Consider the following 72089-nt stretch of genomic DNA (forward strand, 5'->3'; position numbering starts at 1 on the left):
CTTTTTCTGTCATTTTCTTTTTCTTAATTTTTCAGGCATGATAACTTTACTTTAATGATGATAAACAATATCTGTAAAAAATAAAGATAAATAAATCTATTTTAATACATTTATAAATTATACTTTTCTATTACTATACAAACACATTCTATATAAAAAACATTTAACCACTTTCTTTTGTAATCACTAATTGAAATTGTAATTCAAGGTGTATACATAACTGTATAGTTGATTACAGGTCTGCATGTGTAATGGACAAGGGTTTGTACCAGTGTTTGCGTTAAGCCCTAGGACATTATATGGGTACTTAGGCAATGACTGAATGATTACAGTCCTGCAAGGAAAATGCCTGGATGAATGTATAAATGTTTGGGTTTTCGTACAGTGTTTGGATTACTACATGATGCTGGGTGGCTGACTGGAGCAGTGCCTAGGGAGTGACGGGGTGTTTGCTGGAGTGTATGGGTACTGCCTGAGTAATTAAAGGTGTGAAAAACAAGTGTGTAGGTGGTTAGACGACTACATGCATAGTGGACAGGAGTTTGTACAAGTATATGTGTTAAGGCCTAGCTAACTGTATGAGTACTTGGGTACTAAAACCATAATTAGAGTACTTCAAGGAGAGTGCCTGGGTGAATTTATAAGTGGTTTAGTCTTGGCACAGTGAATGGATTAGAATATGGTTCTGAATAGGTCACTACTGGATTGCAAGACTAGTGACAGGGTGTTTCCTGGAGTATATGGATACTGCCTGGGTAAATTAGCGTCTGTAAAATAAATGTATAGGTGATTAAAAGACTGCATGCACATTGGACAGATGTTTGTAGTACTTCATGTTGTAAGACCTGGATTACTACATGAGTACTTGGGTACTGACTCAATGATTAGAGTACTTCAACGAGAGTGCCTGGGTGAATTTATAAATAGTTCACTTTTGGCATAGTAAATGGATTAGTAGATGGTACTGAATAGGTCACTATAAGGATTGCAAGAGCAGTGACAGAGTGTTAGCTGGAGTGTATGGAGTGTATGGATATCTACAGGCATTGTAGGCCTGAAACACAAGTGTGTATGTGCTTAGAGGGCTACATGCATAGTGCATAGGAGTTTGAAGCAGTCCATGTCCTAAGGCCCTGGATCACTGCATGCATACTTATGTACTGATTGAATGATTACAGTACTACAAGGAGAGACACTGGGTGAATTTATAATTGGTTGTGTTTTACTGCAGTGAATGGATTAGTACATGATTCTGAAAAGGTCAATAGAGGTGCGCAAGGGGAGTAACAGGGTGTTTGCAGCAGTGTATGGATACTGGCTGAGGTATTGTAGGCCTGAAACACAAGTGTGTAGGGGGTTAGAACACTGCATGCATACTGCATAGGAGTTTGTAGCAGTCCATGTGCTAAGGTCCTGGATCACTGCAGGAGTACTTAGGTACTGATTGAATGATTACAGTACTACAAGGAGTACAAGGATGCACTGGGTGAATGTATACTTGGTTGTATGTTACTGCAGTGAATGCATTAGTACATGGTATTGAATTAGGTCACTAAAGGAGTGTAAGAGGAGAAACAGGGTGTTTGCAGGAGTGTATGGATACTGACTGAGGAATTGCATGTCTGAAACACAAGTGTGTAGGTGGTTAGAGGACTACATGCATAGTGCATAGGAATTTGTAGCAGTCTATGTGCTAAGGCCCTGGATCACTGCATGAGTACTTACATACTGATTGAATTATTACAGTACTTAAAGGAGAGACACTGGGTGAATGTACAATTGGTTGTATTTTACTGCAGTGAATTGATTAGTACATGGTGCTGAAAGGGTCACAAAAGGAGTGCAAGAGGAGTAACAGGGTGTTTGCAGGAGTGTATGGATACTGACTGGGGAATTGTGGGCCTGAAACACAAATGTATAGGTGGTTAGAGGACTACATGCACAGTGCATATGAGTTTGTAGCAGTCCATGTGCTAAGGCCCTGGATCACTGCATGAGTACTTAGGTACTGATTGAATGATTACAGTACTACAAGGAGAGACACTAGGTGAATTTATAATTGGTTGTATTTTACTGCAGTGAATGGATTAGTACATGGTGCTGAAAGGGTCACTAAGGGAGTGCAAGAGGAGTAACAGGGTGTTTGCAGGAGTGTATGGATACTGACTGGGGAATTGTAGGCCTGAAACACAAGTGTGTAGGTGGTTAGAGAACTACATGCATAGTGCATAGGAGTTTGAAGCAGTCCATGTCCTAAAGCCTGGCTCGCTGCATGAGTACGTGGATACTGACTGAATGATTAGAGTAGTACAAGGAGAGACACTGGGTAAATGTATAATTGGTTGTGTTTTACTTTAGTGAATGGATTAGTACATGGTGCTGAAAGTGTCACTAGAGGAGCACAAGGGGAGTAACAAGGTGTTTGCAGCTGTACTTTCCGGATCTTTTTCTGCTAAATATTCAATTTCTTGAGTAGATTTAAGTACTCGATTTCGCGTTGCAGCAAGACCTAGACTCACCCAAATGATTCTTCTAGATTTTGAGTATAAACTTGCAGATGATAACCGATCTGAAAATTCATATGCTCCAATTTCTGGATGGGATAGCATCTTCAAACTGAAACTGTATAATTTCTTACAAATTTCTTTCAAATCCGTCTTTTTTAATTTTGTAATTTAGAATTTTACATACCGAGCGACAGCAATGGAATTATCCGCTAGGTACTGAATATCCATGTTAACATTCCACATAGAGAGAATAACCGGATTGTAATCATTTATGTATTTTGATTCTTCACTTCTTCTCAAATTGTAGGTATTTTTGGGAGATTTTCTAGTGATGGTATGTCTCATAGCTGACATAAAACTGTTTACTCTTCCTTTTGATATTACCGGACGTCGAAATCCAAATCGACATTTGGTATAAAACTTTTCCTTAGACTTGTACTTTCGTCAACAGTATTTTCCACATCGATGGCTTTGGAACCGTAAGACTTGTTGTCTTAAGATGTTTTTTCTGTTCTTTTGGGTATAGCACATGTGGCATATTCTTCAATAAAAGACAAAACAGTATCATCGGAATCAGCTCCAAATTAGGGGGCTTCCTTGACCCATATCAGCATATGTATATGAGGAGCACTCTAGCTTGATACTCCTTTCTCCAAAAGAAATCCACAAGTTCTCCAAGAGGAGGATTCTTTTTATTGCAGATAAAAGGCATTATAGCTTCAAATCTATGATTGAAATACCTGCATACATGAACAGGATCCATTGAGCACAATTCTCCAGGTGTCTTGTATTCAATATTTTTTATTTTCGAAGTTGCCTCTCGAAGAAATTCAAGTAACACAGCTTAGGGTAAGGAACCACGTAGGAATTCCTACGTTCCTTAGCATACATTTAAGTTCTCCATGACGACGGTACCAATACACGTTAGTGCCACGCTGACATGCCATCAGATTAATCAGCTGAGATTCTAAATGATCATCTCTCTGATGTACTATATCCATAAAATCCTTAGCAGAAATATTTTGAAGAATATTTTGAAGATGTACTCTTGTTTTCAATATGTGATTGACTGCATATGAAAGTCCAGACAAGTCACTCTCAAACAAAAGATGAAATAGATATGGAATACATTGTTGCAATCTTGGATCACCTGCATACAATCTTGTTGTCCGATACTCAGATGCCGGAATCTGCATCGGTCGTTCATCATATCGTCCACCTTTTCCTGTTGGGAACAACTGCGGAAAACAAAGAGCTTCCAAGCTTTTTTCCCATACACTTATGGGACTTCCCTTTGCTTTTTTCATTTGGAATAACTCAATAGTATTCCAGATGACTTCTTTTGAATGAAGTGGATGTACACTATAATTTTCGTAGATTTCTTCACTTTTAGACATGTCCACTGTTTCAATTTGTCGAAATGACGTTTCTGTATCTTCTGCTAAAATTATTTCTTCTTCTCCCACATACACATTTTTATAGTACTTATTGTTTTTTATCAGATACACTGTTGCCTTTTGCACTTTCTTAACATCCACTAACTCTTGCCAGAATTTCTTACTCTTAGTAGGAACGCCGTTAACTAGAATAACAGTGGTTCGTTATCTACATTCTCTACACCAATAGTTTCAATATTTTTCTTTGAATCTAGAGGTAAATATACAACTTTTCCTTTTAATCTTCTCTGTAAATCTGAAGGAAGCAATTTACCTGTTTTAGGCTCCATACGAACAATAGTTGAAATGGGTGCATAAATTGAATCAGTTCTGGAGGAATAGTTACCAACTCTAGATTATTATGCACAGCTCTAGGGGGCATTTTATTCTCATCTAATTTATTATAACGATATTTACAAATACGACTATCAGAACCCAAATCAAAACAATTCTCTACCAACAAATAAGTTGCAATTTCTTTCCACTTATCATTATTTTCTCTTTCAGTTTTTAAATACAGATCAAAAGTCCAAGTCTGATTTTTATAGTGAGTTCGCCCACAAGAAATACAAGAATAATTTGGCCTTTCACCTGAAATCACCTTAAACTTTGTAATTTGCTCTTCAAAAATTTTTGTAGAACTATGTTGCACATTCTCTTCAACATTTTCTTCTATTAATGTGTCAGTTTCTGCACTCTCTTGTTCAGGACCAAAGTAACAAAACTCAATTGCACCACAAACCTTCTTCACATCTGATACTGACCCACGCAAAAGAACACTGGTCAACTCATTTAACATTAGTGCTGGACTTTTTGCATAATATAATCTTCTGACTAACTTCCGCATTTGAGAATGATGTACTGCTAACATCCTAAATGGTGAAAAAAACTTTGACATACTTTTCTAGAAAGACAAGTCAGAGAATGACCTTGTAAACTAGTATTTTTTCCCACTCTGCAAGGGTCTAGTCCTTGCGATATCTTAATCTTTTGTTTAACACTTTTTTTTACTATATTCTCATAAGAAAATGCGCAAAATATCAATAGATTCTTGTCGTACACTACAAATACTACTGCAATCCCAAGTGTCCACTGGGGCTTTAGGACGTCTCCATAGAACTTCATCAGCTAACACTTCTTCTGCATTTCTGGGAACCATCTTCTCTTTCTCAATTAGACAACCATTTCTAACCTCATAAGGTCGACCACTGGTATCAACTGCATGCAATGAATTATTATTGTCTGAAAATAACTCTCTTCATTAAAGAAAGGCTCTGAATTTGAACTGTGTTTCCATTCACCCAAAAAAATCACAAAATTACTTCTGTTAATTACTCTTTGCCTCTTACTTTTGGCCTACGGATTTCTTTAAACTGAGTTTGCCTTCTTTTACCATACATCGAATTGTTTGACAATAATTTTTCTCTTTTTCCTTTCCTGTTATTCATATTCTTTTTTCTGAATGAACCGTTCTCAGTAGTTTGCATATTCTGCACACTGTTTCTAGGCTTTGAAAGTTTTTAATTAATTCTTTTGTTGTCTTACCGGAAGACTTTTTCTTTTTACCCACATATGTTGGTCATCCAATACTTGTTATTGAATTTTCTTTAAATAATTGTCCCTTTTCTGTCCTTTTCTCTTTCTTGATTTTTCAGGCATGATAATCTTATTTTAATGATGATAAACAATATCTGTAAAAAATAAACATAAATAAATGTATTTTAAAAATTGATAAATTATACTTTTCTATTACTATAGAAACACATTCTATATAAAAACCATTTAACCACTTTCTTTTGTAATCACTAATTGAAATTGTAATTCAAGTTGTATACATAACTGTATAGGTGATTACAGGTCTGCATGTGTAATGGACAAGGGTTTGTACCAGTGTATGTGTTAAGCCCTGGGACATTATATGAGTACTTAGGCACTGACTGAATTATTACAGTCCTGCAATGAGAATGCCTGGATGAATGTATAAATGTATGGATACTGACTGAGATTTGTAGGCCTGAAATACAAGTGTGTAGGTGATTAGAGGACTACATGCATAGTGCATAAGAGTTTCTGGCAGTCCATGTGCTAAGGCCCTGGATCGCTGCATGCGTACTTGGATACTGACTGAATGATTAGAGTAGTTCAAGGAGACATGAAGTTACCAAATGCTTCTCTCACAATGGTTGTCCAAATGCACACAGACTCACAGTGTGATTCTAGACAAGCAACACTATTCACTAATCTGGAAGGGGTAAGATGACTGCACACATTCTACATGTTTCAGAACTACACTTTAGTGTGAAAGCCTGACTCATTTTGCAAATGCATAAGCAATGTCTGGCTTCTAATACTACAAAAACTTGACAACATGGCAGGTTTTAAAGCAGTTATCTGTCTGCAAAGACATGAAGCAACCACATGCTTCTCTCACAATGGTTGCCCAAATGCACACAGACTCAGAGTGTGATTCTACACAAGCACCACTGTCCCATGGACTTTACCAAAACACATTCACTATTCTGGAAGAGGTAAGGTGACTGCACACAGTTTACATAATTCACTACTGCAGTCTAGTGTGAATGCCAGTCTCATTCTGCAAATGCGTAAGCAGTGACTGGCTTCTAATGCTACAAAAACTTGACAACAAGACAGGTCTTAAAGCAGTTTTTTGTCTGCGAAGACATGAAGTAACCTAATGCTTCTCTCACAATGGTTGCCCAAATGCACACAGACTCACTAAAAACTTTGAAGAATTGTAGAGAGGTCTTGCTTCCCCCGCTTCTTGAAATAATGAATCTGGCAATCTCCAATGGTACCTTCCCCGCACCTTGGAAAAGGGCCATTGTCAAGCCCCTCCTGAAAAAGGCCACCTTGGACCCTGGGATATTAAAGAACTTCCGTCCTATTTCCCTTCTTCCTGCACCCGCTAAGTTGCTCGAGGCCCATCTTAATCACCATCTGAGTGCCTTCCTTGATAACTCCTGCCTGCTAGATCCTTCTCAGCATGGCTTCCGGAAGGCACACAGCACAGAATCAGCGCTTACAGTGGTAGTCAACAATATCCGCGCCAAGGTCGACAGTGGTCAGACGACTCTTCTGATCCTGCTCGACCTTACAGCCGCCTGGACACCCTGTCTCCCACTATTCTGACCACCCGTCTCAGTGAGATGGGAGTGGATGGGCCCGCCCTGAGCCTTTAACCTCCTTTCTTAGTCAGCGTAAACAAAGGGTCAAATTGGGTGACTTCCTCTCCTCTGTCAAGCATTTGCAATGTGGGGTCCCTCAGGGCTCATCTCTGAGCCCTACCCTTTTCAACATATATGTGGCCCCACTTGCTAGGCTTGTAAGATCCTTTGGTTTGGAAGTCCTGTCGTACGCTGACGACACTCTAACTTCCTCAAATTAAATGGGGAAAAGACCGAGGTCCTCATCTTTGGAGGTAAACAAGAGGTCTGGTCGGCCGACTGGAGGCCTAGTGCCCTTGGAACATGCCCCAAGCCCTCTCTTGCTGTTCGTAATCTGGGTGTTATCCTTGACCCCACACTCTCCTTTGACAAGCAAGTCAATAGGACTGTCTCCACTTGCTGTGGTGTCTTTTCTTGCTGGACGAACAACTTGTAGAACACCTGACCTGACCAGAGCGGTCACACCGCATTGCGGGCATTGTGGCGCTATTTGCTTGAATATTCAGGCGTTTTTAAAAGTTCCTCGTTTTTTATTTGTTTTTATTTTATTTCCTTTTCCCCTGTTTTTACGGTGCACTCCTCATACTTGCACCTTAATTGTTTAAATCACCGCGCTTTGCGGGTCCCGTGTCCCTTGTCTCTGCCTCTCGGCAGTTTAGCAGTTTAGCGGCCATATTGGGTGAGGGAAGGACGCCGGTCGTGTAGTGTACGCTCTAGCACCCAAGGACGCTCAACCTCCTCTTAAGGAAGTCATGCTGGCGCGCAGCGGTCACGCGCAGCAGGAACGCCGGATCACCGCCGGAGTCACGCCAGAGTCCAGCCCGTCTGTGCCCGTCTGTGCCCAGACGGGCCTTAGGCCAGGACTCTTGGTTCAATCTCCAGAAACGCGTATAACATATTCTCGGGAGGCCATTTTGTCACTGCGTAGTCCTAAGCATGTATCATGTAAGTATATCCATAAAGGATTTAAACTTTTCTCTGCATGTAGGACATGTCAGGTGATTCAACCCGACAAGGGAAAGAATGCCCTTTCGATGGCTCTTTTGAATTGTAGATCCCTTCCGTGTCATGCTCTCGAAATTAATTTTTTGATACAAGATCATGACCTGGACATCCTGTTTCTAACGGAAACTTGGATTACAGCTAGCTCTGATGTGGACATAGCTCGTGCCCTCCCCCCAGGATTCTTAATATACCATCTTGACAGACCTGTGGGACGTGGGGCGGTATTACCATCATATATAGAGATATGTTTGTGTGCAGGGCCCAGATCAGCGATGTACAGGACTGTGAGAGCTGTCAGTTCTCAATGTGGACGTCCCCTACGGTAACAGTATCGGGCATTTTGATATACCGACCTCCTGGGGGTTTGGGTAGCTTTGTTACCTCCTTAATGGAAACAGTCACGCTGCTAGCCTCTTCTACGACTAATTTTATGGTGCTAGGGGACCTGAACCTGCATTTCAACGACACGGCGGACTCAGTGGCTGTTGATCTGCAGTGTGACCTAAATGCTTATAATCTTAGTTTAAGCAACTTGGGAGCCTCGCATATGAAGGGCCACCTTCTTGATCCCATCTTTTCGAATATCTCGAACCTTAAGGCCTTGCCCGCCTGCCCTCTGCCGTGGTCAGACCATTTTCTGGTCCCGGTAATTCTGCAGTGTGATCTAAGACCCGCCCCTTCTCAAAGGGTTTATATCTGGGAGAGAGCCTGGTCCAGGTTATCAGTGGATAACTGGATTGCCAAACTCGAGGACTCCTGTCCTCCTTTAGCCTTGGACCCGGTTGTAAGCGACAGGGATTTCGATCTGTGGGTGACCAATTCCCTGGATGCCATCCTCCCAAAAAAGAGAGTGGCAAAGAGGGAAAAGAGAATGGGTTCTGCTCCATGGTATTCATCGAAACTGCGAATCCTTAGGAAGGGATGCAAAAAGCTGGAAAGGGCCTGGAGGAAAGACTGGGGGGTGGCCAGTCGGGAGGGATACCGGGTAGCAATTAGAGAATATAAAAAAGCCCTCCGTGGTGCTAAGGCCCTTTTCTTTGAAGAAAGAATAAAAAGCTCCTGCAACTCGTCAAGAGAGACTTTTAAAGTAGTAAAGGAGCTCCTCAAAATTCCAGAGCCCCCGGTGACTTATGATAGCCCTGCTGAGAAGTGGAAGGAGTTGGCGGAGTACTTCCATTCGAAAATAGAGAATATCATAAGTGCGTTGCCTCAGTCTGTGCAGAGCACAGACATGGGTAATCAGGTAGGAGGAGACCGTGCCCTACTGGATACTTTTGGCCCAATATCTGTGGCAGAAGTCATGAAGGAGTTGGGGTCTATGAAGAGTGGTTCTCCTGGGGATCCTGCCCCTATGAGATTTCTGAAACAGGCGGCTTCTGTCATCGCGGCTCCTGTTACAAACTTAATTAATACTTCCCTTGCCCAGGGTGTGGTGCCGCCAAGCTGGAAAAGAGCAGTGGTAAAGGCTCTCTTGAAGAAACCTAATCTGGATTCTTCGGATTTGGCAAACATCAGGCCCATCTCTCTGCTGCCGGGACTTGGTAAGATAGCTGAAAGGCTGGTTAACCATCGTCTGTCAGCCTTTCTGGAGTCCAACGGTCTGCTGCGAGAGTCACAAACGGGTTTTCGGCCAGGGCAGGGCACTGACACCGCCCTATTGGCAGTCGTTGAGGAAGCTAGGAGCATTTTGGATTCAGGAGGGTCAGTGGCAGTGATCCTCCTGGACCTCAGTGCGGCTTTCGACACTGTGAACCATCAAGTGTTGATCCAACGGCTGTCCAATGTGGGGGTTGTGGAAGTGGCACTGCAGTGGCTCCGGTCATTCCTGTGCGGTCGGACCTATCATTTCTGGGAAGGCAGCGAGAGGTCAACATCCATCCCCCTCCAGTGTGGGGTGCCACAGGGCTCCTCTTTGAGCCCCACATTGTTTAACGTGTATATGGCCCCCCTGGAGGATGTGGTAGCCCCATTTGGGATAAAAATCATCAGCTATGCTGATGATACTCAGCTGGTGGTTGCTTTGTCCCAACTGGTGAAGAACCCAGATTCGCTGTGCCTATGTATGGCCAAAGTGCATGCCTGGATGTGCGAATCAGCGCTTAAATTAAATGATTCCAAGACCGACATAATGCTGCTAGGGCATAAGATTCCCCTACTCCCTTCGACCATCTGGCCCAGTTGTCTGGGCGAGCTTCCCAGCCCTAAGCAGGAGATCAAGAGCTTGGGGGTGTGGTTACAGCAAGACCTCTCTTTTAAGACCCAGGCCAAGAAAACGGCAGGGGTCTGTTTCGGGCTCCTTTGTTCAGCCCGTAAAGTCTTGCCCCTCCTCCCTCTGACATCAATGAAGTTACTTATCCAGGGTCTGATCATCTCAAGGCTTGACTATTGCAATGCTATTTTCCTTGGGGCCCCTGAAGCTACGTTCAGTAAGCTTCAGCGGGTACAAAATGCCGCAGCCAGGATGCTGACGAATGTGCCAAGGAGACAGTCAGCCAAACCTGCTCTGAAGTCATTGCATTGGCTTCCGGTGCGGGAGAGGGTGAAATTTAAAGCCCTCTGCACAGCACATAGAATCCTCCAGGGGAGGGGACCTCCCATCTTAAAGAACTTAGTGGTGCCATATAAGGCAAACAGAGCTCTGCGCTCTGATCAGAAACATCTGCTTCAGGTTCCTAGGGTCAATAGGGCTCGTACTGGGGGTAGAAGATTTTCGGTTCACACAGCCACCCTCTGGAACGTGCTTCCATTGAGGATGCGATCAGAGACTTGTACTCTTCGTTTCCGGAAGCTTTTGAAAACATACTTATTCCCTTTGTGATGTGATTGATTTGGCTCTGTGGTTATCGTTGCTGTCTGGTTAAGCGCTGGGATGCCCTAGGGTAACTACGCGCTATATAAGATTCCAAATAAATAAATAAATTAAGGATTTTGAAAAAACGTACACACTTTCTCTCCCCGGAAGCACGTAAACAAGTCTCGTGGCACTCATCTCTTCTCGTCTGGACTATTGTAATGCCCTATACCTGGGCATTAGCAAAAGACTGGTCCATTGTCTACAAGTCGCCCAGAATGCAGCAGTAAGGTTTGTTGTTGATGCCACCAGACGGTCCTCTGGTTCCCTCATCAGAAAGAACCTTCATTGGCTTCCTGTGCAGGCCAGGATTAACTTTAAGGTGTTGGTTCTTGCTTTCCGTGCTCTCCACTGATCTGGTGCAGAAGACATCAGGTCTCTTGTGTCTCTGTACACCCTGGGCAGGGCTCTACGTTCCGCCAGTAAAAATCTTTTGTTTGTCCCTCGAACTGCCAGGGCCAGATGGGGAGGGAAGGCTTTCTCCTCCCTGGCCCCGATACTCTGGAACCTGCTCCCTGCAGAGCTCAAGGTCCTGGCGTCCCTAGACCTATTCCGCAAAGGTCTAAAAACCTGGCTCTTTGCAGAGGCCTACCTGTAAACCTTCATCTGTGTTCACTCTTCACTCAGCTATTTTGCCACCTTATGCGCCTTGATGCCTCTTGGTAAAGTCGCGCAATAAAAATTCCTATTCATTCATTCATTCACTCACTCACAGTGTGATTATAGACAAGCAACACTGTTCATTGGACTTTACCAAAACACATACACTAGTTCACTAGTCTGGAAGGGGTAAGGTGACTGCACACATGTTACATAATTCACTACTGCAGTCTAGTGTGAATGCCTGTCTCATCCTGCAAATGTGTAAGCAGTGATTAGTTTCTAATACTACTAAAACTTGACAACATGACAGGTTTTAAAGCAGTTATCTGTCTGCAAAAACATGAAGTAATCAAATGCTTCTCTCACAATGGTTGCCCAAATACACACAGACTCAAAGTGTGATTCTAGAAAAGCAACACTGTTCCTTGGACTTTACCAAAACACATTCACTAGTCTGTAAGGGATAAGGTGACTGCACACATTTTACATAATTCACTACTGCAGTCTAGTGTGAATGCCCATCTCATTCTGCAAATGCATAAGCAGTGACTGTCTTCTAATACTACTAAAACTTGACAACAAGATAGGTCTTAAAGCAGTTATCTGTCTGCGAAGAAATGAAGTAAACAAATGCTTCTCTCACAATGGTTGTCCAAATGCACACAGACTCACAGTGTGATTCTACACAAGCAACACTGTTCCTTGGACTTTACCAAAACAGATTCACTAGTCTGGAAGGGGTAAGGTGACTGCACACATTTGCCATAATTCACTACTGCAGTCTAGTGTGAATGCCTGTCTCATTCTGCAAATGCATAAGCAGTGACTGGCTTCTAATGCTACTAAAGCTTGACAACATGACAGGTTTTAAAGCAGTTATCTGTCTGCAAAGACATGAAATAACCAAATGCTACTCTCACAATGGTAACCCAAATGCACACAGACTCACAGTGTTATTCTAGACAAGAAACACTGTTCCTTGGATTTTACCAAAACACATTCACTAGTCTGGAAGGGGTAAGGTGTCCGCACACATTCTACATAATTCACTACTGCAGTCTAGTGTGAATGCCTGTCTCATTCTGCAAATGCATGAGCAGTGACTGGCTTCTAATACTACTAAAACTTGACAACATGACAGGTTTTAAAGCATTTATCTGTCTGCAAAGACATGAAGTAACCACATGCTTCTCTCTCAATGGTTGCCCAAATGCACACAGACTCAGTGTGATTCTACACAAGCAACACTGTTCCTTGGACTTTACCAAAACACATTCACTAGTCTGGAAGGGGTAAGGCGACTGCACACATTTTACATAATTCACTACTGCAGTCTAGTGTGAATGCCTGTCTCATTCTGCAAATGCATAAGCAGTGACTGGCTTCTAATACTACTAAAACTTGACAACAAGACAGGTCTTAAAGCAGTTATCTGTCTGCGAAGAAATGAAGTAACCAAATGCTTCGCTCACAATGGTTACCCAAATGCACACAGACTCACAGTGTGATTCTAGACAACAAACACTGTTCCTTGGACTTTAACAAAACAAATTCAGTAGTCTGAAAGGGGTAAGGTGACTGCACACATTTTACATAATTCACTACTGCAGTCTAGTGTGAATGCCTGTCTCATTCTGCAAATGCATAAGCAGTGACTGGCTTCTAATATTACTAAAACTTGACAACATGACAGGTTTTAAAGCAGTGTTCTGTCTGCGAAGACATGAAGTAACCAAATGCTTCTCTCACAATGGTTGCCCAAATGCACACAGACTCACAGTGTGATTATAGACAAGCAACACTGTTCATTAGACTTTACCAAAACACATTCACTAGTCTGGAAGGGGTAAGGTGTCTGCACACATTTTACATAATTCACTACTGCAGTCTAGTGTGAATGCCTGTCTCATTCTGCAAATGCGTAAGCAGTGGCTAGTTTCTAATACTACTAAAACTTGACAACATGACAGGTTTTAAAGCAGTTATCTGTCTGCAAAAACATGAAGTAACCAAATGCTTGTCTCACAATGGTTTCCCAAATATACACAGACTCACAGTGTGATTCTAGAAAAACAAACACTGTTCCTTGGACTTTACCAAAACACATTCACTAGTCTGGAAGGGGTAAGGTGACTGCACACATTTTACATAATTCACTAATGCAGTCTAGTGTGTATGCCTGTCTCAATCTGCAAATGCATAAGCAGTGACTGGCTTCTAATACTACTAAAACTTGACAACATGACATGTTTTAAAGCAGTTTTGTGTCTGCAAAGAAATGAAGTAACCAAATGCTTCTCTCACAATGGTTGCCCAAATGCACACAGACTCGCAGTATGATTCTAGACAAGCAACACTGTTCATTGGACTTTACCTAAACAAATTCAGTAGTCTGAACTCTGAAAGGGGTAAGGTGACTGCACACATTTTACATAATTCACTACTGCAGTCTAGTGTGAATGCCTGTCTCTTTCTGGAAATGCATAAGCAGTGATTGGCTTCTAATACTGGTAAAACTTGACAACAACAGGTTTTAAAGCAGTTATCTGTCTGCGAAGATATGAAGTAACCAAATGCTTTTCTTACAATGGTTGCCCAAATGCACGCAGACTCACAGTGTGATTCTAGAAAAGCAACACTGTTCATTGGACTTTACCAAAACACATTCACTAGTCTGGAAGGGGTAAGGCGACTGCACACATTTTACATAATTCACTACTGCAGTCTAGTGTGAATGCCTGTCTCATTCTGCAAATGCATAAGCAGTGACCGACTTCCAATACTACTAAAACTGGACAACATGACAGGTTTTAAAGCAGTTATCTGTCAGCAAACACACAAAGTTACCAAATGCTTCTCTCACAATGGTTGCCCAAATGCAGACAGACTCACAATGTGATTCTAGACAAGCAAGACTACTCCCTGGACTTTAGCAGGAGAAACACATTACTCTTATTAAAAACAAAGGCATCACATACAACCCCTCACAAATTAATAACTCACCTTTCAAACTGATTTGTAGATTAAGAAGTATGTCAGTCACAAACAAGATTTTCTTATACAGAATGTCTGTACTGCACTGCTCTTAGCACAACCAAAACATGGCAAACTTCCCCTTTCTTTCTGCACACATATACATGTAAATATCAAAGCACATTGCTTCCCACATTAATTCAAAAGCTAACAAACATTTCCATTGGTAACGCAATTCAACCCTTTCCAATTGTCATAAGTTTGAACTTTACCCCCAATCTGCTTACTGCCTGTTACCAAAGTAACAGTTAATGGAACACTCAACTGAGCACACAGGTCACAAGTTCAGCACACAATATTGCTAATCCAAACAGCAAGTGTGCTTGACTTTTCAAAATATCAGCTTATCCTATGTAATGTTCCTTTCAAACAGTTTTTGTTAACCAATAAAAAAACACGTTTTCAAAAAACAGAAACATGCACCCTACTTTTCAGTCTAGAATGTTCTCAAACAGCCAATCATTTATTTTCTTTTTTCAAAACTGCATCTTATCCACCATTTTAGAAAAATCTTAGTTGTCAAACTACCATTTCACATACAGACACCTTCTGAGTGCATCCAGACCTCCCTTCAAGATGCTTAGGGGCCGATTACAATGGCGGGCGGACTCATCGCAACTGCAGAAGGGACCGCTCACCAAAGGTGCAGCGGTCCTGCTATACGTATTAGGATGCGCCCTGTATTTTAACATTGCGGCGGGCGGCAGCACCCACCAAAATGTAAAAATACATGTGCATTTGAATGTACAACGTGACAGGCACTGTGTGGTGCCTGCCACCTTGTACATGCAAATGTCATGCACCACCCCTCCACCCCCCGGGGCCCTCAACGGGGGCCCGCAATGGGCCACTGAAGGCATTCTCCGCCTGTATTTTTGCGGCGGGAACTCTCCCTGAAAAAGACAGGCATCGTAATGCCCACAGCGGTGCCTGCACGGCACCGCTGCCATGGCCCCATTGTATCGTGTCCCACAAGGTGGGCGGGAACGGCCCGCCCTGAGGGGCCACGGCACACGGTCTTTCCATCCGCCTTGGTACCATTCCCATTCCCACCGTCATCCTAATTTGGTGGTGGAAATATTCAGGTTGATGTCGGGCGATCCGCCACCAACGGGCCAGCGGTCCTCACCACCGGTGTAAACATTAAATGGATTGGACAGAGAGGATTAAAGTGCCACCAATTGATGCCATTGGTTAAATCTATTTTGCATCTCCAACACCCTGACCTCATAATTGTGCACTGTGGTGGCAATGACCTAGGCACTGTGACTGGGGTAGGTCTGGAAATGCTTATGAAGGACACCTTTGGAGAATTGATGCCACTTTTTCCCCAAACTGCCTTTGTCTATTCCAACATATGCCAAAGACAGAAATGAAACTGGTCCAATCAATTTTGTCCACAGATTGAGAAAGCTAGGAAACATGTCAATAAAGCTTTCTGCGTATCTCCGAGATTATAGGATGGGGTCCACTTACCACAGCAATCTGCGTTTCAATATGGATGGCATCTACAGGAGAGATGGTGTACATTTTACAGATGAGGGTAACAGAGTCTTCCTCATCAACTTTAGACTCTGCATAGGTACTTACTTATAAGTACCAAAATCTCTCAAAAACACGATAGCTCTTCTTAGAGCCACCCAAGATCTAAACACATAAGCTTGATGTATATCTGAAAAATATTACTTTTTTTTTTGCTTGGAGTCGCGCACCCAATGCGTTAGGAGTCGCGCACCCAACGTGTTAGGAGTTGTGCACCCAACGCTGTAGGAGTTGTGCAACCAACGCGATAGGAGTCACGCACCCACCACATGCACAGCAGGGGGACGCACTGAGCGCAGTGCTGGTTGCGCGACTCCTAATTTGGCAGTAATAAAAAATGAGCACCTATCACCAATTTCTATTCTCCCCGGGAACCCCATCCCCCGGGGCCTATATACAACGTTGGGGACCGTGGGGGGATCCCCAATGCCCCCATGGTCCCAGCTGCTCCCTGCGTCCTTCGGGAGCCGGCATTACTTTTCCACATGGGGAGCTGCTAACATGCAGCTCCCCATGTGGAAAAGCAATATGGTTTGCGTTTTGAAAGAGAGAGCAGGTTTCCTTGCTCTCTCCTTCAAAATCCAAACCAAGTTTGCTATGAGGCTCCTGCCCTGCCATAGCAAACAGCAGTGTTCCGGGGTTGGGCACCCCGGGACACTGCAGGAGCAGGCCCTGGGGGGTGGTGGGCCCCAGGACACTCGACGGCTCCAGGAGGGGCCCCCCTCCCACATTATACAAAGCCCCAGGGTTGGTGGTCCCCGGGGCTTGGGGGGGCCTTTGAGACCCCCCACCCCTTTTTTGAAAGCCCCGGGGGTAGCGGACCCTAGGGGTGGGGGCCTTTGAGGACACACCCATTAATTTTAGCTGGGGGTGGTTTTTGAGCCCCCCATCCATTTATTTTGTTCCCAGGGCTGGAGGGCCTGAGACCCCCCCCACCTAATTTAAAGAAGCCACGGGGGTAGTGGTCCCCGGGGATGGACGGGCCTGAGAGCCCCCGCACATAATGTAAAGCTCCAGGGTGGCAGTCCCAGGGACTTCTGGGCCCCCCTTTACATAATCAGTATTCCCCCCGGGATTTGGCACCCCGTGGGCTAATTATCACACAAGCCACGCTTTGTTTTGTTTTTTATCATCAGGATCCGCGCACCCTACGTGCATTTTGCCATTTAAAAAGAAATTAAAAGTTTGGGGCCCTGGGGTTCATTGTGCGACCCCCTAAGCAGGTCTAGAGGGTCAGGATATTTCTACCCTGCCCCCTTTATACGTTTTGCACACTTGTTCCACTGATTTCTGGAGCCTCGCTTCTACTGAGCGGTACAAAAGTGGGTGGTGTTGGACAGAGTATCTGAACCAATCAAACACTCACACCCAGTCATCTGGGTTTAATCCATCACCTTTCTTTAGCCCACTCTGCCACCCCAGTTCAGACATGGCCATATGCAAATCAGTCTGACCCTGTGCCTCATGGGAACAGTCCAGTCCGAACTGCCAAGCCATGCCTTCCCTGGACCAGAAACAAGCTTCCTGGGACCGGTTTCTGGCATTTCAGCCGTCTTCAGCCAGGCTGGCTTGAATCCAGTGGCAAAGTGAACAAGGGGCTCACGTCTGAGCATACCCTGCCAACTTATGGCGAACAAAGCGGTACAAAAGGGGGTGGTGATGGACAGAGTATCTGAACCAATCAAACACTCACACCCAGTCAACAGATCTGGGTTTAATCCATCACCGTTCTTTAGCCCACTCTGCCACCCCAGTTCAGACATGGCCATATGCAAATCAGTCTGACCCTGTGCCTCATGGGAACAGTCCAGGCCGAACTGCCAAGCCATGCCTTCCCTGGACCGGAAACAAGCTTCCTAGGACCGGTTTCTGGCATTTCAGCAACCCAACAACCAGAGCCTAAAACATAGCTTAAAAAAATTAATTAATTGCACAATTTACATAATTATCTGTTAACTAATTAATAATAATTAAAAATGAATTATTCATTATTATAATTGAAGTACTTGCCACCCTATACCCCTACAAAAGCCACAGCCTGCTAGAACACTAAAAATTACAATAAACAACTAAATTAAGTTACAAAACAACTACAAATTCACAACCTATATTAAAAAACATTAACAATAATTATACAAACAATTTATAACAAATACAAAAAAATATACTAAAATACATTAAAATAATTTTAAATAATGATATTATTAACAACAATATTTTTGTAAACAATATTAACGGCATTGTTATTTTAAACATCGATATTAACAACATAGGGCCCAATTTCAACGTCGGGCGGAAAGCCTTCCGACAGCTAGTCAGTGGCTTTCCGCCCGACATCGATGGTTCGTCTTTGACTGCTGTATTACAATACCAAAAGAACAATTGATGGACAGAATGCAGAACAATATCATACATTCACCCCAGTACAGAGATCTGGGCTTAAATCCATCGTTTTTTTGCTCACCATGCCATTCCAGTTTGGACCCAGCCCTATGCAAATACGTCTTGACCCTGCGCCCAATGGGAACAGTCCATCCTGACCTGGGCTGGTCTGTTCCCATTCAGGCTCCCTACTACAACCAATCCATAAAAAAGGCGACACCAGAGATCCAACCAACCACAGGATGATAGCCCTTCTGGATATCGAGGCAAAGGCATACGCAAGCTGGCTCCTCCAAGATCTACAAAACTGGGTTAATGAGGATGGAATACTACCAGTCTATAAATCCAGCTTTAGGGTAGGAGCATCAACATTGGGTAACATTCTAGCCCTAGCCTACCTGGTAGAACAGTCCACCCGGGAAAAACAGTGCCCCCTTTTTGCATGCTTCATTGACTACTCTGCTACGTTAGACTGTGTCAACAGAAACGTACTCTGACGAAAATTACAAAACTGGGGCATCACAACCAGGCTGCTGAACACCATCATTGCCCTCTATACCAGAACATGGGTACGCATCACACTAACCTGGAACAGAGCCACAAAGACAGAATACACGGACCGAGGGTTGAAACAAATTTGGGTATTGGCACCTTTACTTTCTAACTTATATACTGCATTCCTTGGCAAAACAATATCAAAAGCCAACTTTTTAGCACCCAAAATTGGGTCTACCAGACTGTTCTTAATGCAATAAGCTGATGACATGGTCTTAATGGATCACACGAAGACGGGCCTGCAAAGAGCACTGGATCACTAAGTACCTAAAATGAAGAGGATTAATTGACAGCAAATGCTATTAAAACAAAAGATAGTGATTGTTGGAAAATATGTTAACAAACTTAAATATCTATGGAAAATGGGTAACCTGAAAATATCTACAACAACCAAGTATAACTACCTGGGGGTATGGATCAAGAATAACGGTAAGCCAATAGCAGATATTTCATCCATAGACTCAAAAGCCAAGGCAGTGACGTATGCCCTCTGCAAACTCAATTCCAAATTGTGAAGTCGAACAACTGAGCTATCTGAAAGGTTATAAAAGCCATGCTACTTTCTTCAATCTCTTACGGGCAGCTAGTCTTTCCTGGGTCTCTAATTAACATCATTCTGCTAAGTACCGAGCATTTAAACAGAATTTTCAGATACCAGCCCATGCCAGGAATGCTCTAGTATGGCTGGAGTTCGAACTATGTAAACAATCCTACGAAAACTGGGCATCGATCATCAGCTCGATGCCCAGAACATGGGTACGCATCACACTAACCTGGAACAGAGCCACAAAGACAGAATACACGGACCGAGGGTTGAAACAAATTTGGGTATTGGCACCTTTACTTTCTAACTTATATACTGCATTCCTTGGCAAAACAATATCAAAAGCCAACTTTTTAGCACCCAAAATTGGGTCTACCAGACTGTTCTTAATGCAATAAGCTGATGACATGGTCTTAATGGATCACACGAAGACGGGCCTGCAAAGAGCACTGGATCACTAAGTACCTAAAATGAAGAGGATTAATTGACAGCAAATGCTATTAAAACAAAAGATAGTGATTGTTGGAAAATATGTTAACAAACTTAAATATCTATGGAAAATGGGTAACCTGAAAATATCTACAACAACCAAGTATAACTACCTGGGGGTATGGATAAAGAATAACGGTAAGCCAATAGCAGATATTTCATCCATAGACTCAAAAGCCAAGGCAGTGACGTATGCCCTCTGCAAACTCAATTCCAAATTGTGAAGTCGAACAACTGAGCTATCTGAAAGGTTATAAAAGCCATGCTACTTTCTTCAATCTCTTACGGGCAGCTAGTCTTTCCTGGGTCTCTAATTAACATCATTCTGCTAAGTACCGAGCATTTAAACAGAATTTTCAGATACCAGCCCATGCCAGGAATGCTCTAGTATGGCTGGAGTTCGAACTATGTAAACAATCCTACGAAAACTGGGCATCGATCATCAGCTCGATGCCCAGTTTTCGTAGGATTGTTTACATAGTCCGAGAGAGAGATAGGCACAGCCCCCGCAAACACAATGAAAGCAACCCTGAAAGAAATGTTCGCAAAAGGCAAAAATCCTTGGGCAGATGCCCTATCAACTGCCCTCACTGAACTGCACCTCGCTTTGATGAGTTAGTCCCTATTCCTGCTAAGCCAAAATTTGGCAAACGTACTTCAGCCCCTTGGTTTACTGCTGAACTCCACAAGATCAGGAGAAGCTGTAAGAAGGCTGAAAGAATTTGGCGCAAAAACTATGAAGCCCCTTCTAAGGCGATGTATAAAGATCTTATTAAAACTTATCATAAGGCCATTGTGGTGGAAAAGAAACTGTACTTTGCCCAAAGGATCGACTCGGCTAGCAATATTAGCAAGGACATTTTTTAAATTGTGAAGGAATTTACGGCTCCCACTGCTCTCCTTCCCAAATCTTCCCCTTCCGAATCCTGGGTCAAGCAACTGGCAAGTTTTTTCTCAAATAAAATCCTTAATATTCAGGCATCTTTTCCGCCTGATATTCTTACTAAAGATCCTGGCATTTTAGCACCCGGGTTGTATATCTCGTCTGACTGTCCCACTTTTGCAGTCTTTTCATCTCTGACTCTTCAGATGTCGCTGGATCTACTACTTAAGCCGAAATCCGGATCTCCTTCTGACCCCTGCCCTGCTAAAATCTTGGCAAAAATGGCCGTGTTCTTAATCCTTTGGTTAATCCTCTTCTTAATGCCTCTCTTGAATCGGGTGTTGTCTCCAAGGCGTGGAAAAAGGCGCATATCGTTCCACTGATAAAAAAAACAAATTAGGACCCTTTGGTGCATTCAAACTACAGACCGATTTCACTGCTCCCTGCCCTGGCTAAACTAGTGGAAAAACATGTGCATTCCACTCTGTCTGATTTCTTAGAAACACATAACATCCTGCATTCCACCCAGTCAGGGTTCCGTTCCATTCTGAGTACCGAGACAGCACTGCTGGAGATAACTGAGTCCATCAAGGAGATGACAGATCGCGGAGGGAAGGCGATGCTGGTATTATTGGATCTTTCCGCGGCATTTGATACCGTCCCTCATAACCGTCTTCTTTTAAGACTCCAGGAGATTGGACTTAGAGGGACGGTATTAAATTGGTTTGAGTCCTTCCTGTCCGAGCGCCAACAACTGATCTGGGTCCCTCCTTTCTCAGCGGTTGTTCCTCCACTGGCAGTAGGTGTGCCACAGGGATCGGTACTGAGTCCTACCCTTTTTAATATTTTTCTATCCCCCCTGGCTGAACTGGTGGAGCCCCATGGTGCCCGGATTGTGACCTACGCTGACGATACACAGCTTCTTTTCACTTGTGATAAGAACACTGAGTTCGATGGCGATTCCATCAAGAGCTGCCTTGAGGCCGTTTTCTCCTGGTTTCAGCGTAACCAGCTAAAATGTAATTCAGATAAATCTGAAATTATTTTTTCCGGCGGTGCCCCTGACACTCATTGGAAATCTTGGTGGCCTGTGGATATGCATCCCCCGTCTTCACCCACCCTGGTTGCTAAAAATCTGGGTGTCAAAATTGACAACGGATTAACTTTTAAGCCCCAGATTCTCAGTCTGGTTGGCCAAGGTTTCGCCTTGCTGCGTACGCTCAGGAAATTTCTCCCTTTCCTTTCTTTTTCTCACAGGAAAATTACAGTCCAGGCATTGATCGGCTCTAGGCTTGACTATGCCAATGTTCTTTATCTAGGGCTCCCAGAGTACCTTCTAGCTCACCTGCAAACTGTTCAGAATTCTGCTGCCAGGGCCATTTTTGGCCTTAGTCGTAGGACTCACACTTCAGCCCTTCTCGACTCGCTCCACTGGCTTCCAGTGAGAAAGCGTATACTTTTTAAGACTCTAACCATGACTTTTAAATCCCTGCATGGTATTGGTGCTGTCTATCTTAGGAAACGTGTCCAATTTTACTTCCCTTCCAGATCTCTACGTTCTGCCACTCAAGCCCTGGCCATCGTTCCAGCTACCAAGCGTGCCCGTATTGGGGGCCGCTCCTACAGATTATTGGCACCTCAGCTTTGGAATAAGCTTCCCCTTTCTCTTAGGAAATTAGAAAATCTGTTGGCCTTTAGGAAGGGTCTGAAGACTTGGCTTTACGGCCTTTAGTCTGCTTGTGTTTCCGGTTTCCTCTGCAGCTCTATATAGCGCCGGGACACTCTGCCCGAGTAGCCGCGCACTCTACAAGACACCCCATAACATAACATTTGTCCGACTGGGGTTACTTTATTCATCAGCTAAAAACCATTTTAAGGAAACAAGTAAGACTATTATCTAAGCAAGACAACTTGGCGGCTATAGATTCCTCTAGCAGCAACATTGGGATTCTAGCCAGCTCCTACGAGGACAAACTGAGGCAGCCCTACCTTGATTCAGCTCTGAACAATCAATACTAAAGTAAATCTTGTCAGTCATACTAATGGTTAAGCCAATAAAAGACATAAACACCTGCTGTAAATCCCTAGAGAGGATCTCCTCTTGCAGACTGTGCCATCAGTTCGAAGAGTCTCTGGCCTACCTAGTTTGTATCTGCCCTGAATTGAGTCATGCATTCCGCACTTTATTAAAACCCTCGTTTTTAAAATATGGCACCCGTACCTGCCTAGTTACAATGAAGCTTCTTTTTTAACTTAGCGATCCCAATGGTACTGGCTAGACTAGAGACATTTGCACATCAACTTAACCCCTTCACTGAGGGTGTAATTCCCCACGGTGCGGGAGGGGGTCGGGGGGTGAGCGCGGCGCCGCGGTGCTCGCGACGAGCCCAGCTCGTCATGAGTCACAGTGGAGCCGTGCTCATGACGAGCTGGGCTCGTCACAACCCCGCCCACTGATTAATTCGCCCGCACAGGCGGGGAATCAATCGCACGTGGGCGGCGTGCAGCCGTTATGACCTGCCCAGCTCACCATGAGCACGCTCCATTGTCACTCCACCGAAGGAGTTAATGAACTCATAAGCAAAAATCAAGCCTTGGTCTAAAGGGATATGCCAGGCCCAATTCAACAAGCATATATTACGTTTTTATGGACTCCTGTGAAACTGTTTGAAATGTACTAAATGAATGATACGATGCAATTTTTATTAATGACCGAAGAAGGCCCATGAAAGGACACACTACGTATGACCTTTTATAACAATTTGTATTAATCGAAATAATACATTTATTTACTTACGTACTACTCTTCCTGCCTTTCCTTATCTTTCCTTCTTATGCCTCACCTTTTTGAATTTCACATAAAATGTTTCACAAGTTAAAGAAATGTCGATCCAAACTCAAACAGAAATGGCTTGATTAATGCTTGTTCAAGTTTTGTTTTGGTACTGTATGGGTAATGGACACCATGCTGTTTGAGATTTAGCATTTTTTTTGCGTGCCCTTATTTCTGAAGGTTTAACATTTACCCCTAGATTCATCAAAGCCACATTCTGCGAATTCCAAATTGCGATAATTACCGAATCGCAATTTAGAATTCACAGAATGGGATTCATGATGAAAAGCGATCAAAAAAAGCGAATCGCAATCGGCCGCAATTGCCGTTTGCGATTTTGCCAAAATCGCAAATAAATTGCAGATTCGCCCTTTTTCCGTGTTGAAATTGCAATCTCGCAATTACCGAAATCGCTAATTGCGATCTCGCTAATTGCGAGATCGCAAAAACGGGAAGTCGCATTTCGAGCACAATGATGACATCACAACCAGGACGTAGGCAGTTCCCTCCCTCATTCTGCTCACTGAGCCTGAAAGTGGAAGCAGCACTGGCCAGAGCTCCATTACAGACCACCTGCAGCAGCAAACCAGGAGACAAACAACCCCAGAAAATGTCCCAGGAAGCACCAGGGAGCAGTGCCCCTGGAAGAAAAATGAAAATTAAATTTTCCAAGCAGGAACTTGAATATTTAATTGAGGGAGTCACAAAGGACCATGACCGGCTTTTCGGTAAGGATTCACGGAGGGTGCCTGAGGTGGACAAGAGGCGCATTTGGCTGCGCATTCGCGCTAAGGTCAATGCAGTTGGAGTGACCCAGCGCTCCATTGATGAACTTAAAAAGAGGTAGTATGACCTCAGAGGGCGTGCAAAAGAACAAATTGCAGAGAGGTTGGGGGAGCGACTTTCAACCGGAGGAGTATCACCCAACACCCCACTGGAGGACCTTGTGGAGGACACCCTGAATCACGGTCCCATTTACATCACAGGTGGCACAGAACAACCCAGCACCGACAGTGAGGCCCTACACATCGACGACAACCCCGAGGACACCGAGGGAGAGGGCCATCCTTCACACCAACCAGGACCATCACAGGCAGCACCAGCAGCAGTAGTACCGCTACCTGCCCCTGTGGACAGTGCCACCCCTGCAGCCACAGGCGCGCCACAACCACCCGGTGTAACACCCATGGCAGTGGCACAGGCCACAACAGTTGCAGCCCGGAAGCAGAGAAGGCGCACAGCCACTGTGCGATCACAGTCCAGCGGACTGGTGAGGGAGCAGCACGACCCAACAACACGCGCTGTCAGTGGGGTACATGTCCGGGATCCTGGCCTGTCCATTGAATGTCAGATTCTCCCAGTCCATCAGAAGCAGGCACGTCACTTGGCAGCCATCCACCTGCAGCTGTACAAGACTGCACGTAATGTGGGACAGCTCACTGACAACATGCAAATCATGACCGCTGCTGTCCGTGAAAACAGCCAGGTCCTGTTGTCCCAGCAGGATGTCAACCGCCGCCGCCACTGCCAGCTGCTGACCCGCCTGTCAGCTTACACACACTCCAATCATATTATCGGGAATGCCACCTCCCAACTATCGCGTCGCTCCCTAGCGATGCAGATTCAAATGGTGCAATGCTGCCAGGACATCGCTAGGGCACTGGAGAAAGTCACCACAGCAGTGCAGAGTCTGCAGGCGACTGGCCATGGCCAAGCAAGTGGGGGGGATGATGCCAGTGAGGGCAATTCCAGCCAAAGCAGCCTGTCGTTGCCGCTGGTGACGGTACCCCACCGCAGCACCAGGCCCACTGCAGCCTCACGGGCTAATGCTAATGAGGAGGAAGTCGAAAGGCGACTGGCAGCGTCCGCCCGGAGGCGCCACTGACTCTTTGTAATGTACATGCAGGGCCATGCTGATGATACAAGCATGCCCTCTTCACAAACATGGGGATGTATGAGTTAATACAGCTCTCATGCAATATAAAAAAATATAAGTACATTATTGTGAAAAAACCAATAAGTTTTATTATTTACAAGTTAATCTGACTCATGTAATTATTTCATTTGTCATGCATGAGTGAAGTGTTGGGTGAGGGGAGTGGGTGCACTAGAAACAGTTCCTTGTGATTTGGTTGAGGCGCCTGTGTCCTTCAGCAGGATTCTCCCCGAGTGCATGATGCACATGTGCAGGTGGGCGGTTGTCCCCTTCCGACTCACTGCCAGAGATCTCTACAGGTATCCTCCGCTTGGTAGCAATGTTGTGGAGTATTGCACACACGGCCACGATGCAGCAGCAGACGTCAGGCTGGTATTTGAGGGCCCCACCAGTCTTGTGTAGTATGCAGAATCGGCTCTTCAAAAGCCCAAATGTCCGCTCAATGCAATTTCTTGTGCGGATGTGTGCAGCATTGTAATGCCGTTGCTGTGGTGTGGCAGGGATGAGGTATGGGGTGAGGAGGTACTCACGGAGACCGTAGGCGCTGTTACCTGAATGAAAGGAGCAGAGGGTGAGTGTCTGTTATGCGCAGCTACATGGTCGCGATGTACTGTTTGTTGGCATGTGTACTTACCTAGAAGGTGTCCTTCGCCAAAGTCTCCCCTGGCCAGTCGTGTGTGCATGCCGCTGTGCCGCTATATGAAGGAGTCATGTGTACTCCCCGGGTATTGTGCCACTATGTCCGTGATGATTGTCTTAGCATTGCACACCATCTGGATATTCAGTGAGTGGTAGCACTTGCGGTTCCAGTACATGTATTCTGTTTGTGCAGGTGGGCAGATGTGGATGTGGGTACAGTCAATGCATCCAATTACATGGGGGAATTGCGCAATGTTGTAAAAATCAAGCTTGGTTTGATTCAAGTCCTGTTGGGTGGTCGGGAATGTGATGTAATGGTGTAGCCGGGTCAGCATGGCCTCCAGGAAACTCCTTAGGCAGCGGGACATGGTGCTCTGGGAGATCCCCCCTACAACGGCAACTATCCCCTGGAAGCTTCCCGAGGCCAGGAGGTGCAGGCTGCACAAGACCTGGACATGGGTGGGCACGGCATTGGTCCTCCTTGTTGGGTGCTGAATCAGGGGGTCAAGGTCCTGGATGAGCTTTGTAATCATTGCCCCATTCAGCCGGTACTTTGAGTAGATTTGCTCCTCAGTTTGGCCCAGAAGTGTGATCCGCTGGCGGAAGATTCGCTCCTGGATCCTGCGTCTGTTCCTTGCTGCAGCCTGGAGCCTTCGCCGCCTAACCACCATGTAGAGTCCTGGCATTGTGAATGTCTTCATGCTCCCACTGTGTCTCCTTAAGTGTGTTTGGTCAGGGCCGCACCTGTGGCTAGTTTGGGAAATTATTATTTTTTTTTATGGACTTCATGGTTACCACCTGGTTTGGGTTCTCCTTAAATTGTGCCTCGCAAATTGCGATTTTGTGGTTTTTCGCAATTTGCGATTTTTTATGAATTTGGTTTGCGATTATTTAGCGAATTCGCAACTTAAATCGCGGTATCATTGGAATCTCGCAAACTTCGATTCGCTAAGGGGGTTCCACCTAGATTCTGCGATTTTATTTGCGATTTCGCTAAATCAATTTTGTGATTTCGCAAATTGGTCATTTTTCTTATCATGAATTGCAGATCATTTAATTGCGATCGCAATAGCTAATTCGCAGCTATTGCAATTGCAATTTTGGTTGATGAATCTGCCTGATAGTTCAGAATAGCTAGGGCTAGGACTTGAATTTGAATTTGAATTTAAAAACATTTGTACAGCGCACTTCTACCTAGCGGTTTCATGGCGCTATTGCGATTTACGGAGGATGGCAGCAGTAAAGGGAATTAAACAGAGTAGGCTTTAATAAAAAGGAAGGTTTTAAGATCCTTCCGGAACTGGGTGTAGGAGGACGCAGTACGGAGGGCAACGGGAAGGGAGTTCCAGAAAGTAGGGGCCAGGACAGCGAACCTCGCGCCGCCAGCCCTCAGTTTCTTAAATCGAGGGATGGCTAAGAGGGCCGCGTGGGAGGAGCGGAGCTCTCTGCCGGGGAGATAAGGGATGACAGCGGAGTTTAGAAATTTAGGGGCAGTCCCTGCTCTTGCCTGAAATGTGAGGCAGCCGAGCTTGAAGAGGGCACGCTCCCGCACCGGCAGCCAGTGTAAAGCCTTTAATAGTGGGCTGGCCCGATGGTATTTGGGAAGGCCATGGATCAGGCGCGCAGCCTGGTTCATTACCAGCTGCAAACGGTGGATCGCGTAAGCGGGAGCCCCGTTGTAAATTACGTTGCCGTAATCAATACGGGACAATACCAAGGCTAGCACAATGATTTTTAAGGCAGGGAGAGAAAAGAAGCGAGAAACCTTCCTAATTGTTCTCAAAGAAAAAAAACAAGAGGAGACGACTGAGCTAACGTGTGAATGAATAGAGAGTTGTGAGTCCAGAAGAATCCCAAGAGTTTTAACTTTAGGCACAGGAGAAGGAGGAACACCAAGTGAGGGGGGCCAGAAGGAAGGGGACCATGGACTGCAACCACCTCCAGTCAAGACCAGCTCGGTTTTGTCTGGATTGAGTTTGAGGTGATTGCAGTTCATCCAGTCCTGGATGAATTTCATCACTGACTGGACGTTCTGGGCAGATGAGGGGGAATGGGAGAGGTTGAAGATTAGTTGGAGGTCATCGGCGTAATTGAACACCGTGACCTCCAGCTGCTGTAACATAAAAATGAGGGGGAAGATGTACAAATTAAATAGAAGGGGGGAAAGTGACGAGCCCTGGGGAACCCCACACTCAACCCTACGGGAGGCCGCGGAAAAACCGGTTAGATGAACCGCCTGGGTTCTCCCGGCTAAGAATGACTCAAGCCACGAGAAGGCCAAGCCCTCAATGCCGCCGCCCTGACACGGCAGAGAAGAATGGAATGATCCACCGTGTCAAAAGCGGCGGATAGGTCTAAAAGTATCAGGGCTTCGGGTGTCTTGATATCAATGCCTTCCCGTAGCCTGTCCATCACCGAGATCACCACTTTCTCCGTAGAGTGCAGGGGTCTAAACCCGGCTTGGTGGGAGGAGAGGCAGTCATTGGATTCTACATGAGCGCTCAGGGTGGTCGTAACATGAGTCTCAAGGACTTTTGCTAGGTAGGGCAGAAGGGAGATGGGGCGGTAGTTGGCAGGGGAGGTTGGGTCAGCACCCGTTTTTTTTATAATTGGAACAACCACCGCTGATTTGTGAAAACTGGGGACAGAGCCCAGTGTAAGAGAGTCATTGAGGAGAGTCAGGGCCGGTGTAGGACACGCTAAGTAGATTTCCCTAAGGATGTGAGCTGGAGCGAAGTCCAAGGGGGAACCTGACTTGACTCGAACCAACAGCGGAGGGAGAGAATCAGTGGTTAACAGAGGGAAGGTAGTCAATTTGGGACCCATGGGGGGAGGGGAGGGATTGACAAATGTGGGGGAGGGAGGGGGAATGTTAAGTTTAATTTTAGCAACCTTGTCAATAAAAAACTCATTGAGTGAGTTACAGAGGGACTGGGATGGGGGGATGGTAGGCGCGGTTCTGCCAGATGAAGCCAGTTCGTGAACCGTAGCAAATATTTCCTTAGGTTGAGACTCTGCTGCCATCACCCTGTTCGTGTAGAACTCAGTTTTGGCTTCGAGAATGCCCTTTTTGTAAACTTGTAACACGGACAAGTAGACTGTCTTCTGCTCGGGGCTGTAAGATCTTCTCCAGACTCGCTCAGCCCTCCGTGCGGCCAACTTCAGTTGTTTTAGTTCCGGGGTGAACCAGCGGTTGGCGGCATGGGCTCGCTTGACCGTAAGGCGCTTTAAAGGGGCAAATTCATCGCCTGCCGCGGTCAGCCAGTTGTCAATGGCGGCCAGCTGCGAGGTGGCTGTAAGGCCCGATAACTCTGGACTGGTGTTCGCCAAAGTCGAGCAGAGGGAAGGCATGTCGGCTTTGCCCCATTTCCTGACCCAGGTATTTTTGGGAAGTTGAGGTTTAGTCATCGGGGCTAGGGCAAGAGAAAAGGCGATGATGAAATGATCTGACCAGGGACAGGGAACTATTGTGGGGGGTGTTGACGGGATGTTTAGTACCCAGACTTGATCTAGCGTGTGGCCGTGAGTATGAGTCGGGCCATGAACTATCGGTGTAAAATTAAGACTGAACATGAGGTTGGTGAACTCCCTGGACTGAGAGCTCTCAGCAAGATCATTTGGCCAAAAATTGAGATCTCCCAAAACTAGTACTGAGGAGTTATTGATCACCAGTGTGGCTAGAAGGGACTGGATGTCAGAAAGAAAGGAGGGAGTAGACTGAGGAGGACGATAGATTAGAACAAAAGTGAAAGGAACCAGGTGCGAGGTCGATCGAGCTAAGAGGTAGTCCACGTCCGGAATGGGGGGGGAGGGGAGGAGCTGAAAGTTAAAAGTTGTTCGGGCTATTAGAGCCACTCCACCGCCTCGCCTGCCCTCAGGGCGATCCGCTCTGATAGCCGAATAAGTGGGTGGTAGGGCGGCTAACACATTGGGGAGGGAATCGTCCTTGAACCAGGTTTCTGTCAAAAATAAAAGGTCTGGTGCATGTGAGTCAATATAGTCGAAGAGTTCGTACTGGTGGGTGACCGCAGAGCGAGTATTTAGAAGTGTGACAGAAGTGCTGGGTGCAGGGAGAGTGGGGGCAAGGAGCGAGGTGGGTACAGGTGGAGTTATAGTGGAGGGTAGGGCTAAGGAAGTTACCATCGCAGGAGGCAGCCGAGGTGGAAAGGTGAACAAGTCTAGCTGCTTCAAGCAGACGGTGGTATGACAGCCGATGGTCCCGGGGGCCCAGTAGGAGCAGAGCTGGGAGGGCGAGTAAGTGTGGGGACGAGCAGCGTCCGGGGCCCCTAGCCCCGACCGGCCGCGGACGGGCGCAGACGGGCTTAACTCTGGCGCGACTCCGGCGCGAAGCCGGCGCGCCCGCTGCACTCGTCCGCTGCGCTGAGCATGTGGGGCGTTAAGTAGGCGGATGCGAGGGGGTGGGCGGAGTCAACAGGGCGGGTTGGGAGGTGGGTTAAAATACAAAGACAAGCCAGCCGCTCGTAATCAGCGGGACGAGGGACGAGGGACTGCTTGCATTCAGCAGTGAATGAGGAATGAGGTAAGGATTAAAAGTAAATGCGCGCACAGCCTCGCGCTAGCCCTCTGCCACCGGGCTTGTTCGCAACACTGAGGCGAAGAAGAAGAACGCCTAAGTAGGCGGATGCGAGGGGGTGGGCGGAGTCAACAGGGCGGGTTGGGAGGTGGGTTAAAATACAAAGACAAGCCAGCCGCTCGTAATCAGCGGGACGAGGGACGAGGGACTGCTTGCATTCAGCAGTGAATGAGGAATGAGGTAAGGATTAAAAGTAAATGCGCGCACAGCCTCACGCTAGCCCTCTGCCACCGGGCTTGTTCGCAACACTGAGGCGAAGAAGAAGAACGCCTAAGTAGGCGGATGCGAGGGGGTGGGCGGAGTCAACAGGGCGGGTTGGGAGGTGGGTTAAAATACAAAGACAAGCCAGCCGCTCGTAATCAGCGGGACGAGGGACGAGGGACTGCTTGCATTCAGCAGTGAATGAGGAATGAGGTAAGGATTAAAAGTAAATGCGCACACAGCCTCGCGCTAGCCCTCTGCCACCGGGCTTGTTCGCTTGAAAAGAGGTAATAAGTTAAAAGTTTCTCAAAACAAGGGGGCCCAAAATAAAACGTGCCTGAGCCCCTACATATCCATAAAATGTCATTACATGGAAATAAGCAATCTAACGGCGTGGCAGCAATCTGCTATATTAGGCAACTGGAACCACAGACGCGGAAGCACAAGCTCAACAATTTAGCAAGCTGCTATGTCGGAGGACACTGAAGAAAACCATGGGGTAGACTGGGAAATACCACGTTGAAGGACACAGGAGCAAAGTGTGGTGTACGGCCGGGCGTGACCATGTCAAAGGATGCAGGAGTAAATCATGGTTTAGGGCTGACAGAGACCACATTGGAGGATGCAGCAGCAACCCTCAGAATCCCTAACCCATGACATTAACAAACGTATTTCTCGTTTTAAATAAAAATGTCATAATATATGAGAACCATTTAGTCTGAGTTGCTTTTAAAATTAAATCGTAGAATTCAAAATTAAAACATTTGTAGTGCATACTTACAACCCTACCATTTAATCCCATTTACGTGAATTCATAGTAAGAATCCCTCACTTAATTTGTCAAAATGTCTTATCATTTGACTTGTGATATTACTTTATTTTGAAGTGTATTGCCTATTTATTTGAAACAGTTATCCTCTGAAAGCCCAGTACTTCTGCGTCCTCCTGTCTATGACATAATTTGCACTTTTCTATGACTACTTTCACTTTTATGTCAGTCCTACCTGTTTCCAAAAGAACAAATGTTGCAAATGGCGCTTGATAGAAATGTTCATTAATGTTTTTTGTATAAACAGGCCCCTGAGGCAGGGATATGTGTATACCGAAATGCATAGGACAACATAACTATGTAATGGAATCTAGAGACACAAGAAAGACTTGACCAACAGTTCATGTTTTAGTGCATTTTTTTTAATTCAATGTAATGTTGGTTGGTATACGTATAGTAAAGTGAATAATGAAATAACAAATAATAAGTGTGTTTGTGATGACCACTCATTTGAGTAATAATGAATAAAATGTCTTGTGAACCTAAGTTTAATGTGTAAGTTAAATACATTTTACAGTACGCGCTAGGATCCAAGTACATATATACTTGATATTACATTAAGTTCTACCTGTGTGCCATAATCAGAAGCAACAAATAACCCATCACCTCAATCCTACCATACTAGGGAATTTGTCAACTCTGCACTTCTACCTCAGGGTTTATCTTTCAATCAGCAGTGCTCACACTGAGGTAGGAAGTGTGGGTATCTGTAACACATTTATGTTCTCATTAACATTGGACCATTCTCTCGAGAAGCCTCAGAAATGCCCGGGACAGCTCCCTAAATCATGAGCTACTCCGGTCGGCCAGTGTGTGTCTGATGTTCTCAGTGATGGGTTATCCTGGGAGCTTTAAATCTCAAGTCAAAGGTTTTGGTTTTGATAGATGGATGTTTTTGTAACAAGGACAGCAGTTTCCTCAGTAAAGGCATTCTGTGTCCTAGCGCTCAGAAGATTATGTTGAAGGTGATTGTTTGGCAGATGCAGATGTTGAGGTGGATGATGAGGAGTTCCTTGAATTGAGTTTAGAAGCCGGGGAGTGCATGACCAAACTGGTTTGGGGGTTCGTGTGAGTCCTCCCATGCTTCAAGAACAAAGTTGAACTTTAAAGGGGCTGAATGAAGCTGGAGAAGAACACGGGCTTGGACTTGCGATTTTACTTGGAGGATTCCATCCTTTCACGATTAACTGAGGATGCTTAAAATTACATGGGCTGGCAGGAGCCATGGCTAGAAGCCTCTCTGCACAAAGACTGCCTTCATCCACAGTTGCTAGCCATTTTAGCAATGGTGCTTATTTAGAGCTGGGTGCAAAGTGCACCCGCTTGCAGTTTGTTATCAAACTTAGCACTTACCAGCTTTTATTAGGTGGTCCCAGACAGCATTAAATCAGAAAACATTCAGCAGTAATGCCAAAATGGTTACTCATGTTTGCATGCATTATTCACCACATTCACCATTTTTTTTTTCAATTTAAAAATGGGGTCTGTGGCTTGAAAAAGCACCATGAGAGTTTCTATGCCCAGTTGTTGAACAAACCTTAAAAGAGTCCATTGAATTCTGATAACACGATCTTTCAGCATTCACGATTTGCATATTCTTGCTTTAAAACACTGATTTACTTTTGGCAATTTTACTAAGAATATCTCAGTTCTGTTTCTGTTCACACTTTATGCGAGGCACTGAATCCTAGTAGACTTATCCCAGATCTAACCCAACGGAGACTGCAGAGAGCCATCTTGTTGTTGAACAGTCGTACATGTGTCATTGCCAAACCATGGATCCTCTGCTCTGCTTGTACACCTCATACACAAGTTTTCTACCACATATATATGGGCCCGATGTAGGTAATAGTGAAATACCGAATTTTAAATACCGAATTTTACCGATTCGGTATTTAGAAATCGGTATTTCAGATGTAGGTAAGAATTTGGTAAAAAATACTGAATCCTTAATATTCGTTATTACCGAATCGGTAATTGAGATTCGGTAATAACGAATACCGACCCATTCATTCCTATGGGCTTGGAGGCCCATAGGAATGAATGTGAAGACATTCGGTATTACAGATTCGGTAAACATTCGGTATTACCGATTCGGTATTACCGAATCTGTAATACCGGGAGGTATTTGAAGGGTGCCAGGGTGTCCTAAGGACACCCTGTTGCACCCCTGAAATGTGCATGTGTGCACATGTGGTAAGGGCATGCATGTGTGCCACATGGCACTGCAAAAAAAGCAAGAGAGTGCTTTTTTACAGGAATTCGGTAATTACCACCAACTTGAAGTTGGTGGTAATTAGCGATTCCTTAAGGCTCAAAAGCACTCTTTTATGTGCTTTCTACATTGCATTCAAGGAATCGGTATTGGCAGTCAGCTATTTGCAGCTCTTGCATGTTTTTCGCTGAATTGCGGATGCCAGGAATGAAAGGCACGTCGACAGATAGCAAAGTCAGTAGTCAGTCCCTAGTACAGAGGCTCTTAACCTGTGGTCCGAGACGCCCACAGTGGGGGTCCGCGACTGCTTAGAAAGTTTAATGATATCAACAGATTGATGAAGTACATTTAAATAAAGAAGCGAAATGTAAAACTGAAAAATTGAAAACGTTTTTATAAGTGAAAAGGAATTTGAAATTAGAGGCTAAAAATTAAGTTGACCTCCTCAGATTGATTTGTGAGGTTCTTGTCAGTTCTTCAGCACCCAGGTTTCCCAGGAGAGGGCGGAGGGAAGGTAGTGGCTTTGATTTAACCAGGGCCCGTGTTATGTACAGGGAGCACCTCCCTGGTTCGTGCCACAGTGCATCTTTAACAGGATTCACCAGGAGCAGATGGGAGTGTGACCTATTACACTGAATGTGCTGGTCCTAGAGCCCCCACAGTTTGACCCTCAGGTTACAGTACTTCAAGGAGACGTATGTGATGTGCAGCGTTGGCTTTAGAGACACAATATCTGTCTGCTACTGTTTCATTTTTAGTTTCTACTTCAAATTCTAGGTGGGGGGCATATTGTCCCTTTTGCCCCCACCTCAAAATCTGTGCTGGATAAATCCCCTCGCCCCCCGGTGTTCCTACGCCTATGGTATCTCTTGCACTAATCTAGGGTGCACTACAATTTACATTACCTGTGAAGAAAGTTGGTTGCCAACCATGGTTTCAGGGTGGAGAACCCTCCAATTGCAGGCATCGTACCTTGCTGTGCTCCCCAGATCTGTCCTCCGCTGCTGAAGCTGGGGCTCTTGTTATAAAAAATGTTCCGCTCGTCTGGTCCCATTCTTAGACTCGAAAATTGTTGTCTGCTGTCTTGTGAGCTTCGTAAACTCGCAAAACTCGTGGGAGTTCGGCAGGAGCAGCAGGGTGTCCGCAACTGCCCCACCTATGAAAACGGCCTTGCTAGAAGTAACAATTTCCAAATCGAGGTTTGCTGATTTTTGCTTAGAATTAGACATTGTGTTTTTGACAATAGCTTAAGGCCTTGATTCGTGTCTGTATGTGTTCTTATGTAGCGCAAACCTAGCTGGGGTGCAAGGGTGTGCTGTACAGGGAAGGGAGTGTGCGGCGAGCATACAAGATGGTGTACCTTGAGTGAGCTACAATTTTAAATAACACTTCACGTAAATAAAATTGTATTTCAGATATTTAGATACAGAGGAGTGAAGTCTGTAAGGTTCGGTGTAACCCATTTCAACCTCGGATCAGTCGCTTGGAGGTTTAGGGTGAACTCCCCCCCACACCCCCCCCCCCCCCCCCTTAAACCTCAGGGCTACCTCTGTAAGGGTCAGAGTAACCGGTCAGACTCCAGGTCAGTTATGTTTTGAGTTTCGTATGTTTCATTATGCTTTGTTATGTTATGTATATTTACATGGCACGCATACAGCCACAAGGATGGTCTCGGCGCTGCATTAGGGATGGCAGAATGGTGATGTTTTGTCAGTATCCTCACCCTGCTCCCTCTTGTTCTTGATTTCTCCACGCATTCATCTTATCTCAGCCCTCCTTCCCACCACTTCCTCTCTCCGCTCCTGTCCTCTCCGCACTCTCCCCCAACCTGTCACACCTTCTCCGTCTCCAGACACCAGAAGACATTTCATTCCGGCGCCTATTTTTAGGCAATGTTCTTTGGGCCAGAAATGCAGGGACTTTCATTCTGCAGTGATCGGCTCTCAAGGGTTCTCCATAATCATCGTAATTGAGTCTGAATGAAGGAGAATTTCATATTTGTCACGGGGGGCGGGAGCTGGCTCCGTAAGTGGCACCTAAAGTAATTTCCCACACCAGCACTCCTGCTGCCGGATGCATAACCGTGTTTTAGGACACTGCTGTTCACTGATTGCTCACAGAAACAATGATGCGTCACAGGGGCGTAAAAAAGGCCCTCGCTATCCCAGTGCTGAGGGGGCACTCAACCCCTAAGAAGATGTTTGTGTGGGGGCCCTTCAGCATATTTTGAAGGGTAGGGTAGGGTCACATTTTGTTACCCCACTGATGCGATCCCTAGTTGGTTTCACAGCTCGAGGATTCTGTACCTAATGCGGCATGGGGCCTGCCTTAGTGCTGGTGGCGCCCAGTGCAACAATCATTTTTGGCGCCCCCACACCCAAGAACACCTCCTCAGATTCTCTCACTACCACCGGGCAAAAGTGCCCCTCATCTCTCCAGTCATATGTTATCACTAAACGCAGCGTCCCCTCTGAGGTCAGCGCCCCCTCCACAGTTCAGCACCCAGTGTGGCTACACCGGTTGCACTGCCCTTTGCCGACAGTAGTGTCAGGTTAGCTTGATCCTGTGGCGACCACCAGGTCACGTTACAGTACACTTTATGTAGTGCACTGACATTAATGAGCCCTCATGGCACTTTCAGCACAAGCATCAGCCAATCTGATGGCGACATCAAGCTTTAGGTTAAGTGACTGTGTCATACCTGAGGTCAGTTATCCTAGTTAGGTCATTGTGATCACCAGAAAGTGTGCACATACTGCATTGTGCAAAAAAGTAGAGTGCAAAATAAAGATAACCCTAAAAAGTAAAGCGTTGCACTAAGCTCAGCTTAGTCAATAAAATAAATGCATGATACCTGCTGGCCACAAAGATGCAAAGAGCTCCCTACTTTCCATACTCAACCCCCACTTTAACGAATGTTCATGGTCGGTGACTGGGAAGAACGGCCATTGGCCATTTTAGCATTGACTAAGGAACTAGAGACCTATCTTATGATTGGCTGTCAGTGGTGGCATGACCAGTGCAACTGTACCCTAGCGACACGTCTGGGAAGAGCACCGGCATGCACCTGAGTAGTGATTTTATCTTTCTGCCGGAGAAAAACCAAGAAGTACAAAAACTGTGAGACCGGTGTGATGTCAACATGTGTATGATGTTGGATAAAACTAGGCCTGGGTGAAGTTCACAGAGTTCTACTGTGCAGATCTCCGTGAAGTGCAGGAAAAACCCCGCCAGGAGTTTGTCCCGCGTTGTAAAATCAGTGCAAACGGCACTACGCTTCACGCCAGAGGGCGCTGCTTTTTTCTGCTGCTCGAGTAAACATTCTACTGAAGCAGCAGCTTTCTCAACGCAAGCAGCAGATTTCTCAAGACGAGTGGTCGCCACCTGCAGAGGTGTTGGCAATATTTATCCTGCCTGTTAAAAACAAATACCCCAGGTTTCAGAAGGTAACTAATGCAATAAGTAGCACCTGTTACAAGTCTAGCCCTAAATATGGGGCATAACTTCCAGATATTAGTGCTCTCAAGCCCAAAATCAGGATGTTCCGTTCATTAGTGAGCATTTTTCCTATGATAAAATTTAACAAGTTTCACCTGCCGAAATGTATTGTGGGATGCTTTTCTCCCAAGTCTAGTCTTTCACGGGAAACAGCCACTACAACACGGCCGTTTCCACGCTGTACTTAGCCACGCATGCTTTACATCGCATGCGTGGTTACCACGTAAAGCCTTTACCACGCATTTCTTTACTAGGAAATACGTAGTAAAGGAATGTGTGGTAAAGGTAGAATAAAAAAAGGGGGCTAGAGGGGTTTGGGGGGGTGTCCCCCCCCAAAAAAAGATTGAGTTTAAAAAAAGAAAGAACACTTACCATAAAGAGGATGATTTGTGCCTTTCGTCCTTCATGAAAAAAGCCAGCCTCACTAACGACGTAATAACGTACGTGCGTCCACATACTGCCTTTCCAAAAAAATAGAAAAGTGACCACTTAAGACTGAAGGAGAAGTCCGACTATGACAAACAGTAAGTATTTTTTATAAATTATACTAACATTTAATCATTTTCAGGAATATATAAGGAATTGGGGGAGGTCGAAAAAAGCATTTACAATGAAAATGCCATTATCAAGCATAGTTATACAACGAAAATCGTTGTATAACTATGCGTTGTAAAGGCATTTTCGTTGTAAAGCATATTCGTGGTAGTGGCATTCTCGTTGTAACGCATGTGTGGAAAAGGCATGCGTTGCAACGGAATGCGTAGTAAAATCATACAACCTTTCACCAGCAACAATTTTCCTCAAAATGTTTCAGGGGTAGTGTTTAGTCAGAAACTGGGAGAAGACAGAATATTTTACTTCATTTCATTCCCTTGACAAACACATTAGCAAAGCCCCAGGGTGAGCAAGACCCTTAGGATCTCTTCACTTGTAATGCTGAAAAAGGATATCATTCTTGGAAGCAAATGCTGGGTCCGGGAAGGCCAATCCTCATGGAGATACTGAAGTCCCTTAGAGAAGTCCACCTGCTGAACATACCATCCCTCAGGATTCTGCTCCCCTTATTAGTTTCTGGGTCTTGCCCGCTGACTCTTTCCATCTAGATTTAGCTCTAGTTGGCTCCTCATCGCATGCTGCTGGATGAGGCAGAAGAAAGCGGCAATGACAAATGGTCATCATGACCATCATGATCTCCTGTTCCAATCCGGCCGTTGAGTGAGTGGAGCTGTGCAGGCACATCGCATAATAGCTCCATCATACCTTTCAGACTGCCAACAGTTGAGGTCTCACAAATTTGTGACCTGTTTCCCAAACTTATAACGAGCGAGGGCCTCTCAAGTTCGCATGCCACAAGTATCATTGAGCCCTTGAATTTTCACAACACTGCTTGCATCTTAGAATCATGTGGTGGTTTCCTGCACTGACCAGACAGCTTTGCAGCCGAGGAGCAAATGCAGAGGATCTCCCTTACACACAAGTCATCATCATCATTTCATCTTTATTTCGACATGGAAAATGTCATAAAAGAGTGCACAATAAAATACATCATATATCATTACAATTATTAAAAGGAAAGCAAGTTCCAGTGTTAAAATTATTCTAAAAAGATTGTCAAACCACAGATCATAGGGCAATCCCCCGGAGAAGGGCTCAGATCATCACAGACCACAGAACACCTAGGCAAATTAGACAACTGTAAAGCATCTCATATTTCCAAGAATTTTCTTCTAGTGTTCCACATGGCAGCCAGGAATTTCGTAACCGCAAAAACAATTATTGGGGACAAATCAGTTTTTAATATTCGATAGGAGTGAGTACACTGCCTAACACCCATGTTTTTGCAGGTAGGAATAATCCACTTCTTCCTAGAGTTCTTATAGGAAGGGCAAAAGAAAACCATGTGTAACTCTGACTCTGTTTCGGCGGTACATGCAGGGCAAGTTCTGGGGTGAGGTCAGGGCCCTTAGCGGTAGGGAGTCATATCTCCATTGGAGATATAGCTTCCTATGGCCATTAGGACTGATAATATTAAAAGCAGGCTCCAGTTTATAGTAGTCTTTTTGACCCAAAAATGATCTCGTCAATATTCCAGTTTTGGCGTTGGTTAGGCAGGCAGACATATTCTTATCATAGTACAGGCTAACCAATTCCCGTCTGGATAAACCTCTACACGCTTCTTCAGGGTTAATCCATAATAGAGAACATCCCAATCTATCAAATTCTTGCCTAATATATTTCAGCCAGGGCAAGTTCCAGACATTTGGTATTTTTAAAAGTTCTACAAGCTCTCGCCTGTAGCTGGCAAGTTCCGGTGTTACCCAGAGACGTCTCCAAAAGGTAAGAGGTTTAAGTCCCAATTCTTCCTTGAGGGGTCTGAGTCCCAAATCCATCCTAAGGGGGAGTAGGGGCGTGCTGGCTGGCAAAGATACCAGCTGCCTGAGAAACCTATTTTCTATTGTGTTGATTTCAGGGTGGCAATTATAACCCCATAGCTCACCACCATATATCACCTCTCCCCGTGCCTGCATCTTATAGATTTCAGGGGGGGGGGAATAGGTTTAGAGACTGTTTGCTTCAGAACTTTAAGAATCCCACCTGCTTTTTGGGAGAGCTTTAGTTGGGTTTTAATCTGGTGTTGTACCCAAGTCATATCCTCATTTAGGGTTAGTCCCAGATATTCAAACGTTTGGACTCTCTCTAAACGAACACCTCCTATGGCAGGATTCGGGCGGGTTGTTTTCGGTGAGTTAAAAATCATGAACTTCGTTTTGGATATATTTATTTCCAATCCCTGATCATGGCAAAATTAGACAAATGCGCCCAAGACTCGCTGTATGCCCATTGGTGTCTTAGCCAGCAACAGGGTATCATCTGCGAACATAATCGCAGAGATCCCTTCACCAGCGAGCCTTGGGGCGTCTCTATTGGGGACCGAATTCAGGTGGTTGATTACTCCGTTGACAAAGAGGCAAAACAGGGTTGGTGCCAAAACACAACCCTGCCTTAGCCCCCTGCCAACGGAGAAGCTAGATGACAAAATGCCATGTCTCCCACATCTTACCTTCGCGAAATTCTGAGAATGGAGACAAATTAAAATATTTAAGAGGGGGGTTGGAATGCCTAAGTCCCTCAATACGCTCCAAAGTTTCCCCCGTGGGACCAGATCGAAGGCCGCACGGAGGTCAACGAAAACAGTGTAAAGCGAACCGTCCTGGACTTTGACCGTTTTCCAGTAGAGCATGTTTAATCTAAAGATCTGGTCAGTGGTGGACACATTCCTTCTGAAGCCTGCCTGATAATCACTCAGGATTTCTGCGTCCTCAACCCAATCTAAAAGACGGTCCAAAATCAGCCTTGAGAATAGTTTTTGAGATACATCTATTAGGCTGATTGGCCTATAGTTGAGTGGGAGGAGAGGTGATCCCTTCTTGAAGATTGGGACCAGCCCGGCTCCCAACCAAGTGTTGGGAGGTGCCATTCCCTCGAGGACTGCGTTAAAATTTTTTTGAAGATAAGGGGCCCATATCTCGGGTTCCTGTTTATAAAGGTCCCCCGGGACCTTATCCAACCCTGGGGCTTTTCCCGTTGGGAGCTTAACTATGGCCGCACGGACCTCAGCTAGGGAAAACCTAAGGTGATGGGGGTCAGAGGCCAGAGTGCTTACTATATCAGTCATGTGGGCATGTATGCCGTGGGTATCTTCCTTATAAAGCTCGGCAAAATGTTGTTCCCATACCTCAGGAGCAATGTTGGGTGTTACTGCCTGGTCTGGCTCGGATGAGCCAGTGCTCACAATTAACCAAAACTTACGTGCGTCTTTGACCGCAAGTGCAGTGGTTAAATTTACCTATTTCTCACTTTCCCATTCCTCCTTGGCATGACGTATAAGGTTCCTGTATTTTTGTCTCCTGGCTTTGATGAGGTCCCTATTATTGTTGTGCTTTAGAGCCTCTAGGAGGTCACCTTTCGCCTGCCTACATGCCTTATTATACCAGGATGGGTTCCTATGGGGCCCACCATTAGTTGGTCCTATGGGATTTAGAATTTCTTTTATGGTACTTAGTAATACAGTATGTAATTCTCCCAGTTTCTCAAAGAAAGGGTCCAAAGGATGCTCTTCCTTGAGTACAGCAACATCCTCCAATACTGGGATTATCTGAGTATACAAATTGGCTAGCCCGTTGGAATTTTTGGCCAACGTGTCCCATCTTACCCTACGTCTGTTACTTGATAGGGTTGACGTATTAGGAATGTCAGGTTGGGGCGATAGAATGCCCCTGTCAGGACCCGGTATTATAAGATCTAGGATTAATGGGTTATGGTCGCTCTCCCCCCTCTGTGTGACCCTAAAATCTAGGATTCTTTTCCATGCCCTACACTCCACAAAAATGTAGTCAAGGCGTGCGCTCCTCCCTAACTGATTAAAAGTAACGGCAGGCGGTATATCAGACTTTAAACGCCCGTTACACACCCTTATCGAGTGGGTCAACATCAGTGAATTTTTTTGTAGAGCTAGAGGGGTCCATGCTCTTACTGCAGGACCGGATACTTGTGGGATTTCCCAGACATCATCCTCCTCCTGGTTTATGGCATCTAACAGGCCGTCAAGTGGTTCGAACTGAGATACTGAAGTCCCTTAGAGAAGTCCACCTGCTGAACATACCATCCCTCAGGATTCTGCTCCCCTTATTAGTTTCTGGGTCTTGCCCGCTGCCACTTTCCAACTAGATTTATCTCTAGTTGGTTCCTCATCCCATGCTGCTGGATGAGGCAGAAGAAAGCGGCAATGACAAATGGTCATCATGACTATCATGATCTCCTGTTCCAATCCGGCCGTTGAGTGAGTGGAGCTGTGCAGGCACATCGCATAATAGCTCCATCATACCTTTCAGACTGCCAACAGTTGAGGTCTCACAAATTTGCGACCTGTTTCCCAAACTTATAACCAGCGAGGGCCTCTCAAGTTCCCATGCCACAAGTATCATTGAGCCCTTGAATTCTCACAACACTGCTTGCATCTTAGAATCATGTGGTGGTTTCCTGCACTGACCAGACAGCTTTGCAGCCGAGGAGCAAATGCAGAGGATCTCCCTTACACACAAGTGGAATTAGGCACGGACACAATCCATACATTATCATAAAGAGCACACAGGCATGATTGGAATTACTGATTTATTTCATGATGTATATAAGTACTTATATTATTGTTTTTACCCATGTCACTCTATCAGATAAACGCAGCATGCCATCACTCAGTTAAAATCAGTAAATTTTTTGTAAAGTGACTTATCTGACTTCAGGTCTTGTAGGATGACTGACTTAATGTTTTCTCCTAAATAATTACAGGTATTTTACCCCTGACAAAGGGCTGTGGCCCGAAATGCATTGGGTAACCGGGCACATTATGGATCTTATATAAGAATCGTACTTCTACAGCTCATATCATGGTATTATTATAAAGACATGAGAAGAAGCTTTTTGGAGACAAAAAAAAGAAAAAAATATGATTCAATAATCTTACACATTTCAATGACTTTAATTCAAACTTGATGAAACGTTCTCTTTGAGTGTGAGTGGGGGACGCCCCTCTATTCCAGAGGAGTGCGCTATTTATGGTTTATACATCCTTTCTCTCAGAAGGATTAACCCACCAGCACCACCAGCCCTTACTTGAAGGATTACTAACTAGGATTACATTGGAGTGCGCTTGACTACATCATACTGTCTAATTGCAATCCATACATTCTCATTCCAAATAAATCGGAAATCCTTAGCACCAACCTGCAAGCACTACCCACCCCAACAGTGAAGCCCGTCCACATAAACAATGCAGCATATACTAACTAAGCTGAGCATGTGAGGGAAGGGCTCAGTTAAAGTGGGGAAAGGAAGTCAAGTCAGCAGTACAGGACATCTGTGACATGCAAACAAATGCTGCAGCAACAAACGAAACAATACTAAGTCTGGGCGGTGAACTAAGCTCCGCTCGCAGAGTTTTTCGTGCTCTGCGTTATGCAGAGTTCGCAGAGTTCTGAAAAACTCTGTTCCACATAGCAGAGCAGAGATTTTTCCTTGTTCGCACTTGTCAATGTCAAGTTGGCGAGCATGAGCAAGGAAAATCCACCTCCCAGCGATATTTCTCAACGCGGGCGGTCGGATTTCTCATTGCGAGTGCTTGTGTAGGCTCGCGACCGCTCGCATTTAGAAACCGTCCGTTCGCGTTGAGAAAGCTGCAGCTCGAGTAAAGAATCTATTCAAGTGGCAGAAAGGAAGCAGTCCCCGCTTGCGCTGTGCATGGTGCTATTTACGATGATTGCACGGTCCAGAAAAAGCACCCGGCACTGAAAATCACTGCAAACAAAAGTTTTCTAATGCACTCCTCTGCCGGCGGAACTCCACATAATGCAGCAGAGTTTTTTTTGCACTTCACGGAGTTCTGGTACGAAGTCCGCCCAGGCTTAAACAATACACAACTAGAGCACAGCCAAAGGCCATTGGCAAGTCATCGAAGTTTACCGTAAGACATAAAAACATAATTGTGTTGTCTTGAAAGTTCCCCTTAACGGGAGCCATGAAGGAGGCACTAAGGGATTACCTAGATCTGGGAGAGCTGAAAGAAAAGTTACTTATCTATGCATACCATGATGATGTTTGTTTTGAGTTAAGATAGGTTAATCCTGTTCATGGAATGAAACAACAACACCTCAAACAGTAAGGATGGAGATGCGTGGGGATTCAGGGATGCGTCGGTTCTCAATGTGGCAGCCACGGCGCTGTGTTGATCTCTCCAGCTGTGGTCCCATAATGCGTTGGTTCTTGCAGTTGCACAGCAGGGTCTGCATCGGAATCAGTGCGGTGATCTCGGACTTTAGAGATCAGTGCAGGAGACTTGGCATGCAGCGATTTCTCCAGCTGTGAGCAGGTGCTGAGTCGTTTTTTCTGTGGCACAGCAGTGATGCGTCGGAAATGGGTTCGGATGCTTCACGCTTCTTTAGTTGCTTCTCTTTTCCCAGCTCCCAGCAATAGGAACAACCTCCAGAGGCCCAACACAGGAACAGGCACCTCTTGGCGGGTAAGAACTAAAAGCAAGGAAGTTCCAGGGAGCTGGTGGTGAAGTATGTGCCTCCCTGAGACTTTGGAACAGGAGGCAAGCTCTACTTCAAGCCCTTGTAGATCTTCTTCAAGCAGGATACACAGAACACAGCAAAGTATTTATCCTCTTTTTGGCAGAAACAGTCCCTGCAGGCCAACTCCCATATAGCACACAGCAAAGGGGCAGTACTTCTCTTTCAGTTTTCCCAGCTCTTCTACTTGGCAGAGGTTCCACTTGAGCCCAGAAGAAATCTAAAGTTGTGGGGTCTGGGCCCTAATATTTATACTAAATTTCTCTTTGTTCTCTTGTGACAGAGGGACTCTATGCTCAGTCAAAAACAGTTCTGTCCTCCCTGGTCCAGCTTCCCGGCACAAGGTGAAGACAGCATTGTGTAAGGTAGACCGGGCCTATTCCGGTGCAAGGAAATCTCCTCTCTCTACTCTAAATGCAGCCCAGTCTAGCCCAGCCCTGACTCATCCAGGAGAGGCAGGACACACTTCAACCCCCTAGTGGCTGTCTATGGGTGAAATGCGCGAATTTGCGGTACGCGAATTTGTGCGAAAGCTAATTCGCGAACCGCATAATTTTTTTGCGTGTTTGCGGGGTTTTTTGCGTATCCGTGGACCGCTTGCAGCGCACCGACCGCGAAGTTGCCAATGCGGTCGTACATGGGCGTGGCCATCCTGTGCACGTTGCGTATTTCCGTTTCCGGGCGCTATTGGCAATCTCGCGTTGTGTGCGGCACGCTATTACGAGTTCACGCGTGTTTTTGCGTGCTCGCGGGGGAAATATCGCGCAAACTTACCCACGCGGTCTTCAATGGGCGTGGCCATCTTGTTTTTCATTCATTGCTATGGTTCAGGGCCTGGATTTTCTATCCTCTTTTAATCTTTGCAATTTTTTGTTTCTTTGAACTTTTTTTTGCTCTTTTTTTTCTCATTATCTATCTCTCTATTTGTCTAGATCTATATTTTGTGTTTTTTTCAAATTTGTGTTACTTTAATAACTACTTTTTTTGTTTAGCTCTCTCTTTTATTTTATTTATTTTTTTCCTCCTATTCTTTTCTTCTTTCGGCCAGGACCATGGCAAAGGGAGCCGGCAAGTCAAAGGGGAAGTGTCCCGCACCCCGTAGCCGGCTCCCTTGCGGGCAATTGAGGGGAGTGGATGTAGTGGCCAGGGAGGTTTTTACCGCGGTGGAGGTGGCCACCCTGATATTGTTTGTTCAGCGCCACCTCCCTAAGACCGTGGCAGCAGGGGGCAGGCCTGGTCAAGTGTATGGCCTGCGGGAGCGTCAGCAGCGGTGGGATAAGGTGGGCCGAGCCATGCGGAGGGAGTCGGGGGTCCGGCGCACCTACGACCAAGCGACGCACCGGTGGGCCAACGTCCTCGACCGGGAACAGGACCTGCTCCACCTGCTAGGTGTGGAGATCCCTAGCCTTGGTGAGTAGCTATTTAATAACTACTTTGTATTCTTCTGCTCTGTGTTATATTGCTAATATATGTTTTTCCCGAAGAGCAAGAACGCTGCCTATTCGATTACATTGCAGGTAAAATAGTGTTTAAATAACTTTTGTGATTGCAGGTGCTCGCCTACTCAGTGGCGTTGCTACTATGCTTACTTGTTTGCAACTTTGTGCTCATTTAGCCTGAGAATATGTATGAGTGTAGTACTTTACAGAACTGCGTAATGCAAGAGAGACTAGAGACTCAAGTCTAGTCCTTCCTTTGTACTCCTGCTGCCACTAAGAAGAAGATATAGTGATGGATTGATAGGTTGAGTATATTATGACTTGTTATTAGTAGTAGTAGGACATTTTTTAGTGCTCTGCAATGATGATGACGGACTGTGTCTGTCACGTCGCGTGCTGCTGAGTGCTGGCAGTCATAGTAGAATCTTTTTGTTGTTGGTTTAGTATGTGATTTACATAACTTTCCAAGTAGACGGTCTGCGAATCCAGCAATACTGTACTAGTAGTATCCTCCTAGTTGACCAGATCAGATAGGTCAATACATGTAGTGCAATTGTTGCTAATTTGTTTCCTCGAGATAATTTTAGATTCTGGTCAAAGAAATCAAATATTTCAAAAAAACAATCATCCATGTTGTGTTTCTTTATTTCATGATCATCAGCACCTCCCAGGGGCAAGGCGACTAGCACTATTGAGACGCCGGTGGAAGAAGGTGGACAGTCACAGGATCGGTCCCTGGATGTATGTCGTTACTACGCATGCTTTTACAACGCATGCCTTTACCAAGCAACTTTTACAACGCAAGTCGTTACAACGACTTGCGTTGGGGAGCGCTGGATAGTGAATAGTTTAATTTACTATTCCAACTCCAGTCCCCGTCGATAGTAGGGAAGGTTTTGGATAGTAAATTAAACTATTCCCTATCCCACAGCGCCCCCCAGCGCAAGTCGTTGTAACGACTTACGTTGTAAAAGTTGCGTGGTAAAGGTAGTGCTTGGTAAAAGTTGCGTTGTAAACGCTGTTTACCCGGTCCCTTGCAGGCTCTTCTGCTGGCCCCAGTAAGTTGTTCTATTGTTATATTAATACTTCTACTTCCCTAACTTTTGCAGCTCCTATTCATTACAAACTGTTTCCTAATTCTATTTTTTACAAAATAGTCTTTGATCTTCTTCTAATCTAGACTACTTTCTACATTCTTATCCTGCCTCTACCATCACTCTCTGTGCTACTACTATTTACGATTATGAGTCGGTATGTGTAGGTAGCTATGCTTGCCCAGTCGACAAACGGTGTTAAACAAAACTCTGATCCAGCAATAGCTCTAGGCACTGAGTGCAGTCATCTGTGTTGCACTTGCTGTCTATTCCAGTCTTCTTAATGTAAGTGCTTTGACAATTTCCAACAACAAAATGTCAATGTTTACACCAAGAAAAAGGTAGCAGTTGCCTTTTTGATTTGCTAGGAGCACATACCATACCGCTAGTGTTTCAGGGACTATTCTGCACATAAACAAGTATGGCAAGAGAAATAGGACATTATTGATGATAGGTGCAGGTCGACTTCCCACATACCTCAGTCCGAACAGAAGTTGAACCCCAGATCCCTTGACCGACTATCTAGTGTGTCTGACCAATGATTTTGCGACCCATAAGAACAGAAGAAGACTACCGCCGAGTCCCGGCCTATCTGAATCACTGAAACATGACTGCCAAGTGCAGTAGTTCAAACCCTTCCGCTCACTCACTCGTGAACAAAACCCACACAGTGTTTGTTAGTTTTAAAGTTTTATTTTCAATTAAGAAACGAAAAAAGTATTTCTTTATTTTTAATAGCGTAGTATTCAGAGCGAGCACTGCTGATAGATGACGTTAAAGTTTAAACAACATTCCCATGAATCAAATTACTTTAAAGTAATAGTTAACAGACACATGAAATTATTAGAATAACTGTGCGGGAGCCCGCACCTTCTTTAAAGTACTTAAAGTACTGCTGGTGATGACTTACTAGTAGTTGGTGAATCGTCCTGTTGGCAGAAGGGCAATGTAATTTTCTTTCTGTAATTAGAAAAATGGTGCACGTTAAGCAAGCATTCATCAGTTGTCCTGAGAAGTGTTTCATTTAATGGAATAAGCATATAAAAAGTTAACACCCTCCCCAAAACCGTTACTTTTTTTCAATCCCAGTAATAAAAAATGTGTTATGTAACATTTTCTTCCATTACGACATGTTTTTTCTAGACGTCACAACATCTGATGCGGCACAGATGACCACCAGTGCCGGGGCCAGCAGTGCGGAGGGCTCCACTCTAGGGGCGGATGCGGCGGCGCCACCAGGAGCTGGGGAGGAAGGCTCAGCGGCGGCGGACGGTGGTAAGTTATTATACTCCTTACTTATTGAAATTTTTGAGTAGGCTCGCAAAGGAGTGTATGATGTACTGTACAGTACACAGTACACTAGTACAAGTACACTGTACTGTTAAGAACAGTTACTAATTTAGAACTACTTTTTTGGCTAACACGGAGAAGACAGTCAACCTTGACTTGTAATAGCATTAGCGGCGGTACTTCTCGGGTAAGCAATGGCCCCCTGTAATTGACTTCAACTCAGCTGGCAAACTTTTATCGTGAAGCCAAGTAATATCAGATGTACTTTAGGGATGTGCAGAACGAAAAGTGAAAGAAGGGTGAAACGAAGGACGAGCGAGTCTTAACATTTATGACTGTAAAGAATGGTGTTTTTGAATGCAAGTCAAGAGAATAAGAGGTGGTTTCCAAAATATAATGAAAAGGGTGTTAGTTGGTTGTTGAGAAAAAGAAAACTTGGTACATTTGAGACATTAAGAAGAATGATAGACGTACTTTGGAAGCCTGGATGTTATCTTCTTTTTCCTCATCGATAGCAGAGGTGTATGATGTAGTAGAGCAGATGCTGAGTGGATGAAGATTGTTACTTTGAACAGCATGTCCGTGCCAGAGTAGCAAAGCTGAGGAAATCCAAATACTAGAATTTGTGATTGTTCACAAATACTCCCTGCCTTGACTAACAGTACAGTACTTTACTTTGCAAGCACAGCATCTATTGTGTATGGATTGTATTTTTGACAACATTATATCAAGTCAAGTCCCTTCCTCCGCCAATTATGGGTACCACACTCACTCCCTATGTTAATAATTTTATTTCAGCTGTGTCATGGGTGGACTATCGCTGTAGTTCACTCAATCTATCAAAACAAAGCACCTAAAGGCATCCATCATATAACCAAAGATCATGTGATCGGCAGGATAATGATATATGATCAGAATTGAATAATCTTCATTCTTCTTTTGTAGTAGTCAAGGCCCGGGGGGGCAGTGCGAAATATATCATTACATTGAGCAGTAGCCCTTGATGTGACCGAGTATGGCCAGTGGCAGTGCCACCCCTATAGAAAAGTAAGAGCTTCCTATCCCCACCTACATGTACTGCTTAAAGTACTGCGAGTCTACGTCATCATGGCTTGTGTATGTTTTTCTAGGGTGCAAGCTGAGTGAGCTGCCATGCCGGCTACCACAAGTTCATGTACCAGTAATTTCTTTTGCAAAACAAGAGAAAAAAACAGAAGACTTTTTTTAGTACTTCCTGACTATGTATGTATTAATGAGTCCATCAATAGTCCTGCTAGTGGAATTCCTGAAACTCCCAGTAATGTCACAGGCCTACAAAGACGGCGGAAAGATACATGCCAAAATGTTATACTGTGTTTGCTACTTGCTGGTGTTACTGAGAGTCAACTTTCCGTTGAATTATTTTGACTTCATGTTAAAGACTATTGGCTACAGTATTTTTCTTTCTTTCTTCATATAGATGCTACTCCAAAAAAGCTCACCAGAAAGGAGATGGCTGTGCGGGCCAGGGCCCGTAGGCTGGAGGCTCTTTGTGCCTAGCATCGGCGGCTGTGGGCTCGGGAGCAAGAGGAGGAGACAGCAACCACTCAATCCTCCTCCAGATGCCCCGTGTCCACCAGCCAGAAGCCTCCAGCCAAACGGAGCCATGGCCCGACAGCCTCCCGCTGCGGCCGCACAGCAGCAATACAATCAGCTGCCCCCCCCAGAGCCTGGATGGTACGTCAGCACCGCCTCCGGAAAAGAGTGGAGTACCTGGAGCGGTTGGCCGAAAAACATCAGCGCCAGCTCCGGGACCTCCGCAAAGAGCTGCGGGACGTGCAGCAACAGCTGTCTACACTACGCCACCGGAGGAAGTGACTGTCCCTTGCCCCTTTTTTAAAGACTGTTGGGGGGTGGGAATTGAGTGTTTGAGAAAGGGGACTTTTGGACATTGGTTGGGGTTAGGCAGGGGGGTGAGTTGGGTTAATTTATTTTCTTTTTTGACTACATCAATATATTTCTTAATAATTATTTTTCATACCAAAACATAGTATACGCATTCATATTATTTTGTGTGGGGGTGGGAGGTGGTTACTGGACGTTTGGTTTATTCCAACTTACCAGCATGAATGAAACATCTAGTCCTGAAATGTACCAAAGTGCCAGTAACCGAGTTAGTGAATTCAGTAGCCCTACTAGTACTTTACTAGTAGTACTGGCAGTCTCAGCTCTCCTCCCAGTCCTAGCCCATTATTCTACCTCTCCAAAATGCTTATCTTACCTGTGATTCGTGTTTGAGAATAGGGGTAGCCACAGGGCTGCCTTTATGGCAAATGGTGATTAAGGTTGGTTGTTGACTTGAATCCTCGATGGATGAAATATCATTGTTGTGCTGGTAGTAGTAGTGGGTAGTAACAATATGAGAGAGAGGGAAAGGGACACCCTCAGTCCCCCGGGCTATCTCAGTAGAACAACAAGAGAGTGTCAAGAAAACAAGGTAGATTAGCACATGATCAGAGATCAGTATATTCCCGTAAAATTTACATTGGAAATCGTTAGGGATTTATTAGAAGCCCTCACTCACCACCCTGGGTGGTGACATGCTTCATCATCGGGCCCACCAGGAGAAGCCGAGTGCCTCCCTGGTGTGCTACAACGCCAGATTACTGCGGAGCTGGATTTTTTGTGACAGTGATGTGAAAAATGTGGTATTAAAATTGTCAAAGAGCTGTACCAGAAAGAAAAATGTATTCAATGGTCAGTCTGACAAGGTTAAAATATGTGTAGGTAAATGTGCCAATTAATGTATTGGTTATTTCCACTTAGAGTTGGGTCGACATGTTTCAGCCCTTATGTGTAAGATTTACTGGGCTTTCTTCAGGACCATGTTATGTGTACCTCGGCGGTGTGGGTGCGCTAAGGTCCACCCTACCAGAGGACGTGAAAGTTAAAATCGGTCGTGTAAAATAGTGCAGAAAAAACAAACAAACCACCAAGTAGTGGAAATGACCTCTGGGTTAGATGAACCGGTGTAGTTTGTGTGAAAAACGATCCACTCCCCATAGGTCTCAGGAGGTAGGTGGGGCGACAATGGCACACCGCCCGCAACGCCCTGCATCCGCTTGGCACCTAGCGTTCCCTGCTAAAGGACCTCGTGGTAGTAGTAGTGGTACACACTGGCAGTAGCAGCATATGAAAAAAAGGAAATGAAACATTGAGTGGCCTGAGCGTAGCATTAGAAACAGTACGATAGATAGTACGCTACAGAACAGTGCCATAAATAGTTTCGTGGACAATGGCTACTATAAGAAATATTATGAAGGCAAAGGGTACTTAAACATAAGAATTAACCATTTGATTCGTCATGTGTACGGGCATGATGTTTGTTGCTCAATCCACGATGTCGCACATGAAATTCCATTTTCCAACATTTTTCTGGTGTTTAGACCTTATCCTCCCCTGCAAGTGTGTGGAATTTCTTGTTGTCATTTAGTCATACCTCAATGAAAAACCACACAGCCCGGGGGAAGAGGGTTAGGGTTTTTGAAGATTGGATGGGAATGGGTGTTTTTGGGAAAAGTTTGTGGAGAGAAGAAAAAAAACACTGCATGTACAAACAACAAATGAAGAGAAACAAATGTTTGGATTCAAAGATATCCATAAATCTTTTAAGGGACATAAAGGTAGTGCACTACTGCATGCATGAAGTTGTTTGCTAAACGGATGGTTAGATTACTGAAAAGTTGTACTTACTACATCTTATTAGTAAGTATGAGGAAACAATTTGACATTGACACTAGTACAGGCCTGCATTAATTACGCAATTTCACTTGCCTTTCTGCCCTCATAGAGAATAAACACTTATTATTAGTACATTAAGTTAGTTATAAAAATAGCAAAGAAACGTATGAAATAGCTGGAGAGATGACTTTGAAGCAGAGAACAAAGAAACACACCTAGTCACATTCGTAGAAGTTCAAGTTTACAATAGTAACATTTAAAAGATAAGGAGAAGTTAAAAGTAAATACTGTAACTTTATGTTGTAGTTGTCCTGTTGAACTGGTGAAGTTGCATGCATCCAGCCATTCCTCTTATTCGCGATATACTCCTCCTTTCCATCTTACGCTCTGTCGATCAATATTGGTGACCAGACACACTGTCCACTGGCTGCCTGATGAGCAATTGCGGATTGCGTCTGAGTTCAGCGTTTGTTCCATGGCACATGGTAAAAGCCGTCCTGTAATTTTTGATGGAAAAAAACAGGAAGTGAACCAGTTAAAAAAAATAAAAGGTACGCTGTGTAGTGCAAAAATAACACTTTCAGTTTTCAGAGCTGACATTATTATTATATACAATCATCACTTCAAAAGTGCGTAACCTGGGTCTCCTTTACAAGAATAGTAATAGTAACTATGGTTGAATTCTGCGGATCCACCATGGATTTCCTTAAAAAAAATTGCAAACAAAATTAGACATTCCCAGGAGTGCTCCCAGACCCCTGAACCCAGTCGGCAAAATGTAGAACACCCCCAAGTAGCCCCCTAAAAACATGCAATACTGCTACCAGGTTGAACCCTAACTTCAAATAGTGCCAAAAAGCACTCTGCAACTAGGCCCAAACCCCCCATTTCCACCATGGATTTTCTTCAAAACACTTGCATTCAATATTAGACATTCCCAGGAGTGCTCCCAGACCCCTGAACCCAGTTGCAAACATGTAGAACCCCCCCCAATTAGCCCCCTAAAATCATGCGATAGTGCTACAGGCCTAAGTTCAAAACGTGCCAAAACGCACACTGCAAGTAGGCCCAAACCCCCCTTTTCCACCGTGGATTTTCTTCAAAACACTTGCAATCAAAATTAGACATTCCCAGGAGTGCCCCTAGACCCCGTAACCCAGGCACAAAACTGTAGAACCCCCCCAAGCAGCCCCCCAAAAACATGCAATACTGCGACGGGGATGAGGCCTAGTTGAAAATCAAGCAGAAAGCGCACTTTGGAATTAGGCCCAAAAGACCCCTTTTCCACCATGGATTTTCTTCAAAACACTTGCAATGATTATTGGATATTCCCAGGAGTGCTCCCAGACCCCTAAACCCCGTCGCAAAAATCTAGAACCCCCCTAAGTAGCCCTCGGCAGAAAAGCAATTTTAGAAAAAAAAAATAATTCACCTCCGATTTTCTTCAAACCACTTGCAATCACAATAACACATTCCCAGGAGTGCTCCCAGACCACTGAACCCAGTCGCAAAAATGTAGAACACCCCCAAGTAGCCCCCAGAAAAAATGCAAAAGTGCTAACCCTAACTCCAAATCGTGCCAAAACGCACTCTGCAATTAGGCCCAAACCCCCCTTTTCCACCATGGATTTTCTTCAAAACACTTGCATTCAAAATTAGACATTACCAGTAGTGCTCCCACACCCCTGAACCCATTCGCAGAAATCTAGAACACCCCCAAATAGCCCCTAAAAACATGCGATACTGCTACCAGGTTGAACCCTAACTCCAAATCGTGCCAAAACCCTCTCTGCAGCTAGGCACTAACTCCCCTTTCCCACCATGGATTTTCTTCAAACCACTTGCAATAAAAATTAGACTATCCCAGCAGTGCTCCCAGACCCCCAGACCCCCCCAAAAACCTAGAACCCACCCAAACAGCCCCCCAAAAACAAGCAAGTGAGCAAAAATGGAAATACTTTTTCACCATGGATTTTATCCAAAACACTTGCATCTAATATTAGACCTTCCCAGCAATGCCCTCAGACCCCTCAACCTACCTGCAAAAAAGTAGAACACCCCCAAACAGGCCAAAAGCAAAAATGGAAAATGTGACACTTAGAAAATGTTCGGCCTACCAGTCAAAATCACTCCAAACGCACTCTGCAGCTAGGCCCTAACTCCCCTTTCCCACCATGGATTTTCTTCAAACCACTTGCAATCAAAATTAGACTATCCCAGCAGTGCTCCCAGACCCCCGACTCACCCCCACAAATCTAGAACACCCCCAAACAGCCCCCCCAAAACACGCAATACTGCTAGGCCTCAGTTTAAATTGTGCCAAAACGCTGTCTGCAACTAGGCCCAAACCCCCCTTTTCCACCATGGATTTTCTTCAAACCACTTGCTATCAAAATTAGACATTCCCAGCAGTGCTCCAAGACCCCCCGACCCACCCCCACAAATCTAGAACACCCCCAAACAGCCCCCCAACAACACGCAATACTGGTATATTCAAAACATGGCAAATTGTACTGTTCACAAAAAATTGCTGTTTTCGGCACTTCCACTACTTTGATCCTCTTGAAACTTACCTGGACACTTGTTCCAGCGATTCCCAAGAATCACAGCAAGGCAGAACAAAATCGAACCACTGCGCTCTTTGAAGAAGAAGAAGAAGAAGAAGAAGGTCTACGACTAGTTTTCACTTAGTTTTCACCCAAACACACGCGCCCACAAAACACCAAAAAAGGCCAAAATTCTGCCGATTCTGGAACAAAGAACAACAAATCCCCCTAAAACCTTGCCAACATCATTATGAAGGAGCCTGCATCGGACCCTGAGCCCTAGACTCAGTGGGAACCCTACCAACTTAAACCCAAAAACCCTAGTAAATCGCACTGAACACTAAACCCTAGATATGCTTTGTCTTTCTGTGTCAAAGAGCCTAGGTATGCTACATCAGGATGCTTCACTCAGTGGTGCCTGCCTTGACCGTCTGCATGGCCCTGCCGCAAGCATAGAGCATAGTTCTTCCGTAAACCGACGCTGATGATCCATCCATCCCAGTGAGTGACTGTAAAGAAAAAAGATATATTATTTAATCAATCATCATGGTATATTGGCAAGTGAGTCCACTCCAAGGACATTTTGCATATTGTAAAATGCAACATAGTGGCCCCTGAATTTGAAGTACAATTTGAATTAAGGTAAAAAAAAAACAGAGTAGTTGACATGAGTTACAATTACTGTGTAAAAGATTAAATAATAACTAGGACAAGACATATGATTCATTTCATGCACAAAAAACAAACAGCAATTGGTTTCATCAGAGCCAGACAGCCATTGCTGTCCACTGCATGCCATCTTCTCAATTATTCATTACCTGTTCTACTTTTTGTCTTCATCTTCTTCGGAAAGTGAGGGCCCACAGGGCAGCCTCTCCTGTCAATTTCAGAAGTAACTCTGTCAGCAATCAGCAAGCATGTAGTCAGTCAGTAATTTCTGTCCCACTTGAGGGGACTCGTCTATGAAAACAAAGTTTCTTTACTCATTTCTTCGTAATCCATCTGCCTTGAGGGAAATGGATAGGTGGAGTCTGGAGGAGGAGGATAGAGGAGCATGATTGAGTTGTGAACTTGTGAACCTCAGGAATGCTGACTGCGGCACCTTCAAATCAATAAGGAAAATAAGATGAAGACAGTGCTGCTGATGGACTTGTTGTGAGAATTTTGTTGTGGTAAAAGTTGCAAAACAAAGAAAGACACACAGGAATAAAAGTGAATAAGGACGAAAAAAAGGAAGTCATTTTCAGGCCTCGGTGTCAGGGAAGTAGAGCTCGTCCTCAAACTCTATGAATTGAGACGGGAGTAGGTCAGCTAACAGAGAAGAACTTCTGTCACCTAAGTTGGTGTCCTCTTCTTCCTGCCTGCATTCACGTATTTTGTAATCTGGTGGTATGAAGTGCTGATTCATCTTGATCAGTGTTAACCTCTCCACATTGTTGGGCGAGAGGCGGGTCCTTTTTGAAGTTACAATGGCACCAGCAGCACTGAAAACACGTTCAGAAGACACACTTGCGAGTGGGCAAGACAAATAATTCAGAACCAGGTTGGTGATCAGTGGCCATAGAGGTCTTTTCATATACCAATACAGCAATGGGTTCTGATTAACAAAGACCTCTGTTGGGTCATCCAGATAGGCCTGCACCATTGACTCAAGGTTCTCCATGGTTGCTCCACTTTGCGTACCATCTGTTGCCTTTGCAGCACTGGAACGAGCAAACCCTTGATGAGTTAGCCAATCCGCTTCCGACAATATTATGGCTGGGCCTGGTGCAGGTGAGGATGATGATACGGTTGCTGCTGGTGTCGTTAACGGCTGTGAGGGAAAGTGACTCCCTTCGGCCACAGATTCAGAAGTGGAACTTGACGCCGGATGACCTGCTGATTCAGTTGTACTTCTGCCGGATCCTTGAATTTTCTGCCGCTCTTTTTCGAACCGAGTGGCTGACACAGCTAGCCAATGTTTGTACTTTGAAATATCTGCTTCATCAAAAGGAATGAATGTTTTGATGGCCACTGCTTTTTTTTGCCGTGGATCCAGAATAGTGGCACAAATGTAATGTTGTTCTGTATGTATGTTTTTAAGCCTATCATTGTAAACTAGGCGGCTTAATAACCTCTCTGCCAACTGATATGTGTCTTGCTTTTCAGCATCATCTCGGAACGTTGAAGACACCGCCTTCAGTTGGTGATCTAGCATGACCAACAATGGGATAGCTTTGCCCAAAGAACAGTACTCCCTGCTGACTTCACGCGTGAAGACCTCAAAAGGACGAAGCATGTCTGTCAGGCTTGCAACAAGCTTCCATTCCTCCAACTGTAGCCTCATGTCTTTTATAGTAGAACCCAGTTTATAGACATAATCATTTATTACCCACCACTGCTCAGACAGACGATCAAGATTGTAAAAGGTTGAGTTCCAACGTGTTGCCACCTCCTGGATGAGTCCTTTGACTGGCAGTCTACGTTCATGTTGAATGCTCCTCAGCTCCTTCCGGGCCTTAAAAGAATGTCTGAAATATGTGCAGATTCTTCGGCAGGTGGTCAGTAACTTGCTGACTGTGTTTTCTTTTTTCAAGAAATCTTGCACCACGATGTTAATACTGTGCGCCAAACACAGCACTCTGAAATAGCCACCTTGATGCATGGCCTTAACTATATTACTGCCAGTATCCGTGGAAAGATAACCAACTATGTGATTTCTTGGATGCAGCCATTCAGAGACCTTCCTATCAAACTCGTCCAAAAGGTTAGGTGCAGTATGAGTTTTCTCCATGGCAAACATGGCTAATGTTGCATGTTTCCGAGTAGCTTGAAAAACTGTGTCCGGGTCAACACCTGGATTTGTCTTGTCTCTAACCCCTGCAAAAGAGACCCAGTGTGCAGTGATGCATATGTAATCAAGGGCTTGGCAACTGGTCCACATCTCTGTTGTCAAGTGGATAGTGTGAACAGCACTCTTCTGCAAAGCTGCCCCAATCACCTCCAGCACATCTTGTAGTGCTGGAACCGCAACTCTGGCAAAATAGGACTGGCTAGGAACCTTCCATTTAGGGCAGACCGTTGCCACAAATTCTAGAAAACCCACCCCTTCCACGAAAGAAAAAGGGAGAAGGTCCAGCGCTAGCATTTTAGCCAGCTTTGTGTTATACAGACGTACCGTTGGGTGGTTGTGTTCAAATGGCGCATCCGACCAAAACATGCTTCTAATGGTGGGCTGGACCGTTTTACGTGATGATGATGAGGCAGACTTCTTCAAAGCAGTTAGGCTCATTGATGTAGTTTTTCGCATTGGTGTGTCTCCCAGACTCTTAGTGTGACTCATACATGTTGCAGGGGTAGAGGGTGTGGGCGCTACCACTGCAGTGCTGCTGCCAGGGGTACTGGGTGTACCAGAAAAAATGTTGGTCGGTTCTTGATTTCCCCCCTGCACATGAATCAGCCCCTCGTCAGCATCAGATGCAATGTGAATGGATACATTTGGATCAGTTCTACTTTGGGCTTCCCGGATTTTCCTTAGGTGCGTATCCCACTGGATAGTGTGGTGTTTTTTGAGATGACCTCTCTGGCCTCTGGTACCATAGTTGGTACCAAGCTTACCCCGACTAACTAATACTTTACAAATCGAACAAACGACCATGTTTTCCGCCTTTTCGCTAACAATAAAGAAGTCCCAAACTGGGGACTGGAGATGTCTGCTGGTGGTGGAGGTGCTACTTTGACTTCCAATGCTAGATGAAGTGGAGGATGGGTGTGGATGAATTTGTTTCTGTTGTTCACCTTCAGCACCACTACTTGAGGTAATGGAGGTCGAGCTGGATGGAGGTTCCTGCCGGCCCTTCTGACTAAAAAATATGGAAGCTGTAGGTTCTGTTGGGGCTGTAGTTAACTGCATTGGTGGTGGTACCAGTGCCATGGCGCCCACATCCCGCTCAGTAGCCATTCGGGATAGGGTGAAAATGTCTGTCTGCTGCATGCGCGCTGGGGCTGGAGTGAGGACTGTGATGACTGGGTTATCGTCAGACTGTTCATCAGCAGCAGAAGACACCACTTCTTGTTCATCGTCATCACCCATAAGTCAAAGCCTTGCTGGAACCTTCCTTTTAGGCTTAGCTACCTTTGTCGGCTCATGGCGTGCCTCATTCTTAGACTGCATTTGTGGGTTCCAATCAGGATCAAGGTCATCAGAATGAAGGGGGCTTGAAGAAGAACTTGTAGTAGTAGCCCTCCTTGACCTTTTTCTTGCTGGGGATCTGGAAGACAATGGATCTTCATCAGGAGGAGTGGCTTCCTCGGATGATACCTCCGCTTGAATATCAATTTCCTGATGTGCCCCTACTTCTGGAGGAACAAGCGTTGTAGGCAGTTGTGCCGCTCCATGAACCTCTAGTTGCGCCTCTTCATGTGCCTCTCCTTGCGCCTCTCCTTGCGCCTCTCCTTGCGCCTCTCCTTGCGCCTCTCTTTGCCCATGTACTTGCGCCTGTACTAGTTGCACCTGTGGTTGTCGTTGCGGCTGTGGTTGTTGAACACTCATCAGCTGAGTTACACCCGGCGTTGATTGGATAGTACTTTCTTGTGATGAGCCAACATCACTGGTCGATGGTGATTGAGAAAGTAAAGTGGCTGCCTCAGCAGCACTCATGGTCTTGGACCTAACTTGGCGTGGTGGCACTGAGCCCAATGAAGCGGAGGTGCTGCTTCCTGCTTGGTCCCTGGCGGACACCGCTGCTGCTGCAGGCGTAGTTTTTTTTCCCAAAAAAGGTGTCGGTGGGCACACCAGTCTCCTTGGTAGGTGGTGCCACTTGCTTCTTCTGCTCCTTCTTACCGGCAGTGGCACTGTCAACTTTTTTCGCTGAGGCGCTACAGCCACCTTTCTTCAGATGTCAGAACAGCAGGCCGCAGTTTCATGAGTTGCAGAGTTGTCTTGTCTGTGGCCACACGTGACGTCACATGACGTTGTGCTGCACACACCGCTGCAGGACTTCTTCCTGGCACTGGTGGTTCTTTTGTGTACCTAAAAGTAATGGAAGCCAGAGGAACATCAGTTAAACACCCCAAAAAAGTCAAAAAACACACATAAATCACCACAATCCAATGCCATCCATGCCCTCAATGATGTTTAAATTCAAGAGGCCCCACACACAGCATTGGTCCATGCACCACTCACTACCCCTGGGCATAATGGGCGAAAGCAGGGCAGGCTAGGTGCAGGCCTATGGCTCATAGCACACTGCCTGGCTTCAAAATGGCCCGTTGTCCCCCAGCCACATGGCCAGGCCCTGCCTGGACCAGGCCTCAAAATGGCCCCCACCCACATGGCCAGGCCCCAACAACACCCCAAAAAGTCGAAAAACACACACAAATCAACACAATCCAATGCCATCCATGCCCTCAATGATGTTTAAAGCATAATGGGTGAAAGCAGGGCAGGCTGGGTGCAGGCCTATGGCTCAAAGCACACTGCCTGGCTTCAAAACGGCCCTTTGTCCCCCAGCCACATGGCCAGGCCCTGCCTGAACCAGGCCTCAAAATGGCCCCCACCCACATGGCCAGGCACCAACAACACCCCAAAAAGTCGAAAAACACACAAAAATCACCACAATCCAATGCCATCCATGCCCTCAATGATGTTTAAATTCAAGACACCCCACAGAAAGACTTGGTCCATGCACCACTCACTACCCCTGGGCCTAATGGCTAGTGAGGCTTTACAGGCACCCCAAAATTTAAAAAAAAATCAACATATAATAGTAAGCTAAAATTCCATGACATAAATGAGAATTAAGTTTAAAAAAATCACAGAAACAGTTGTATCATGCACCCATGACTAACCCTGGGACTACTGGATACTGTGCCTACCCACAATATATATATTTTTAAAGTTGTGAAAAAAGTTTTAAAACTGTAGTTGCAGCAACTGCAATGCCCCAAACAAACAACACCAACTTACTTGTAAAATCTCAAGTCCAAAAGTGATCCAAACTCCAAAGTCCAAAAAGTCCTCAAATACAAATATCCAGCAGCAGCCACAAAAAGTAATCCTTCCAGCTCCAGATGCAAATCAAAATTGACCAGGACATGGACAAACCACTGGGAGGAGCCTGCTGGACAGGAACAGGAAGTTGGAGACTCTGGGGCACTTCCTTCCTCCCACCCCCCCCAAAATGGACTCCTTGCACCAAAAAGTGCTGCCAAATGTCAATATGAGGAGTCATTCTGATCAAAATCATCATTTTCAGAAGGTTTATGCTGCCTGCGGTGGATTTCTTGAACAGAATTGCAATTTTTGCAATTTCGGGAAAGCGAGCTGTTCAAATCTCCCGCCAGAAGTCAACTGCGCGCCGCATCTACGTGTTCGGCATTGTTTACTCCCAGCAATGCGTAATCGCGGGCCCTTATGACGTACTCGCGTTGTCAAACTCTCGCTGTGCAAGATGGCAAGCCGCGATGACGTAATTGCATTAAAAAAACTCTCGCGCGATCAGGCAGCAAGATCCAAAATGGCGCAGCACACGCAAACCGGGAGAAAAACAACTCGGCGCACTCAGAATCACGGTAAGTCAACGCCGCGCGCGCGATATTGTATTTTTCAAGCGCGACCAAGCAAAAAAATCTGCAGCTTGCGAATTTGAGGATTTTGGGGCAAATTTGCCAAAAATCCGCAAATTCCGCGAACGGAATGGATTTTACGCCCACGCTTAGAATGCACATCCCCAGCCCCTGTCATTCCAAAGCCAGACAGCCAACCACAAACCAGCAGAGGCTCACAGGATGGCTAAACAAGAAAATACCCACTTTCTAAAAGTGGTGTTTTCAAACACACAATATAAAAATCATCTTTACTAAAGATGCATCTTTTTATTCTGAGTTCAGGCATATTAAACTCCACATTTCCATCTTGTCCCAATGGGAAGTTACACTTATAAGATGTTATAAATAAACTCCCATGGTATCCTATGTGACAGATAGCCTTTCCATAATGAAAAACAAAATACACTATCAGGACATCAGGACATGTCACACACATCAGTACATGTCCTAGCTTTCACATACTGCCCACAGGGGTACCTTTGGCCTACCTTAGGGGTGACTCACATGTAATCAAAGGGAAGGTTAGGACCTGGCAAGTGGGTGCACTTACCAGGTCGACATGGCAGTGGAGAGTGCACGCAGACATTTTTGGAAGGCTGCTTGTGTGGGTGGAACAATCAGTGCTGCAGGCCCACTAGCAACATTTGATTTACTGGCCCTGGGCACACACAGTGCACTGTATTTGGGACTTAGTAGTAAATCAAGTAAATCAATCATGGAAACACTAATCCATAATAACAATTTACACAGAGAGCATATGCACTTTAGCACTGATTGGCAGTGGTAAAGTGTCCAGAGTCCTAAAGCCAAAAAAAGGGTAAAAAACAGGAGGCTAAAAAGCAAAAAGTCTGGGTGTAAACTTGCTAGACAAGCCAAGTCTAACAATGTGATATATTGCATCTGATTATATCCTACTCTTCTAGGCCAGAATTTATCAGGTGTGATAATTACCACCCACTTACAAGCTTGTCTCTGATAATGGGGGATAACATAGGGGTTTTGTTGTTTAACATAACAAAATCTGCATGTCTGGTATTTGCATGGTATTTTTCTACCAATAAATATTGACAGGCTTGACCTGGCAAAATATGTCCATGGTATGGGATATTTACCATAGTGTTCATAGTCCTGATATGTGTGGTAACAGGAGGTACCGTACATACCAGAATTTAACAGCCAATTTTTGAGGCCTTGGTTTGAAATACATGTAGTTTGAAACAAACGTTGAGAAACCTTTAATGGAAAGTATTTTCGTAAAACATACAACACATTATTCTCTTTATAATTAGCTATCAAAATGTTTAAACACAATTTCGTCTAAATTTTGAAAACGTTCCTAAAATGCTATTTTTGTACTACCTCGTTTTGGCTATAACCTCGTCTTTGGCCTTTTCCTTGACTTGCCTTTACTTCAAAATGGCAGGTTTGCTATTGCAATTCCATTATCTGGTAATTAAAAATAATTAATATGTCAGCTGCCTTATTAAATGAGGTATACTGCAACATTGGAACTTAATGCTTCAATAGAATTTGTACAGAATTTTTTTCATGTTTTTAGAACCGAACTGAAAACTGTTTTAAACGAATTGCCCATTATACTTCCTGTGGGTATCAAAGTGAGCATGCCAGGGTAGCGATGTAAGTACCACATTCATCTGTATTTATCCCAGTGACTTAGGCGTGATGCTGTCTGTAGATATTTTCAAATTTTCTAAAGAGCAGTAAATTAGGACTGCACCAAATAAGGGTTGATAAAAGGCATCGCCTGTGCCAGTATGGTTTACACCCTAATCGAAATTATACTGTGCTGCTTCTCAGCCCGGTGAAGGATGTTATGTTTATTGCTTCTATAGACAATTTGACGTCACATTGCTGGGGTACCACAGGCAGTTGCCTGGTACTGCTTTACTATAGCACTGATCCTGCCAGCATGTTTCACTGGAAACAGTTGAGTCCCCTCTTCGTACTGCAACACAAGGGGATATTGAGGTGATGAGCTTTAGAAAACCATAGAGCGCAAAGAGTCTCTTAGTGCAAATTCTTCTTTAAGTAGGCTTATGGTCTGCCACATACATGTAAAATTGGAGCAAAGATCGTAAAAGCATTCTTTTTCCTCACAAGTTGTCTGCTGAAAGGATCAGACACGCACATATTACGTTTTTCTAAATAACTGACCGGTCAGCTGGCGCCATTTTGAACTGATGTAGACGTTTACAGCATCAATCAATCAATCAGGGGTTTGTTAAAGCGTGACTACTCACCCGTAAGGGTCTCAAGGCGCTAGGGGTGGGGGGGTGCAGGTTCCATTCCATCAAGGAGGGGGTCTGTCGAAGAGCCAGGTTTTGAGGTTTCTTGCGGAGATGGGGAGCAATGTTTTCTGTCTGAGGTGGAGCGGAAGGGCGTTCCATGCTTTGGCAGCGAGGAAGGAGAAGGAGCGGCCTCCCGATCTGGTCTTTCTGGTGCGGGGGACCACGGCGTTGGAGAGCTGGGCTGATCGTAGGGTCCTTTGGGGTGCGTGGAATTTGAGTCATGCCAGAAGACCTAGCCTTTCTACTGATTGAAGGTACAACATGCACATAGTGTTCTCTAGTGCCGATAGTAGATCTAGGTTAATAATGAAAGGGGAGTGAGCGCCTGGCCTCTTGGGGTCTAGGTATTCTCAGTGTTAACCCGAAACCCTCAACCAATCTCTGCCATTAGTGTGTAAGTAACCACCACTGTGGTGTGTCTTTGGGCGGCATCATCACTGGGTTTCGCACCTAGGTACTCGCTTCCCTAGGTGAGTACCACCTCCTTTCGAGGGAAAGTACTGGTGGGATCTGTCTGGTGGTGTCTAAAATTATCTCCTGTATCTCCAAAATTAGCTATAATATGAGTGGAGTATACAGGTGTAAGGTTAAAAATGAAGTGGTGATGTTTTAGGGCGTGTCAACTATCAACAACATCACTCATGATTGGTCAAAATGTTTCAGCCTCTAGTGCCCAAAAAGAGGTCTGAGCCTTCGTCAGGACCTTTTCTCAAATTCAACTGGTCCCTTACAGTTGAACTTGTTTGGACTTGTTAGTCACTCGATCACGTGTCTTGAATCCAAATTGTTTTTACAGAAAGAGTCATCGGCTTCCTTTAGCCCAAGAGTTTGAAGGGAAAAGGGAAAAAAGGGGAAACGTTTAGTGAACATGGTGTGACCTGTATGCTGCGCCCAATTATTTGCATCTGCTTAGTATAACTAACAGTGATACAGAGTTGAGAGTGGCTTCTAGCTGGAAAACAATACATTTCTCTATGACATTCTCAATTATTTCCTCAGATCAATGCATTCTTTATTTCAAATCTGTTTATTGAGTTTTAATCCAAAAACAGCAAATAACAAAACTGTAACATAGAAGCCACAGAGTCCCTCGCCACTCCCCCCCTCGATCTGCAACCCCAATGCAAAGTCATAATACAGCCTAACAGGATCCACTCAGTCCTATCTATTCAGTCTCATCACCGGAGATGGTCATCCAGTCCCAAACAAAGGTGAAGTTTGCCTCATTCCAGGTCATCTCACACATTCCGCCATGGCCCCACACTTTCTCAAATTTGCGGGGCAGCATCAAGCTTGTAAGACAACATACTGGACCTCATACACCAGTTCAGATTTTCCTCCCAGTTTGCAGTTTTGGGATCGTGGCCACTCCCCAGTATCTGATTATGTCTCTCTGGGCCACCATCAATGCAAAGTTGCAAATTATTAGTGCATCACTGATTTGTGATTATTTATATTAGATCACTGTACACTGAAGTATTTTTATATATGTCTTGTGATTGCTTTTATATTTTTATGGTCTAACTGAACCAAGTAAAGTTATTTGAATTGATTGAATTGATAGTGCATCCCTGTTCAGAGTAAAATCTCCTACATTCCCTGCATCACCAGTCTAAGCATCAGGTCAAGTTTGTAATCAATCACCAGGATATCTTGGTGCTGATCTTCTCCCAGTATACTCTCATTGCAAAGCAGTTCTACAATGTATGTAGAAGAGTCCCTTTCTGCCGAAACCCCCTTAGGTACAGGTTGTCATCAGTCCTGCCCATCACAAATTGTGAAGTATGCCTTATGAAGTACTTTCAATTGTATCAGCTGGAAACCCACCTGCATGGCTGACTCCCCAGGATATCTAGATGTGTCATGTGTCATCCCCCAGGACCGCTAGTTCTCGATATGACTGTATCAAGGGGGATAGACTTTGGGCCAGGAGAGAAGTGTACATTTAGAAGATTGCATGTTTTCTTAGCGGGGATCCTATTAGCCTAAATTCAGTGGCATCTCCTCCGCCACCTCACGGAGTAAGGCCATATATCCCTGAAGTATGTTTTGCTCCTGCAGGTAGCAAAGGAACTGGCTCCAAGTTAGCCCAAATTGTTTCTAAAGCTCCACAAGTGGAATCATATCCCCCACAGGGCAGATTTCCCCCAGCTTTGGGATACCTATAAATTTCAACCTTCCATGTCCCTCTACTGTCTGAAATCCCTTCAGCATCTCTGAATTCTCTAATGTCACTTTCCTTTTTCATTCCAGTAGGCAAGTAGGCTGTCCTCCCCATCCAGTAGAGGTGGCCCAAATAGGTCCTTTGGGTCTATCACGTTCCTGCCAACCAAAAGGGAGGGTTCCTGCTGTGTCGCAAATGTTCAGTTGTTCACCACCAGCAACTGGGCTGCCGGCAATATGGTCGCCGGTTGGGGATGGCTGCCCCCCGTCATGTGGCTTCCTGGTCAGGGAAGATAGGGCTATTCTGGGAACCCTTCCATTGCTGAGCAGCAGTCTCATCACTGCGTCCACATTAGGAGAAATCGGTTGAGTATGGAGTTTTTGGAGAATATAAAGGTACTTGGGTGAAAAGATCATTTTGTACAGTGCAGCACTAATGAGCATGGACAGGGCAAGCTTTCATCAGTGTTCCACATTTCTCCTATACCCATTCAAATTCTTCCCCAGATTTTTCAAAAAGAATAATTCATGGTCCGGGTTATGTCTATGCCCAGGTATTTGAAGCCCCTTGTCTCTCTCTGCCGAAGGCAAACGCAGTCACTAGGTGGCACCCAGTCAGTCAACTGATAAACTACAAATTTACTCCAATAAATATGAATCCTGGCAAATCTGCCGAACTCCTCGTGTATCTGCAAAACTCTCAGGACCAATCTCTCCAGCTCTGCCAGGAACAGGAGCAGGTCATCTGCATAAAGCGAGACCACGTCCTCCCACTCTGGGTGCTGCTTCCATCTATGGACCTGTGCTTCCCCCCAGATCAACATTGCCAACAGCTCAACCACCATTGCGAACAACAGATGAGATGGGGGGACCGCTGCCTTGTACCAAGTCCCAGCCTAAATTCTTTTGAGATCACCCCATTGACCCTGACATAAGGCAATGGATCCTGAAACAGTAACTTGACCCACTCCTGAAAAGACTGGTCAAAACCCATCTTCTGCAGAATTGCAAATAGGTGTGGCCACTCCACTGAGTCAAATGCGTTCTAAGCGTCCAAGGCCTACAGTATGGCTGGCTACTGCAATCGATCTGTCTGGGACAAGCAGCCAAATTGGTGTCTAAAATTTTGCCTAATTAACTTATAGGGCATAAACCCTGACTGGTCTGAAGAGACCACCGTGTACACTACAGATCAGTAGGTTTGCCATCATCTTTGGCAAAACCTTGGTATCCACATTGAGGAGTGAAATCGGCCTATTAGAGGCACACTCCTCGGAAGGCTTCCCTTCTTTGTGCATTAGAACAATATTGTCCTGGCGTAGGTCTTTGGGCAGTATGCCCTCTTCCTTGGCTTCAAAATACATGTCCCGTTGAGGCCCTCATTGCAAAACTGCACACATTTAGGGAACTCTGAGGGGAAGCCATTTGGACCTAGGGACTTCCTACCCTTTATCTGGGCCAGGGCCTCTGAAATTTCCTTCTCTGATATCTCGCTCTCCAAACACTGTGTTACATCATCCTCAAGTCACTGAACTGGGATGTCCCTGGTGAAGACGTCCATGTCACCAAGTTGTGTTTGACATACCTGGCCAAGGTATTGTGCGAACATCTATGTGAAGTCGCCCTGTGTGTCTGCCATGCCCCCACCCTTTCTGGATGCCTTATCGATCCAGCTTTGGCCCTCCTGTGTCCAAGCCAGCCATGCCAGCATTTTCTAAGCCCTGTTGACTATTTCATAGAACCTGCTCTGCATGTTCCTGTAATGCTTCCTAGCCATGGTTCTATATTTATCTCTAAGAGTCTCTGCACAGTGTACTAGTTCCATGGTGAGATTCACCACATATTCAACCACTCCCTGCATCAGTTGTTCCTCCATGTGCCTGCACTCCTCCTCCCTTACTCTCCTCTTGCCCATGACTTGCGCAATCTGGTGTCCACTCAGCACTGTTTTGCAGACTTCCCACATGGTGCAGTTGGATGCCACTGTCCCAGCATTGTCCTGGAAATATAAGTCAGTGGCCTGTTGCACTGATTATCTCAAGTTCCAGTCCATGAGTTCCCAGGGATCCAAACTCATCCCGCCTGAATCTGAACCTGGGCCATTTTACACGGCTGTGACCACAGGGGAGGGTCTGAAATGCCACAAGGCATATATTCCATATGTCGTTGCTCTCTGCAACTGTGTCGCTGCATCAACATATAGTCCAGGCGGGAAAGTGAGAGAGCGCATAGAGTTGGAGGCATGGGAATAATGTCTTTCCCAAGGGAATTCTTATCTCCATAAATCTACCCTTCATACCACCTCCAAAATATCGCAAAGACATGTATCTACTCTGGGATTTGATCCAGTCCTGGTTACCGTGTGGAGGTCCACCTGCAGCGTGAAGTTTAGGTCTCCACCCGCTATCACAATGACTTTGAGCACCTCTGTTGACCATTGGTCCAGTTTAGCCAATCCACCGGTTTTCAGGCACAGGGGAAAGTAACAGGTTGCCACCGCCAGGCATCTGCTGTTCCAGTAGCCATGAATAGTGGCACAGCGTTCCAGCAGATCCACCCAGGTGCTGGTCACTTGCAGCGGCACAGATTTGCATACTAGAATACCCACCCGTTTTGAGCCCATCTTAAATCTGGCATGAACCACTAGCCAGTTGTGGCCTCGCATGAGGAATCCACATCTACTGCCAGTTAAGTGCATCTGCAACAGTAGGGCCAAATCTGGGTCATGGCAGTTTAAGTATTTGACCAATATACCCCTTTTCAGTCCTTGCTCCATGCAGTTGACCTTCCAGGAGAAGATTTTGAGTGCTGACCCATCTGGGAATTGTGGTGTTAGTGTACCAGCCATGTTGGATGTGATAGTGTTCGGCTATGTGGTTGTGGCAGTGGGTGTGGCTGCAGGCACCCATAGGCCCTCATCTACCACCCTCCTCAATTCCCTCCTCTTTACACCCTCATGCTGTGGGCCTAGAACTGCAACACCACCACCAATGCTCTGGGTGTCTGTTACCCTATTCGAACAAGCATAACAATAGGCCATACCAGTTCTCAGCAGTCTTCAGTTGTGGGGCATTACCCATGGAGAAGAATACAAGCCACTATAGTACCATGTTCCCTGAGGTAATACAGCACTGACCAGTTGGGCAATGCCTGGCCTTATTTCTGTTCATATAATCACATTCGATGTCATCAGATTGACCACCACTGTCGGACGTTAAACGTTGTTGTCCCCTTGGGTGTGTTACCCCCTTCAGAGTTGTCTTACCTCCTTTATGGAGGCCCGCCTGTTGCTGTCCGCTGTGATCAGTCAATTTTGTATGTCGGCCACCACCTTCTCTCTTTCGAACTCTGCCTGATCCTTCGAGGGAGCCATTCACAGGTGCTGTCACACTCTGCAGCATGCCCTGCTCTCCCTCCATTTCAGGCTACGGGGTAGGTCCCGTTGTTCACATAAAAGATGGCCTTGGAACTCAAGTCACTCGCATACTTCCACTGCTGACACAAATAAATGGGACCCTCCATCGTCAGTTACCTGGAGCTTTGCTGGAAAGAACAGTGTTTATTTTAAGTTCAGTTTGCCTAGCTGGAGTTTGACCACCTGGAATAACTCTCTCTGTTTCTGGACCATGGTGGTACAGTCTGTATAAATGTTCAATCCTCCCCCCTCCAGTGACGATGAATTATGTGCTTGTGACACCTGTAGTCTGTTATCCCTGTCTCTGAAGTTCAGCAGTCTGGCTACTATTGCCTGCAAGGGTGCTCCAGGTACAGGTAGGCATCCAGGGTCTCAGTGGGCATGTTCCACTGTAAACCACTTTGAGGTTTTGCCCCCAGGACTTTGACAGACAGCCACTCTTCGGGGAACAGATCCATGCTTGGACCTTCCACCTCTTCTTGGACTCCAACCACCCTAATATTCACGCAGCGGGAGCATCCCTCCACATCATCATGCTTCCCGTAAGTGCTGTCACTTCTGGCTCCAGGTTGTGTAGGCGAGCATTGCTGTGCACCACTGTGGGAAAAAACTGAGCGACAGAGATTTCCATCTCTGACACCCTTTCAGCCAATTTATTGTGATCTGCCTGAAGGAGACCCACATCCTGGGCCAGGGAATCTATCATGAGTTCCGAGGCCGATTTCGTGTACTTTATGGCAGCAAAAAACTCTCCCCTTTGTGGACCTCTAGTCCTGGATCTCTAGACTCCAGTGGCACGTCAACATCATTCCCCGGCATGTGGTGGACCTCCATGGGGATAGGCTTGCCTGGTGGGGCTGCGCCCTGACCATCACTTTGTCTTGTGTGTCAGTGTCCTACAAATCACAGTTCTAGTGGACGTCCTCTACATGAGAGGCAGGGGGCAATCAGGGCTGCCTCAAAGAGTTCAGCCACCACTGCCGAACTAGGACCCTAAACCACCCCCTGACCCACACACCATGCAAGGAGACAGCTACCAAGCTTCCTGGTCAGCACAGGCCAAGCCAGGGGCACTGCTGACCCCTAACAGGCCCAGTCACCTAACCCCTGGGCACGAGCACTGGCCTTCCTCTACTACTCTCATACCTGCCAGTGTGGCCACAGTGGCACTCACCCCTGTGACCTCTGGGGACCTCCATTATCTGGCTCCTGGGACTTGTCACCATGTCCCCAATTCACTGCTCCAATATGCACATGTACAGTCCTCCTGCTGCAGACTCACACGGGCAGGGCACTCTTTTCTATGGTCTCTGGGGCCTCTACTACCTTGCCCAGTTGCCCCAGCGCTTTATCTCCGGTTTCTTGCCCCACTACACCCCCATGTAGAAGGAGTGGCATAGTCCCTCTCAAGGCCTCGTCTGGGTCTCAGTGGTGGAACACTGCTGATCCACTCCCGGATCTCCTCTCAACTGCTCGGGTCTGCCCAGTCGCCTCTCCATTCTCACAGCCATCAATGCAGAGGTGCTTGGTGAGAAGTGTTAGGGGATCCGCTAGCCCACCCTTCACCGCCACTACCTTTAGCACTGCTGTGGTCTTCCCATTAACAGAGATCACTGTTTCCTGCGGTGCCAGGGTCTGCAAATGCTGCCATCTTGGAAAACCGCAGTCGGTCGCATACGCACTGCCACGAACCTGACCGCAGCTCTCCTCCCACTTTAGCCTGTCGGGGGCCCAGGGAACTAGGATATCTTCCTCCATGACAGCCCTGCAAAGCGGGAAAGCTATCTCCCGGTCTCTCACTGCCATCCTTCTGCTTCCCACTGAAATTGGAGTGGAAGTCTCTGTCAATGAAATGAGGTGAAGGTAATATTTGTTTTTTACAAAACAAAACTGTGAAAAGTACAGTTTGACGTACAGGAGGGTCACTTAAAAGTCATTCTGTCCCTGTGAATTCCACTTGCTGCACCCAGACTTGCTGCTGACGTCAATAATTTTTCTGCTGCTGATTTCAGAATTTCCTCACCACAGTTCCTGAACCCACTCCAAATGTAAGAGCCATTCAGACAGATTTTCAAGGGCAGTCCCAGATTTCCATCTCACTTGCCTGACTGACCTGTATCTCCAAATGTGTCCTAGATTTGTAAGACTTTGGCACAATCCCTCATCACCCACAGTGATCTTTCCATACCTCCACAGAGAGAGCCATGCACTTCACTAGCAGCACATGGGCTGCAATTAGCAGCAAGGTAACAAAGGTCACTGATGTGTGCCAAATCTGTCAGCACGGCTTCTGGGTTGTTTCTTATCTGGTTCTTATTTTTTACACAAATCAACAGCAAATGCAGCCAACTGCCGCGGAGTATTAATGCTCCAGTTATATCTTCAAACTTGCCAACCATAAGCAAGAATTGCTTCCTTCATAAAAAAGAATATGGGCTTGTGGGAAGAATTTCTCTCTTAAAAGCTGCACGTTAAATACTAAACGAAAAGTTAAGGCATCTATAGTTTACAAACCCCAATTTCCAAACTCTTTTCAGGTTCCCTCTTATCTATACTTAAGAATATTCTGTGAAGTAAACACACTGGAATGCTCACAGCAAGAACATCAATACAGCAAGATTAATGCAAAACATGCACTATT

This window comes from Lissotriton helveticus, chromosome 7, assembly GCF_964261635.1.
Source record: "Lissotriton helveticus chromosome 7, aLisHel1.1, whole genome shotgun sequence".
Taxonomy (NCBI): Eukaryota; Metazoa; Chordata; class Amphibia; order Caudata; family Salamandridae; genus Lissotriton; species Lissotriton helveticus.